We start from the raw sequence: 58,395 nt of genomic DNA, 5'->3' as shown, positions 1-58,395 counted from the left end.
ACATAACATAAATGTGAACATAACATGATATGAACATGAACTTGAAACTTAACTTGAACATGAACATAACATAACATGAACGTGAGTTTGAACATAACAGGATATGAACATGAACTTGAAACTTAATGTAAATATGAACATGACAGGATATGAACATGAACTTGAAACTTAATATGAACAGAGACATAACATAACATGAACGTGAACTTGAATATAACATAAACATAAACATAACATGATATGAACATGAACTTGAAAGTTAACATGAACATGGACATAATATAACATGAACGTGAACTTAAACATAACATGACAGCAGATTACACTCCTTCACCGTAGTAGGAGGCAGCGGATAGCCTTGAACGCAGTACAAGGCAGCGCGTATCATCCTTTTGTAGTATGATAGATTATACTCCTTCATCATAGTACTTGGCAGCACATAGTCTTGACCACAGTACCAGGCAGAATGTATTATCCTTGACTATAACATATTGCTTATTTTTAACTTCTTAACATAAACTTGGAATCTTGTTTAATAGACTTAATTAATAATATGACCATATGAGTGTTACATGGGTCCCCTTAAGCTGTGTGTCTCTGCTGATTACTGCATCACAACATAGGTATCTATACCAACTATGAGTGTGTTAATATGTACTCCACAGTTGTTATGGCCCCACGTATTTTTTGTGTCACAATTATTATGTCTCACGTAGTATATGCTCTACAAGTTGTTGTGGCCCTATACTTCATGCTCCACAATTGTTGTGGCCCCATGAATTGCTTGTGCACGCTTGCTATAAATACACGTAAAATAAAATATGGCTCCATCGGCGTTAGTGCTTGTCGCGCTCTGGTGACAAGCTAATTAGGCCCCATTTGCAATCTGTTGACTGTGCTTCGTCAACCCAGAGAATTTTACACCTATTTAGACACTCCAACATGAACAAAAGAGTTTAACTAGGATATTACCCCATCCTAACACTTAGGGTTGTGATTGATATGAATAACTTAACATGAACGTGATATGACTTCTTTACTTAAGATGACATATTTGCAATGATGAATATTATATGATATGACATACATGTAACATATGACATATTTAACATGGAATACTTATAACATATAGCAATATGTAACAGAATAGATTGTGTAACAGATAAATATTCATGACAGAATAAATCATGCATAACAGATAAACATGTAATGATGTGACATGATATGATATATATGATAACATACATACATAAATTGTAGTTCTCTTACCCATCATACATACAGAGTAAACTGATATTAAGTTAGAAGCTAACTTATCTCGTTTGTCGCGTTTTATGAAAATAAAATGCGAAACATGAGGAACTATAAGAAAATATTTTAAAAATTAGAAATTTAATTACTAACAATTATAAATGTGTAAAAGAGACAACTTAGAGTAAAATTACCATTTTACCCTCTACATGTGGGAAAATAACCATTTTACGCCTAACTTAAGAATTTCACATACTAATTCCAAAACTTTTTAAAATTTACATTCCTCATGAAAATTTTGTCCTAAACTCAAATATCTACTCAGAAAAATTTAAAACAAATCACAACTATGAAAAATACACTATGGCTGAAACATCCAGTCATTTCTCTTGATTTTTGTTGCAATTCCTTCCAACTTCAAAACTCATGTTTAAACCAAAATTTTACAACAAGAAACTTCCTATCCTAAGTTTAAAACCATACTTAAAAAATTCATTTAGAAAAAGCTAATAATCAACACGAAACGTTTTTGTAAAAAGATCCAAACACTTGAATTACAAGTTTTGACCCTAAATTAAAACATCTCCAAGAATTCCAAAAAAATCAAATCTTACTTCTAACATATTCATAAAATCATCCTAAGATCAACCATGCATTAAATAATCAAACTAAAGTCACCAAAATCACAAAATAACACTTGGAGTTTTTGGTTTTACACTTAGTTCAAAAACAGAAACTTTTTCCTCAATCAGTTTTGATAAATCTCTTGATCAATGGTTTAAGAATGTGAGATCTTCGAAATAAAGCATCACATGGTTTAAAAATGTGTCCTAAAGAATATAAAACCATCAAAATTAAAATCACATGGCTAAAAATCAATAAAACATGAATCTAATCCAAAAACATCAAATCTTAGGCCTATCCAAAATCCTCTTGCACAGAAAAATCATATCTTTGAAAATAATACTAAATATCTTCAAAATAACATCCTAACATGAAAATAATATACTTAGGATCATCATATAAAAATATCATAGCCTTTAGAGTAAGATCAAACCACGAAATATTCAAACTTTCTCCAAATAAAAAACTGTTTTTTTACTTCCCTTTTTCAAGTTTCTAGATCTAAGAAATCTATCATCAAAAGCTTTATTCATGCAACAAAACTTCAATGAAAACTCTTAAACACATGCTAACAATACTCCATAAAAGTTTCAAATCAAGATATGTCCATTAGCTTGGTCAAAATTTTCAAAACATAACATGCTCTCCAGTTTCACGCATAGAATGACCTTTCCATGGTTAAAAAATACTTTTGACTAACCAAATGACCATGGATATCAGTAATATATATATGGAAACTATACTCAAATATGAACAACTTTTATGAAGGAGTAATCGTGTGAAAATACTTACAAATGGTCGAAACTTTCCACACAAAAAGACCTAGAAATCTGCCCGAGAGAGCTCTTTTAGGTTTCTCTCTTAGAACGAGGTGAAGAAGTGACTAAAGGGAAATAAGTGTGTCTTGCATGACTCTAGACTTCTGGAGGGGAAAGATATGGCTTGAATGACCCTTGATTGAAGGTGGCTATGTGACATAAAGTGAATAATAGTGAGGGAAAATGACTGTCTATAGAAGCTGTGAGGTATGAAGGTTGATGATGTGGGTTTCTTATCACCTCAAGGTACTATTGGGTGTAGCCAAGGGTAGTGTATGGTCTGCCATGTGGGGGAGGAAACTTCTTCAAGAAACTTTGCTAAGGTGGCCAAATTCGTGGGCCTTGGTGGGCCTCAACCAAGTGGGCTTCAATTTGGGGTTTAAAGGGGGTCTGGTTGGGGTTTGAGATGCTATCAAGCCCAAATCCATATTTTCTTAGCCCAATCAAATTTTCAAGATTTAAAAGGTTGGATAATGGTGTCATAATAAGAATTTAAGAAATTAATAGCATGTGGAAGTGATTTAATCAAGTGATTAAACACAATACTAGAAATTGGATCAAAGAGGGTTTGAAGGCCAACTTTAGGGTTTGGGGAGACTGTTTAGGATTTTGGTTTCAACTAAGATTTTGGGATTTCAATTGGATTCCAACCATTTAATATTTCACTAGGGTTGAAACCCTCTTTGATCTGGCTTAATTTGGTTGATCAAATGAAAAAAAAGTTTTCTTAGGTGACATAATCTCACACATTGATTTCCTTCACAAATCCATCTAATGATTTTTCTTTGTGCCAAGTGTCTAATACTATTCACTATGTGTGGCTAAGATCTTTCCAAGTATCAAGTATCTAAATAAAATTTCTCTAACATAATTTGGACAATCCACACTCTGATTTTGAAAGTACTGCACTTAGTATGCTAATTGAGGTTGCTATTCGCTTCGAAAAAAAGCATAATAAACTTAGTATTGAAAAATTCTAAATATTCATATTAACCTACAGTGAAAATCGTTTACCAAAACTCAACACCAAAGTGCCCCTAAAAATAATTTTACAGTTTCAAATAGGCGTTTCGTCCGAAATTATGAAAATGAGTTATTGTGCCATAAAATCCTAAATATTCAACTGAGTTTAGTGGTACAAACCATAACATATTCTGACACTCCAAACTACCTCAAACAATTACAATCGCATTCTTGGCACCATAGTGAGTGATAACACTAACTATGTTGATAGACTAAAACCTTTACGATTAGTCAATTCGTGAAAACTTACGAAGTTTTCACGAGGTTCTTAAAGTCTATAGAAATTCTAGCATTGAATTTCTAGCAGGCTGTTATACAGGATCGGAGAGCAGACTTCACTATGGCGAAACTCTCGTATTGTCCATCTGCTCCTGCTTATCGAAGAATAAAGGGGAGCCTCTTAGCTCTGATTATGACTTGTTTGGATCCCAAACCCTCATCAATTCACTTCATCTCATCATTACACATTTTTCAAATCCCCATACACTTTTTCAAATTTCTATATAAAATATAATAAAAAAATTTAATTTTTCAAATCCTAACACACTCATAATATTTAAAACTAATATTCTAATAATATTTTATTCAGCTCAACTCAACTTAACCCAACATCCAAACCCAACCGTTCAAATAGGTAAGGTCCAGCTGCTTTATCCGCTTTTTACTTAAAAAGCATATATTGTTGATCAGAGATTAGGCTACCTGGGTTAAAGTCACTAATTTTTTCCTTTTCAACTTTGAGGCGAGTAAAGTATAATATAACTAGAGTTGTGTTTGGAATAAACAGTTGAGTTTTTTTTTCATCGAATTTGGTCAATGTTTTTTGGTAATTGAATGGTGTGAATGTAAATCGCTCTTTTACTCGGTAATTGATTTATTTTAATTGATACTGCCTATTTAACTTCTATTCTGTGGTGGTTTGATTTTCATGTGGTGGAGTTACGCTAGGCAATGTTTAGATCGATACAAAATTAGCTTGAGGATGTAAACTGAGTGACATGACATTCTTGAAGAGGATCCAAAAGATCAGTAGGTGGAATGATCTGCAAGATGACATACAGTTAAAAGTATTTAGAAATTAATAAAACTAGAACTGATAAGAAATGTCTATTAGGTTATCCTTCACATATAGCTACTAGTTCTGGTGGATTGCTAGAATAGGCCATGTTTGAACCAAGTTTGGACATAGCATGATCCCACAAAGTACTTGACAGCCAATCCACACCCCATTGTAACCCTATTGGTTGGACTTGAGTAGGTCAGAAGTTCTAGCAGACTAGGGCAATCTACAACATTAGCTCTTTATAAATTTTCCTTTGAAAATTAGTAGTTTTATCTGCAAAACTATGTCTAATGTAAAATGGTTTGAGGATTCTTTGAGTAAATAAAGTGACTTCACAAGTATATAATCTTATATGGATGTGCATTATATTGAATTTAAAATACGAACATAGTTGAGTGTTAACAAGTAAATTAAATGCTACGTGATTGATGTGCATGCTTGAGGTACCAGAATTCTTTTGAGGGTATAGGCATGTCATTTAATTCATCAACTTTCTTAATTTTTTATGTAAATGAAATATATTTTAAGAACATTTTCGAAGCACAATAGCATTTTTCTTCCGGGTTTACACAATTTGGATAAAGATATATTTTTTTAATATATCTTATTCATAATTACAACCAAGGAGGGATGATTTAGTGCAATTTGATAAATAGAGAAAAAGTCACCAGCTTTATTATTATTTGTAATTATTTTATTGCCTTGGAATAAATTTATATAAGATGATTTTTAATACTCTAAAATATTCTGTAGACCATGCATCTCCTATCAAGCATTCTACCGCAGAGCCAACAACAAATCCATCCACAAATACTCCCTCCCAGGTACTCATTGATGAAAGTTAAAATTTAGTTTTTGTGACTTTATAATGACTGGTTTTGTTCCACAAATGATACCAAGACCATTCTATCCATTTGGATCAACGCCTCCTACTACAAATCCATCAACCAATCTACCAACCCAGGTGAAGTGAATATTAATCAAGTTCATTTGATTTATCTAATAATGTCTATACTTTGTGTTGCTCGTTTTCTATGTACTAATTTTTCTGCTTTCGCATGTAATTCTGAAACAAATAACTCAATCGAATGACGTGAGGCTATATTAGTACATCTTTGTTTCATAATCTTTAATGTTTTGTATTTTAGGTGATATCAATACCATTTTATCCGGATTTCTAAAACTATATGCATGGTTGCCATCCACCAATGCCAAATGCATGGTTGCCCCCATTTTTTGAGCGGATTGAAGCCAGGGCATCTACATGGACTAGTTAGGTGATAAATTCATTCGTTAAGTAGTCCTCTTATTTTTACCCATGTTTGAAATTGATTTAATTCATTTTGTGGGTGTAAACTGCAGGGAAATCCGCTGCCCTCATTTCTCTCATCACTTAACTCTTCGATTGGTTTACATTCCGCAAGTTCAATACATGTCGATGAAACCCAAAATCCCACACCTGACTTTACTGGAGAAAGTATGTCTATGCCCTCTACTCATGATACTGTTGAATCCAAACATGACAATCTGTCCAGGGTACAAAATACTATTCCCCAGACTGAGGGGGCCAATATTGTTGAGGAGCCGAAGTTGGGAATGGTTGTGCACTGCTATCAGTCAAATTTAATGAAAGTTTATATAAACTCGTGTGACAGTCCATAGATAGACTGTTGTGTGCTTTGGTTATGATATAAGAAGAAGTGAAAAAGCATTTCTGATTTCAGGTATTCCATGAGTATATTAATGTTGAAATTACTGCATGTCTAATTTCAAGAATTATATGAGTATTAAATGCCATAGATTTCAGGAAGAAGTAGAGTAGACAACGCTTAGATCCATGGATATTCATGCATATAATTGTCATGAGAATTAATTGACATCTGTTACTTGACAAAGGAAGAGAAGAAAATAACTTATACTTACGGATTTCAAAGTGAAATGTGTCGGGAAAACATTTATATGAATAATTTTACATGACTTTGTACCTGAGTTATGATTACTCCAATTTTAGTCGTAAGAAAAAAAGCAAAGGAAATATCAGTGATCAAAGTTGCATAGCATTTAGGACACAGGTATAGCTTCAAGCCTTCATAATTGTGTAAAGAAAGTTGGACAACTCCTAGTAATTAATGTGTCTTTCCGCATATAGCATTGAAAGGTTTGATGTTAGGGCAAGAACAGCATTTTCTATTGAACAGATCAAAAGGTAAAAATGGAAAAACGAGTGTAGACGGGGATATCAGGTTCATATCCCCATCTCAGCATTTCATCATGTAATTGAATTGCTAAATGCATGTGGCCCAAGTTACAAGCAGCTCCTATCAACATATTATGAGTAACAACATCAGGATAAAGACCACAAAGAAGTTTTTAAGTGAATACGCATTAGCAAGGTTCCCTCCTTTTACATGAGCATGAAGCAGTGCATTAAAAGTAAATACATTTGGTAGAACACCAAAAGCCAACATCTGATCTCTGATAAAGAATGCATTGCCAAGATCTCCCAGTCTTCCATAACAATCAATTATGACGTTCTATACGTGAGGCTCAGGCACTATTAAATCCATGGATAAGTACATTATATGCAACAACGTCTATTTGGATGTTTTTTGGGACCATCTCATCCCAAAGACTAAGAGCCCGAACCATCTCTCCATTCTTGAAATGAGAATCCATAAGTATAGTCGAGGTAATCAAATCTGGTGATTCCTTGTCCTTTTCTTCCTCTAATATCTCCCCAAGAAGCTTCCATGCTTCCTCCAAAAGACATTTCTTGCACAATGCATGTACGAGTATGTTACAAGTAACTCTGTTTGGCCTAATATCACTATTAGCCATAACAGAGAAAATATAGAGAACTTTATCCACGTTATCACTAAGACAATAACCCTTGATGCAAGTGTAGTATGTCGCAAGGTTGGGAGAGGGACCCATTTCTACCATCTCCCTAATAAGCCCATCAGCCCTCTCCAGGTCACTGGTCTTACACAGTCCATTTACAAGATAGTTGTGTGTAAATACATCAGGAACAACACATTTATTTATCATTTTTCTTCGAACCCATAGATCGAGCTGCTCCCTCTTTACCCACTAAACATAAATCCCGAATTACATGTACATGTTTAGCATAATTAACTTCCAAAGTGCATTCTTGAAAGCCTACATCTGGCAATGATATGCTCTGCCTGCATAGTTTAAGGTGAGAAACGAAAACATGTTATAATCTCAGGGTGCCATATAACAACAATAATAAGAATATTCAGACGCTTCAAACATAAATTATCAAAGGCACTTATTGCACAGAGCTATTTTGCTACATCTGACAAGCAGTCCTCCACAACATATATGGTAACCATTTTTAAGATCCATCTGACCCAAAAAAGATTCAACAACCATAATCAACAGTACTCCCAACTACTACAAGCAATTAAAAAAATGCAGGAAAAAAATGCATTAAAAAAAAAAAAAAACAAGATGAATTACACAAATCGGGACACAAACGGCCACCCAAACTAAAACAGATTCAGTACAAGTCTATCAGATTTTATTGTAACAAATTTCAAACTCCATGGTTTTCTGTTGAAATTGTTGGACTGTGTAAAATTAACACGAAAGTTAGCAACAGTCCTAGACTCATCTAAAACTCTTTTTCGAGAAAGCTGAAAGAAACTGATAGGGCCTTCAATTTTTCCCCTTCAGTTTCAAAGAGTACAATTATCAAAAGCTAACCTCATCGTTTTCAAACGTTCAAAACTATCCTTTAGCATTGTATCTAACACATTGAAAACTGCATATGGATCTCTTTTATCGTCATAATCCTTTTGCTTTGAATACCAGTCTTGAGCTTTCGTGGCGTTCATCCATAGTTGCCATGAGATGTTCAAAAGAAGGCGGCGGCAGATCCTCATCCCCGCAAGTCCTTTACATGTATGTTAAATCGAAGAAAGCTAATTACACTCCCAATTAAAAAGAAAAGAAAAGAAACTAAAAGTTTAAAACCAGTAAAAAAGCCTTTATACATATTGTTGATGAATTTCGTATAAATAATCCAAATCACATTATGGAAAAAATGAAGAAATGAAAACATGCATTAATACATGCAGAATATAGGCATATATAATACATAAACAGATATGATTTAGTTACCTTATCTTATACTTGATCTACATATATAGAGACAATGTCTTAACTGAAAACCAATGTCCCAAACACAAGTACTGTATACTGTGATCCGTGATTTTTTTTCTCAAAAAAAAAGAAAAAAAAAAAAAAAAACAAGTACATAAATCATGTGGGAAAAACTAAATTGAGAAGATGCACAACTTAGATGCGGCCACGAGCCTAGTCTATAACCAAAATTAACAAAAAGGGAAGAATACTTAGTGTAAAAACATATTTTGATGTCATTGGTAGAGCAAGAAAAGAACATAACAGTTAAAATTCACAAAGGAAGATGAGCAAAAATATAAGTAAAAATTTTCAGTCCACTACATGTGGGGAAGTGGAAAGAGATGTAAAGTTTTGGCACAAAGAAAAATGTGCGCAAGGGGTATGCAAACGAGGTTGTAGCTACTTAAAACTATATTAAAACTATATTAAGGAGTACAAGATAAGCATCTGTCAGAGTCCATACATAGTGATACAACTGATATTTTGATAATTTCAGCATGTAATATATCATATGGATAAAAGAGTGGTCATCCATGCCTCCAAAATTCTCATTTCAAAAAACAAATATCCTTTTTTGAAAACATAAAAATATATCAAAGGTACAAATAAAATGAATAGAAAAGACTTTCTTTTCTTTTATTATCTCTCTTTTCTATTTATGAATATGACGATTCCATTTTTTGTATGAATCAGCTCCTTGTCTTGTAAGGTTAAATCCAATCAACAAATGTAAGACTGGAGCGTCGACAAACGGAGCTCTCATCCAAAATTCGGTATCCAAATGGATCTACCTGTGCCAATGTCTTCTTATTTCCCTCTTTCTACAAACCAACAGTTGTGTTGAACCCAAGATTTCAAGTTTTGTGTAATTATATATTTACACATGGATTTTGATGATAACAAATGAATTCAAAGAATAAAGAAGTCTCAAGCTCAAGTTGTCTACACAATGGAGTCAAGCACATCAAGGAAACAAGTATGAGCAAGAAGGGAACAAGTTCACATTAAAATTATAGAGTAATGTTGTAAATCTCTTCAAAATTCGAAATTAGGATTAATGCTCAAAATTAATATTTTATCATAAAACATTAAAATACATTTTCCACATGTGCATGAATATTTTTGAAAATTAAATTTGAAAATTTTGAAAGATGATTGATTGTCATCTTTTGCATGTGCATGCCTTGATTAAAGGGTTGAACTTTGAAAATATTAAAGATGATTGATTGTCATCTTTTGCATGTGCATGCCTTGATTAAAGGGTTGAACTTTGAAAATATTAAAGATGATTGATTGTCATCTTTCACATGTGCATGTTTTATTTGAATATTTTCAAAAGTGATTGATGCTTTTTTAGACTTATACAAAAAGTAAAAGATTAGGTTTGAATTTTTTGAAAATGAAAGTATGCTCATTTTGTCATATGCCAAAAGTAAAAGATTAGGTTTGATTTTTTTAAAAAAGTGAATGATGTTGTCTTTGACAATTGAAAAAGAAGAACCTTTTATTTGAATTCTTTGAAAAAGTGAATGATGTTGTCTTTGACAATTGAAAAAAGAAGAACCTTTTATTTGAATTTTTTGAAAAAGTGAATGATGTTGTCTTTGACATGTGAATCTTTTTAAATTTGAATATGAAGTCTCATATGCCTATAAATAGATCATTTGAGAGTTTCACATTAACAACACCAAGAGCATACAACATTCATTCAAAGCTTTCATTCTCTCTTCTCTAAACATTGAGCCTTAATCCTTGTTCATTTTGAGAGATATAGCTTGCGCTGTATTGTTCTTATTTCACTCGTTGAGGAGTGTTTTCTGATAACCTACCCACTATCAGCTTTTGTATCAGAAAAAGGGTGTGTATAACCCTTGTGTGTGTAGAAAGTATTCTACACGGGGAATAGTTGAATCACCACGTGTAAGGTGATTGCAAGTGTAGAGGGTGTTCTACACGGATCCTTTGTAGCGGTGTTGTTCAAAGGTGTAATAGGTTTCTATCTCCACCTGAAGGAGGTTGAATAGTGAATTTGGGAATCCTCAAGGGGTAGCTTGAGGCGAGGACGTAGGCAGTGGGGCCGAACCTCGTTAACATACTGAGTTTGCTTCTCTCTTACCCTTACTCTTTATATTTATTGTTATTTCATATTTTGTTTATATTTTATATTATATATTTGATTTATAATTGTTATTTTTTTTTAATACAACTCAATTCACCCCCCCTCTTGTGTTAGTCATCTGGGCAACAAGTTGGTGCAAAATTTATAAATCAAAAGAGGAAATACGAGAAAACTTTTTGCCGTCCAAATTTTCGCTTTTTTTGAGTTTCCCTTCAATTTAACCAAAAATTCTTCCTTTCGTTGCTAGGAATGATACCACATTGTCCAGTAGGAAAGGTCACACAAAAACAAAGACGATTATTATGCTTATTGGACAATCGGACGACATGCAATTAAGGCAAAACACATGTATTCTATGAAAAGAAACCGACTTGTGGAAAATACATAGCATTGAAATCCAGGATAAATCCTATAAGAAGAAAATGATCGACCCAGAGAAACATGACAAAATTTTCAAAATAAGAGAAACTTATTGGAGATTATCAAAACTGAAGAACCAAAAAATGAAAAAGAAAATCACTAGTAGTAGAGGGAGAAAGAAATTGATGAAAGAAAAAGTCAAGAAATTTACCTTCAGGAAGCTGACTTGAGATGCAAGCTCGCTCCTTGCCAAGTCTTTATCTATTGGGCTTCTTGCCTTAGATGGGGGGAGGGGTTAGTGATTTCAGATGGGGGAGGAGCTGTCGATGGTGATGATTTCGAGTGGGAGAGAAGGCACGTCTGGCTTTTCATTTCCCGCTCCAGACGCAAGAAGATATTTGCTTCCCTCCAGCCGACGCCCAACTGCAATTCGAAAAATGAAATGAAACGCACCGTTTCATTTGACATGTCAGGATTGGTGCTTGAGGGTGCGCAGTACATAATTCATTAGGGGTATGCTTAGACATATTTTAATATTTTTATCGTAATTTTTTACTAACATATTAAATTGATACTATTATTATTATATTAAAAAGAAATCTTAAAGAGATATAAATTAGTTTTTAATAAAAAATTTTAAATTCGAATTCATAAAACACGTACGTGGTTACTAATATGAATCTTAAAATTTAAGTGATTTTTTATATAAAAATCATGATGACATTAGGATTAATTTCTTATATTATATAAATATGTCATTAACACAAAATGAGAAGGAAAGAGAGATAGATCTGAACAGAGAAAAAAATTATTTTTATTTTTATATTTTTTGAATTCTCTTATTAAGAATTAAATCTTGAATAAAGTTTAGGATCAAAATTGATTAGTAAACATAGTTTTATTATTATTTTAGTTCATAGGATAAGCTTTATTGGAATCTCAATATTTAAGACTTGAGGGTTTTTTGGTTTTTTCTCTCTCATTCTTTTCAGACCCGCAGTATTCGGTCAATACCGTCGGCCGAGGGTTTAGTCAAAGTACGAATAATTTTCGCCGCGTTAATTTTCTGGGAAGTTGCGCATGCCGCATGGCTAGCATTTTCCAATAATACGACGCACAATTTCCGGATAAGTTACATGAAGCAGACTTCGAGGGGAGCCTCTGGCCATGTAGATCACAGTTGAATAGTCAAATATATATATATATATATATATAAAATCTACACAATCTTTCAACATTCAACATTTTATTTTTTTTTAATTTTTTAATATTTTTTTAATATTTTTTTTTTGAATTTATTTTTTTTGAATTAATTTAATTATTTTATTTATTATTTATATATTAAATATTTAATAAAAAATAAAATAATAAAAATTAAAAAAAAGATGGAGTGTTGGAGTGTTGGGAGGTTGTGTAGCAAAAACCTAATGTATATATGTTAGCGTATATATATTGAGAGAGAGAAAAAAAGTACCGCCAAAGGAGAGAAACAAAAGCTCTTCTAGAATGCCGCCGCATCTGCACCCTTCTAAACTTCTAAACCCAATTTCGAGCTTTACGCGCTTTCCTTTGTTCCTCGATCGACCGAATCTATCAGCCAATCAGGTTTAAATGAACTCTTGTATGATACATATATTTGCCATTTGGAAGTACTAGTTATTTGCCTGCTTTAATTTCATTACATGTCTGAAACAACCATGCCGACTGAGTTTTCTGTTTTTTCTTTCTTCTTCCGACCATTCTAATGCGTTTTTTCTTTCTGTTTTGGTACTAGACGAAGTTCGTGGTTTATACAAAGAGTTTGAACTCATTGAAGGTTCATTATTAATTTTGTATTCTGCATTATTGATAAGCATTTCCATGAGTTTCCGCAGGCGTCCGCGTCGGCAAGACAGCCGGGTCAGGTGAGCATCGTCGTCATCTTCTTTCTCTAATTATTTGACCCGATTTTTGTGTGGCTGAAATTAACATGAAATCTCTGTTCGTTATTTCCTGTTCAGGGATGAGGATGTTGAGAGGCAATCCCTCAACAATGATGGAGTTGATTCGAAAGAAAAGAAAACAACAAAGACATTTCTTGATCCAGAGGGGCAGTTCCTTCGAATCTGGAGGATGATTTTTGCAGTGTTGGGTATGATGGCAGTATCGGTGGACCCTCTATTTTTCTACCTCCCCATTGATATTCTCGCCATTCTTCCCCTCCCTCAGGTCAGGATCATGAGGCTTCCTCTTCTAATCAAATAGCGTTTCGCATTTTTTTTTATCTTTTTAAGTTTAACAGGGATGACTCAATGTGCTCTCCTAGACTAAAACTTAGATGTAGGGTTGTAAATAAACTAGTATGTTCAATAGCCCATTCGGTTAAACTCGAATCGAACTCGACTCGAGAAAAAAAAATAAAGCACGTTCGTAAAAGTAGATACTCGCTCGATTTGTAAACGATACATACTTGACAAAACTCGACTCGATTCAACTAAGGCTCATTAAGGTACGCTTATTTATACTCGAGTCGACTTGTTAGCTCAACTCGATTAAAACACATTTATATATTGATAAATATATACATATATATACCTATATATGCATACATATATATATGTATTAGTTAGTAATATAAGCATACAACTTTTATAATTAAATATATAATATGTAATCTAATTACTTATGTCTATATGGTGAATATACTTCAGAGGTATATATTATAATTTGTATAATAATTAGTCAGTAAAATTTAATAATTTCATATACTAGTATATGTGAACCGTATATAAAATAGATATATGCTATCATATTAAGTATATATATTAATAATATATATATGCATATAATACATTGTTATTTTTGATAAATATTAACTAGTTGATATTAATTATTTATAAATTTTTTAAAATTTTATAATTCAATAGAGCTTCTACTTGTTAGTTGTATAAATTCAATATTATATATTTTATTTTTTATTTATTTAATTTATTAATTATTAAATCTTATTCAAAAAAATAAAAAAATAAAATATTTGAACTCGAGCTCGAGCTCGTTTGTGGGATGAAATCGAGTTCGAGTTGAGAGTTTAACTTATCGAGTTGAATTTAAATATTTTAAGTTAAGCCGAACTCGATAAGCTAAATACCGGTTCGGCTCGATTCGATTACAGCCCTACTTAGATGTGTTTAATCTTTTTGTTTAGTTTGATTAAGTCTCGGATCTTACAATATATGCCTTACACAGACAATGTTCTGCGCAAGTAGATCATGATCTTACACGTTCTCGTTGTAATCTTTCCTGGTGTTAATTCCAATAATTTTTTCAGAAATCAGTGGCTCAGAATCTGTGCACAAAAGGAAGCTTCTTAATGGTGTTGTTCTCTACTAATATGTGCCAAGACTTATCCGAATCTCCATGTTCATCCGGGCTGGGAACAAACATTCTCGAGTTGTGCGGGTGAAAGCTGCATTAGATCTCTTTCTGTACATCATGGCCAGTCACGTAAGTTTGTTAATATTAATTTCACGTTCATTTAACCTCGTCTTTTTTCTTTTTTTTTTCCTTTTTTATTTAAGTGTCCGGGCTACATCACTAAGACCCAATTTTTCCATTCTTAGAAAGCCTCTTGCCATCTGAGGGAGATCCAGTCTCATAAAATACCCAGTGATCCGATAATCATTCTGCTCCTATTTTTGCAAAGTAGTCTGTCGTAGAATTTCCTTCATGATAAATATGTTGAAACTTAGCATTCATGTCGCATAACAATATTTGTATTTCATCCCAGAAATCTTCCAAATACCAAACTGAACATCGCTTGTCCATCAACCAATTTTAATCAACATGGTATCCATCTCAATATTAATATTCAAAAAACCATAGGATTTTACAAATCTCAAACCATGCAACAATCGTAATAATTCAGCTTTATTATTCGTACATTCGTCCAAATGATTTGAGAAAGCAGCCAAGAAATTACCTTGATGGTCTCGGAACAATCCACCAGCGCCCATAACTAGGCCGGGTCGGATCAAACCGAAAAGTCACTGTTCCGACCCGACCCGAAAACACAGCCTTCCAATAAGATGCCTTCCGAGCCGGTGAGATTAACCGATTAACCGAACCGAAAAGTTTCGGAAATTAGCCGATTAACCGGAAAAAACTTTGCAGATGGTCATACCTCATAGGCGGAAGCTTTGCAGATGAAATCAGCCCATGAAATCTTCTTCCTAACACTCGCCGACGACGGCGAGCACCGCTTCAGTCGACTCCCTCATCTCGGTTCTCTCCCAAGTCAAATCCCAAGCCACTTCAGTCGACCACCGCCCACGGCAAGTTCTTCTCCGATGGGTTCGACCTATCCTGGGCCCAAGCCGCCAGATCCTCCTCCGGCGCCCGCAAGCGGCTCCACCACATGGTTGAGTCCTTCAGACCGGTCGCCTGCCGCCGCCGGATCGCGCTCAGCCACGACTACGTCTTCATGCGGCACGATAGAGGCGTGCTGTACATGCCCCTGTCGACTGAGTCCCTTGTATCCGGAAGAGACCAAACAGCAAAGTCAAGAAGTTCCTTCTATCCAGAAACTCGAGAAGTCACTTAGAAACGGGTAACGGGTAATGCCCGATAAAATGGAAAACGGGTACGGCCATCCCTGCTTCCGAAGAACATAGAAACGGTTCGGGCATTTTTGGTCGGTTCGGGTCGGCTAAATCGGCCGGGTCGGAAGACCGGCTTATTTGTACACCCCTACCCATAACACTTGGGTTTCCGTTACAACTGACATTAATATTTAATTTCACTCTTCCTGCATCTGGCGGCCTCCAATGGACAATGATCGGCATCTTCGAACTTCTATGTTGGAACGGTACTTCAAGCAATCTCAGAATTTCTTCATCATGTCTCGACAACACTTCTTCATCTTTGATCTTCATAGTAGACCACCGAATAGAAAATTTTAGTCTCGCCCACACCAACTGCACTGATTGATGAATGTCTTCCATTCTAGCTTTGCAATGTCTATTCCATAAGCACCAAAGAACAATGCATGGAATTATGCCGAAAAGAGAACCAACCTTTGCAGATTTTTTTGCTTTGTGGAACCAACAATTAACTCAATCACGCCAACCCCTTCCTCTCTTAGATTTCAAACCCACACCATCAAACATTTTATCCCAAAGCATTTCCACAAACTCACCATTTGTTAAGACATGGTCTAGATCTTCATATGCCCCAGAAGAGCAACAATTGCATCTCGACACAATAGGAATCCCCAACATTCGCACATTGTCATCCACACTCAAAGCATTTAAAAATGCTTTCCTTTAAATGCTTTCCAAATTATAACAGTTTTTATTTTTTAACTTTTTTATTATTTTATTATTTATTATTTTTTTTGGGGGGGGAGTGTAAAGAGGGATGCCATACCCATTTAGCAAGACCAAGCACTCTTTGTAGTGAACTTCCCATCAACATTTTCAGTTCATACTAAAATATCCTCCCCTTGTTTGTGATGACCCAGCCATTGCATTATGGATAAAACATTATCAACGCCAACCACCTGAGTAATCAGTCCAAAACCCCATTCATTTTGAAGCTTACATCCCCGAACCAAGATCTTTGGGAAAGGACTCACCAGAAAAGAATTTATTAGAGACCCATCATCCGACCATTTATCATGCCAAAATGAAATTCTCCCCTCCCTTATTTTCCACCAAGGTTGATTTAAAACCAAAGGAATACATCTACCAATCATATGCCAACTTCGAGATCCCTTAGAAGGATCAATCAAGATTACTTTTAACGTACTTAGCCCGGAAAAATTTGGCCCAAAGCGGTTTTTCATGAAGTAATTTCCAAACAAATTTAACATGCAAGGAACGTTGAATATCATCCAACGTCTTTAGTCCTGTGCCACCTTCCTCCACCGGCAAGCAAATCTTGTTCCAAGCTCTCCAACATCTTTTATCACCCCCTTGTGAAGAGCCCCAAAAAAATTTACTATGAGGCAACCATTTATTCTCTGCAACACAATTTTAGGAGCCTGGACACAAGATAATAAATGAATAGGCAAACTTATCAAAACTTGCCAAATTAAAACTAGACGAGCACCTTGAGATAAAAGTTGGGTCTTCCATCCTCGTCTTATCATTTGTATTGCTTAATTATTCAAGTTTTCTTAATTTGGCAAGTCTCAGATCTTATCAGGATTTTAACTTTAGGTTGCAAATGGATCACCAGCTTGATAAATCATAGGCATATATGCACCTCACACACACATGTACATACATATATTATATATATGAACTTCATATCCCTATATTGTTGTGGAAAGCACTAGAGCAACCATACCCACACACAATGATATCAAGACAAACAATGAAACAATAATGTAGAAACACAGGAATTAAGCACACACACACAACACACATGAGTCTTTAAAGTGTTCGACAACATGTCTACGTCTACAGATAAGGGTGTAACCGGTCTAGTTTTAGATAAAATCTAGGACCGAACCGGTATGTACCGGTTTCGTATTTTCAAAAATCGATTACGCACTAGTTATCTCTCTAAACTGGTATGTCCGGTTTTAATAGTTCCGGTCAGGCCGATCCGGTTTTCTGGTTTTAATATATTAAGTATATTATTATTACTAATATATTTATCAAAAGAAATATATTGAGAATTTATTAGGAAATAAAATGTATTTAATATATATATATTTTGTATTTAAAACATATGAGCAAATAAATATTATGTTTAAGATTAAAATGTTATGTTATAAATTATAATATATTATTTCATACATAATTATATATATTATATATAAAATATATTATATGTAATATTAAAAATTAATAATATATATATATATATAATATGTGAACGGGTCCGGTTCGGTGTTGGAAAACATAAAACAGATTTTGAACCGGTTTTTAATATGAAAGAACCGATTTCAAACCGATCCAGTTGAAAACCGGACCGAACCAACCAGTCCGGTCCATTCCGGGCCGGTTTTCTGGTTTATCGGTTTATTCTTACACCCCTATCTACAGAGCTACATGAAATTTGATTTCAAAGAAGATTACAACACACACAATGAGTTATAAGAGTATCACTCTACTCACACAATCTCAACTCTCATTCAAGCTCTCAAACGCCTTCTCACTCTTTCTTACCTCATCCTGCCAAGGGTGTTAGGGGTGTTGAACCCAAAGGAGACGATCTTAAGGGTGCTGAGGTTGACCTCACCGAGCATCGGGCGGATCTAGATGCACCCGAGGTGGGCTCTGTTTACTCTGAGATGGACCCCTACGCCTCCCTTGATTAAGTTTGCTTTTCCTCTTTGTAGAGGTCAAGGTAAGTATTCAGGTGGCCTCAGGGCCTAACCGGCTCTTCTCCACAAGAGGGTTGAGATAGCCTCTGGTTTATCTCACCCTTTGGTGCCCCGCGGGGAGGTAAGGATTGGGCAGTTTGTGACTGCACTTGCTCTTGCCTTATTGAAGCTCATAAGGAAGGTAAGTTGTCAGGCAACTGAGGACTGGACCCACCTTATGTATTACACCTATCCCTTTGGTACTCCGGGGGGAAGGTAATGTCAGATGGTTGAGTAGTAAGTTCGCACTTTGGCTATGAGGGGATGGGGTAATTCATTTGGATGGTCCAGAGAGCAAACCCACTCTCCTCCTTGGGGGATGTTGGGCCATCAGGGGGCTAGACCCGCTTATTGACCCTAGTGTGAAGGTAGTTTGTTTGGGCAGTTTGCGACTAGACCCGCTCTCGTCCGTTGGTGTCACAAGGAAGTTAAGTGAGGGCCAGGTTGGCACTCTACCCACCCTTGGTCGTGACTAGACAGGGCTATTCATTCCGAAAATCTCAGGGCAGGACCCGCTCTCCTCCTTGGGGGAGGTTGGGCTAGCAAGGGGTTAGTCTCACTTGTTGACCCTCATGTGGATGTAGTCTATTTGAGCAATTTATGACTATACCCTCTCTAGTATGTTGACTATTACGAGGAAGGTAAATGTCAGGCAGCCAGGGTCTGGCCTTCTGCATTCCATCCATCATTTTGGTTCCCCATGGAAAGGCAATCAGTCTGTAAATATTTAGTCGTTAAAGGAGATATTCATAAGCGAAGATTACTACTGATAGAGATTTTGGCCTTACTCGTTGAATTCCTAAAAAAACTAATGTTTTCCATTAATAAAGTTCATACATCAGAAAATAGAATTTACACAATTGTAGGTGGGACCGGTTTGCTCCTTGCTTTTCCTATATGCACCCTCCTCCCCTCCTCCAGTCTTGGCGGATTGAGTCTCTGACAAAAGCTAGCTGCGGCTTCTTATGGGGCGTATATTGGCACTATTCATTGGTCCTAATGGTCTAGGGGGTGTATTGTGGGGAACTCGTCGGGTTTTAGCTTCAGTTCTTGCATGTAACACTCGCGTGCCAGGACCTGCTCTCCATAGATTTCCCCTACTCCTTGAGTAGTTGTGAACTTCATCTTCAAATGATAGGTATAGGTGATTGCCTTGAGCTTGTTGAGGGTCGATTCATCAATGATAGCGTTGTAAGAGGAGGGGACCTTCACAACCAGGAATTCGACCATGATAGGGGGCGTGCAAGGAGCGTTACCTGCCAAGACAGATAGGGTGATTTTCCCGGCAAGCTAGATCGTCTCTTCGGAGAAGCCTTTTAAATAATCTCATCTCATATTATCATTACAACTTTTTCAAATTTCCATACAAAATATAATAAACAATTTAACTTTTTCAAATCCCAATACAAAATTAATATTAAAAATTTAATTTATAACAATATTTCATTCATTACTATTCAAAACATCTCATCTCATCTCATTTGAACTGTGTAACCAAATGGGGCCTAATGGCATCAGTGCTAGTTGGAGTTGTGTAGTGTCTGTTCCCATGAGGGTAAATGTTTCCAAGAACAAGATGTCAACTAAGCTGCCATTGTCAATAAGAATCCTCCTCGTGGTGAAGTTGGCAATTTGCATGGTCACTACAAGGGCATTGTCATGTGGTAGAGGAATCCCACCTCATCATCTTCCCTAAAGGAGATCATGGGAGTAGGTTCGCTCATCTCGTATTTGGTAGGGTTGAATGCCGTCGGGTGTACCTCTCGGTAACGAGCCTCCCTGGCATGTGCCTTCCTCTTGGAGGAGGTCACTTCCTCGCTGGCAAACCCCCTGCTATGGTTTTGATTTTCTCGATTAGGGGTATTTCTCAGTGCGGCTACTGGGGGGGACCATGTGGCACCTCGACTGCCACGTGTGGAAAAGGCGGGAATTGTGACACTAGAATAATGACAACATGAATCACACACCCCAAACGCTAGTGCTAAATTTGTGTATATGCAAAAAGTGTTTATTAAAAAACGTAGCGGATAAATAAAAATAGCCAACTAAGTACTAGAATTTAAATACAAAATCATAAAAAAAAAATTCATTCAAAAAAGTTATATAGTTATCTAGCAAAATAAAGAAAAAAGCCAAATACATAACCAAAAAGGAAAACAAATCCCGTGATCTAAAAGCGACCACAAGTCACTCCTCCAATAGAGCCGATACCTTAGGCTCAATTTTCACCTCTGCATCAAAATCTACGATACCATAAAAAGGAACCATAGGGTAGGATTATCACGGTGAGATTATGAATATCTGTAAGTAATCTACCAAACAACCCAAGAGATAAAGACACATTAATGCAACCAATATATATCCATGCACAAGATGAAACATGCATGAGACCAAACCCATCCTTTTCCCCGAAAGTGACCATATTTCTAACGCATGCCAAAAACCCCATTTGGCCCAAAACACGTCTATTAAATACCATCTGCCAGAAAATGGCCCAAACATAAATTCACTTTTTCCCAGAAAATGTTCATTGTATCCATTTAATCATAAACTGCTTTTTTTTTTTTTTTTTTTTTTTTTTTTTTTTTTTTTTTTTTTTTTTTTTTCCAGAACTTGGCCCAACATATCCATTCATTTAGTCACTGTAAGCGGGAATCATAGGCAGGACTTACCATCATTCTTGCTAACTACCATCCCTATTGGTAGCACTGTGGGAATCACAGGTGGGATTTACCACCATCCCTACTTACCACAATCCTTATAGCTAGTATTGTAGGTGGGAATCACAGGCTGTACTTACAACCGTCCCTGCTTATCACCATCCATACAATTCACTTTTCCTTTCTTTCGTTTCTTTCAATCCATTAGTTACATATGCACCCAAAATCATTTCTTAACATGAAAACTCAATTTTCAAACATGAAATATGAAAATGCATGCAAACAGTATATATGATGTCATGGCTCATCACACATCAGATAAAATACACCAATCACAAATCCAAGTGCACAAATCCACAAACCAACTCTACAAAGAAACCCATCCTCCAATCGGGCCCAAAATATCTAACAACAACTACAATAAATTTTCTAACACTTCTCGAACCCAAGGCCTGTCACGACCAATCATACTACATAAAACATGTTGGTGTAAAAATATATTTAAATATCAAGAAAATCGTTTGAAAAATTACTTACAACGGCGAAAGGCAACTCTGGAATATCAAAGGTGACGCCAAAAGTGGTGGAGTAGCGGAGAAGCAGTGTTTTCAAGTGATGGTCGTGGGTTTCAAAACTGAAAAATTTGAAGGGATCTAAGGAAGACTTGAGCTGGCCAAGGAGGGGTTTATAGAGGTCGGTGGAGTTGATGGGTGGCTGGAGGCCATGGGTGGTGGCGCACGAAGGAGATCGACCAAGAAAAAATGGAGAGAGGTCGTGGGAGAGTGAGAGAGAGAGCGGTAGTTAGGGGTCACAATGGGGCATAAGATTGGCTAGGGGAGGTCACAAGTAGAAGGGGAAGCTGTTGGTGGTGGTGTGGTGGCTAGGTGACAGCGGATGGCGACTCAAGGTGGAAGAACCCAAATGATAAGCTGCAGAGAGAGAGAGAGAGAGAGAGAGAGAGAGAGAGAGAGAGAGAGAGAGAGAGAGAGAGAGAGAGAGAGAGAGAGAGAGAGAGAGGAGGCGTGGGGAATGGAGGCTAGGGTGGCAGAGGTTGGCAGGTGTATATGAAGGTGAGGTGGGAGGTGAGGTCTAGTGGCGGGTGGGGGGTTGGAGACGAAGAGATGCACATGAGGGAAAAGAGGAGAAGTCACGTGGGATGGGGGGAGAAAAAGGGAAAAGGAAAAAGAAAAAGTGGAAAAGGGAAGAAAAAGAAAAGAAAAGAACAAGGGAAAAAGAGAAAGGGAAAGAAATTATATCTAGTCCCTACATCTCGTGGTCTTAAAACTGATCCAACAAAAATGATTTAAAACGATAATTTAAATTAAAAAAAAAAACACAGTAACTAAGTAAAATAAAATAGTAAATCCAACAATAAAATAATTTAAAATAAAAAGTAATTTAAATAATAAACAATAATTAATAACAAGAAAAACACATGGAAATAAATTTCACACTTAGAAATCATAAAATAATACCATGAATCATATTAAATGTAAAACAAGAAAACCCATAATAATAATAAATAAAATAATTATTTAATTAAAACACAAGAAATACGGAGTATCACAAACCACATATAGGTTCTTGCTCAGCTTCTCTTCTCCGCAGACTTTCCACTCTCCTTTGCCTGTAGCCCCTATGGGGGGATACCTCGATGTTGTTCAATCTACCTTGTTCATCCTCCCTCGCGGGGAATGATAGTTGTCCGTGTTGTGGGTGGTCGATTGGTAATAGGTGCAGTAGTGGCGTGTCAATTGGTCATCCTCCTAATCGGGCTAGCGGTCATCTCTCTGGATGGCGAACATTGAGCAGTCCTACTGGTATGCCACATTCCTCGATGAGGGCTTCTCCTTCCTCACCTCACGCGGCTTCTTTTCTGCTTTTTCGCTAGCGGGGCCTTTAGCCGAGGCCTTTCCCTTTCTGTTTACCCGCTTTAGTTCCTTTCTCCTTGGTTTGGTTAGGGCACGAAGTGTGTCCTCGGCATTGATGAAGTTGCTTCGTCCATGAACTCCCGTATGGTTGTGGGTGTTCTCTTAGCTAGCTCTGCCATGAATGCTGACCTAGGCCATACTCCCCCTAGGATCACCGCTAGGGTGATCTTCTCATCCTGTTTCTCTACCGTCATGTGCTTTTTGTTGAACCTAGACAGGTAGGCTTTCAGGCTCTCGTCCTCTCTCTTCTTGATGGTGAGAAGTAATGCTGCAAGACATCTTCTTCTCCCGCTAGCCATGAAATACATGAGGAATGGGTAGGCCAGCTTTCTAAAACTTTCGATGTAGGTAGGTGCTAAGGAACTGAACCACACCTTTACCAGTCCTCTCAAGGTTAATGGGAAGGCCTTGCAAGCTACCTCTCCAAGGAAACCATGTAAGGTCATGTGTGCCTTGAAAGTTTCGAAATGCTTGAGTGGGTCCCGAATCCTGTCGTACATCTCCACGGGGGCACCTGAAACTTTGGCAATACAGGTATCGCTATTACTTCCGCGCTGTATGGTTGGTCTGTGCTAAGGAGCAACTGGTCCTCCGGTGATGAGTTGCCCATTTTTCTCGCCATCTCCTTGTACTTTCCTTTGAGGTTGCGCAGTTTGTCCTGCATATTCTTCCTATCTTCATGTTCATTGTCGCCTCTGTCTATGTGTCTAGACCCATGATGTTCACTGGCGCTGGGTTCTTCATCGTGCACTGGTTCTTGGATGTTATCCTTGATGGCCTTGTTTTCCTCGAGGAGGACACCCACCTTAGTAGTCATCTTTCCTATGAGTTGCTCCATTTTTGCTATTCTAGCCTCCATGTTTGCTGAAGTTGTTTCTTCTTGGTCTCGAACTATCCGAGAACAGGTTCTTGTAAGCATACGAAGGACAGATAAAGTTTTTGTAGGATCCGACAGATGATGCCACTATTGACATCGTCTTTCATACATCTATGGGTTGGGCTCTCAGAAGTATGGGTCTTCAGTCTTAAGCGCTTGTGAACACAAAAAAGAGATTGGTAGGAGAAGGACCTTGGGCAGCCGAAGGAGCCTCTGATGCCTAAAGTCAATAAGACACTTAGAAAATATGCGGGAGAGTAGAGAAAAGGAGAGAATTTAGAAAGTGTACTGAGCACAGAGTGTAACCCTGGTTTGGTACTTGTTGGTTCTCTTTTATATATTGCCTCGAGGGCCAAGCAGCCATGCCCTTTGGTTGAAGGGAGGGATGTCCTTCTGAAATCCCTTTCGCCATACCCATTTAATGAGGCGTGGCCCTCTGAGAAATGTATTTAATGTGGCGTAATCCTTTAGTGAGAGTATTTAATGTGGCATGATCCTCTGTTCTGTCTTAGGATTTTGTCCTGTCGAGATGGCACATTCTTCCTCCCTTTCGTTGGGGCAGCTTTCCCATGCTCTTAGAATAGCATATTGTTCCTGCCTCAAAGCCCTAGAATCGTTTATATAGGTTGGGGACACTCGATCGGGCCAAGCGGCTTGGTGGGTATAGGCCTCTAGATACTAGCCTAGCCTCTGGGCCTTTTGTGCTTGGGGGGTTTTACAAATAATGTGAGATTTACTACATGCATCTATGTATTTTCCAGTCTAAATTTAGACCTAAAGATTCATAAATCTGACATTGGTACATAATTTTCTAGAACAGAAAGTAAAAATTACTAATCTTGTTTTTGTTAAGTATCGGAGTTCTAGTAATTTTCTTTGCGTGGCTAAATGAATGTCAAAGTGTCAGATTTTGTATCAAATTTATTAGTGTCAGATTTTTTTCTTTTTCTTTTATCTTTTTTCTTCAAAGTTTTTTTAAATATCTTAAACATTTTTTAAAAAAGAAAAAGAATCATAAACTCATTAAAAAATACTTCCTCAATCATAAAATAAAAAGAAAAAATTAAAAAAATATAAAAAATAATTTGGTATAAAATTTCGGTAAATATTTTCTCATCTGGATATAGTATTTTCCTTGAGAAACGAGAACCCCAATGATCTCACAATCTGTCTCTAATTCGACCCTTTTGCTTTCTGGGTTTACGCGGTTTGTTGGTTCTTTAATTTTGCCTCTTTAATTTGTTGGGAAGTTGCGCATTCCATGAGTTTTTCAATGTGCACTGCTACGTGCAGTCCTCATTTAGAGATTTTACGTAGAATTGCTCTTTATATTGATGAATTGAATTAAAAACATATATTCATGTTATTGCCAGATGTATGTGTTTCCACTTCCAAATAGCGGAATTAGTTGATCGTAAATTAAAAACGCGTGTTCAGAGACATACACGAAGGGTGGTTGCAGAAATCTCTATTTAAATTTTCATATATACATACATATATTATATATATCTATTTTATGAGGCACTACAGGTCTAAAATCTCTGTTTTGATCGATTATGACTTTTTTTCTTTAATATGATATTTAGTTTAATAATATTTTTAAGGGTCGATTTATTTATTTAGAACAAGTTTGATTATTTTATTTTTTAAATTAAGCCGTGATCCAAAATTTAGGGAAGAGCATTTATAATCTTTTCCTATACCATCCAAACTGTGAGTCCAAATATTTGAAATGGCTCTACCCAATGCTCAAAACCCCAAGCCCGTGAGATCAAGCATACACCACGTAGCATAGGTTCCTTTGCATGCACGTTACCCACTTGGGTTATTCAAAAACACTTTATAGTTTGAGTTTTATTACTTACAAGCGAATTTGCATACTGATATGTATACCAATTATTTTCTTTATATTTAAAACTCAAATTGAAAAAGTTAGTTACAAATACAACTGCGTACTAATATGTACACTAATCTAATTGATTGGTCAAAAAGTAAATTTTATTGAAAATAATACTAATTTAAATTTTGAATATGAAAGAATTAATATTAATATACAAATTAATATGCGACTTTATTTATACGTAACAAAGCTCAATTCAAATTGGCACTATTTTTGTTAAAATCCAACTTTCTCATATTAGGTAAGCGGGTTTGCAATAGCTTCCGTTTGTTTCTTTTTAGAAAGAGAAGTTTTGACTCCTCTCTAGAAAAACAAATCTCTCTGTTTGTTTTTGCCGGAGAGGAAGGTGTGAGTTCCAGCTCCACCTTCCTCTCCATCTCGTTTTCTTTTTCCGTTCATTTTCAACTACCTATATTTGAATATGCTTATATGGTAGTGTTTTTCTACCGGTTCAGATTTTCTCAGATCTGCAGCTTTATAGCCATGAAAAGTCGACACGCGCCCCACCATTACGTTCGCCTTCCGCCGATCTTCTGGAATGACGTGGAACCGCGCCAAAAAAGTCTGTGCGTGGCCCTCACGAGCGGCTTGTTTCCGCACGTGGCACTCACGCGCCGCCGCTCTCCGACAGCTCCGTCGGCTACACGTGTCATACCAGTAGACTCCCCGCCCTCCGATCTTGCAGATTGGCTCGACCTCTCATCTTTTCAACCGGCACTTGGTCTTCACGCGCCACTCCAGAGGCGCTGTTTGGCTTTTCGGCGACTGCTTTTCTGCCCCTCCGATACCAGTCTATCAGGAGTTTTTCTTTCCCTAACTGGTGATCTTGTAAAAGAGACTAATGACCTTACCAACAAATACTTCAAGACTTTCAACTACAGTGCTTTCGCTTGCACCGCTTTTGGCAGTGGCTTACCTTCAAAACGTCTTTTAAGACGATACCCTCTTTGTAGGGTTTAGATATAGACTAAGAAATTAGTCTTAAAACCTTTTTTTTTTTCTTTTTTTCTACCTCATTTGTATTGTGGTTGTTTGCTTTGGAAAATTTCTTGGAGAACCCCATCCTTTCTAACTTGTATCATCTTTTATTTTCAATGTTATGCTTGCTTAGAAAAAGAAAAAAAAAGGTAAGTGGGTTTGCAGAATGGCTTACTAGAAAAACTCTTGTAAATAATTCACGCGCATCGCCTATGTACTTTGCCCTACACGCTTTCGCCCCGTACGTCGTTTTCCACAGTTTTCTGATGGTGCACGTCTCTCCTTCCTTCTTTCTCAATGGCTTTTCAGTTTATATTTGTTCCTTACATGGTAACTCGTAAGCCACCCTCTTTGCAAAACCAGCCTTACCTCCACGCCGCAACACCAGGGACGCAGACCAACCACAACCAACTAGGACGTCAATCTCTGCTCAGTCGCCTCAGCCGCAATGCGAACCACCGTACCTGCACCACACTCGTGACGCCAACCACCGGGAACCACGTTGAAGTCAGCCCCGTTTTGTTTCTCAAAAACAGAGCAATTAGTTCTTGCTCAAATCCTCCACAAGCTTGTTGCCGCCACTGTGCTCCATCGTCGACCCCGGCCAACCCCTACCATCACCTTTTCTGCACGGGCCAACCACCATTTCCGTCGTCCCCTGGCCTCCTCTGTCGGTGAGTATGCCTCTGTGTTGCACAGTTTTATTTTGGTTGGTTCTTTCTTTTATTCATTTCACGTACGTTACTTCTTGTACCCAGCCTTACAGTTCATGTTTGATGTTTCAAAATGTCCTTATGTATTGATTTTTATATTAAACTTGTTTTAAGTGGTCTTTGTTTGAAGTACAAGAATTTACTTTCACGCATTCACTATTAAATATTTTACAGCTATTTGCATTAATAAATGATAAGATTTTAAGTTTATTCTAAATGCTTTACAACGAATTTAAGTTTATCTTACTAAATGAATTTCTGCTGTTTATATTATTTGAATTTGATATTACAAATCGTAAGTGTAGACTGGCTGTTATTTTTTTCAGAAATTGTTAAGAGTATTTTAAATAGGCTGACTTCGTATGAGCGTTTTTGTTTAAATTGGTTTTGTTGTAAAAAAAAAGAAAAAAAAAACTATGTTGATTCTTAACCGACTTTATTTTATTTTATTGTATTAAATTTTCGTTTTAACAATAGTTTATAGTGATATAAGCCTTAAATATGATTAAGTTAATTTTCAAAAATAATTTAAGTTATTTTGCCATATTTGATAAAGTTATATTTGAATATTTTAGAATATAAGTATTTATTTAATTTCGTGTTAAGCAGAAGATTTATTCGATCGATTATGTTCTTTAGTATGGGATTCAATTATGTGGTTAATGATAAATTTAGAAAATGATGGTATTTTAGGGTTAAGAGAATTTTAGGTTTCTTTGAGAGACTAAAATAGATATTTCAGATACAATTACGTGGTAACTGTTCAATTAGAAATTTATTCAAGTTATATGATTTTTCTACAGGTGACGATTGATATTCCCTTAACACTATTGTGAGAAAATTCAGAGAAATTAAGAAGTTTACGTAAGCAAGATTCATATACTAGCTTTGCACAAAAAAATAAAAATAAAAATAAAATGAGGTTGACTTTGAAAATATACATATTTATTTTTCTTAATAAAAATCTGAAAACGATTTTAGATATTTGTTCTGCATATGCATGAAATCTGATAAGAGAGTGTGTTTTATCATGACTAGTGTATATATGAGTTAGCTTTTGTGCATTCTATTTCTGAACTAAGAAAGAGCAAATATGAATTTTTTTGAAAAGTTTTATTTTGATGAAATAAAAATGTTCTTATTCATAATTGTAACAAGTTTTGCTGTGAATAAATGAAGATATTTTTATTTTGATTTTCGAACATGTGAAATGATATGAAGCTCTTTAGTACTTGGGTTTGATATGATGTGGCATTTGAAAACCTTGACATGAGATTCTGAATATGTATTTTGAGCATAAAATACTTCCTCCATCATAAAATAAAAAGGAAAAATTAAAAAAATATAAAAAATAATTCGGTATAAAATTTCGGTAAATATTTTCTCATCTGGATATGGTATTTTCCTTGAATAATGAGAACCCCAATGATCTCACGGTCTGTCTCTAATTCGACCCTTTTGCTTTCTTGACTTCCCATGTGGCTTGCAGTATTCGGCGTGGTCCAGGCCAGGGTTTACGCGTTTTTTTTGTTTCTTTAATTTTGCCTCTTTAATTTGCCGGGAAGTTGCGCGCGCGCATGCAATGAGTTTTTCAATAATACGATTCGCATTATGCGCTTGTTTGTTTTATTTTTTATTTTATTTTTATATATAAGCTACGCTAGTTTGCAAATCGTCTAGGAGGTTTGATTTTTCAATACGCGTTAAACTATGTACCATATATATTATAAATTCAGATGGCTTATAGTGATAAATTAAAAACATATATTCATGTTGTTACCTGTATGTGTCTCCATTTCCAAATAGCAGAATTTGTTGACCATATATGCGTTACGACTTAGAGCATTCTCATTAGATTATGTAAATGTAAATTCAATAAGAAATTTAGCTAATATGACTTAAAAATACTCTACATTAGATTATCTAACTTCAAAATTTTTAACTTTTAGCTACAGTAAAATTAAAGTTTAGAGCATTCTCAATAGATTCTCCATCTTATCCTTTAAAATACATCATCAAAATCTATTTTTTCTATTTTACATACTCACTTTTACAATATACCATACATCAATTTATCTATTTTTTTCTTCATATCATTTAAATAATATATAATTTTTAATTTTTTTAAACATTTCTTTTCTACCAATAAATTTGTAATATCCATATATTTTTTATATTTACAATATATTATTATATACAATGTAATATGATTCAGTCCTATACACATAAAATAAAATTATATAAATTAAATAAAAATTTAAAATAAAATAAAATATGAAAAAATAGATAAATAATATTTCCAAGATATTTTTTTTTAGAAAAAAATAAAATTGAAGTGTTTTAAATGATAAACAATAAAAAGAATTTCTATTGAAATGTTAACAAACTAAAAGGACATGATAGAGTAAATGAAATATAAATAATGAAAAAATTATTTAAAAGATGAACAGCATCTGCTACATGTAGCGGGTTACTATTTTATGAACAATTCTCTAAATATTTTACGCTTTTTGTATTATACATTAGCCATTGTGAGTGCTCCAACCAAATTTGATTGTTATTATTTCACATCCAAATGAATAAAAAAATAATATTTTTATACACTTTCTCTCTTCCCTCTATTTTCCCTCCCATTCTCATTCTTTCTCCTACATTATTTCTCTATATTATTTAATAAAAAATAATAATGCATTTTCATATAAGCTCTTAATTTAGGAAAAAAAATTAATAGAAAAGAATTTACAAAAAAAATTATTAAATTTATAATATTTTATTATTATTTTGACTAATAAATAGATAATCAAATGTGGAAATAAGTATTGAATGAAATAGACAGATATAAAATCATGTCATATTATGTAAATTGTACATTTGTATTTGAATAATCTAATGAGAATGCTCTTAGATATTTTCGATTAACACAATCTACACGGATTGATTTTAACCAATGGGAAACCGCAAAAGCTCTTCTATATAACTTGTACACCTGCATGATGGCTGCATCTGCACACTTCTAAACCCAATTTCCAGCTTCACTTGCGTTGCTTTGTTCCTCGATTGACAGAATCCATATATTAACCAATCAGGTTCAATGAACTCTTGTATGATACATATATTTGCCATTTGGAAGTACTAGTTATTGCCTGCTTTAATTTCATTACATGTCTGAGACAACCCCGCCGACTGAGTTTTCTGTTTTTTCTTTCTTCTTCTGACTATTGTAATGAGTTTGGTACAAGTATTTTTACAAAAAACTTTGCTTCTTGATGGCATTGTCTTGAACTGCATGCAAAAGTTTACGGAGGAAATTCTTTTTTCATCCGTCCTGATGATCAGAAAGATTTTCTTTTGGTGCACAATCACATATAGCTGCACATGATGGATGTTTCTAGCTAATCGGTTTTTCATCTTAATCAGGATTCTGATCTTTCTGGTACCATACGAAGTTCGTGGTTTATACGAAGAGTTTGAAGGTTCATTATTTATTTTGTTCTGTATTATTGATGAACATTTCCATGAGAACCCGGCGTCCTCGTCGGCAAGACAGCCTGGTGAGGTGAGCAGCGTCCGCATCTTCTTCCTCTAATTATATATTTTGAAATTCCCAACGTATCTTTATAAATCACGAAATTGTCTACTAATTTCTTTGAACAAATATGTTAGATCTCAATTATCAAGACTATAAAATAAATAAAATACTTTAAAATAAATAATCAATTTTGTAAGACACAACGATTAGTTACGAAGGAAAACCTTTTAAAGAACTCTTTAAAAGTAAAACCTTACAGGGCAGCCAAACTTAAGAAAGTCAATCTTATTATTTGAAGAACAATTACAAGCAATAATCAATTATAAAACCTTTACAATTCGACTCTCTTACTTGCCTAGACAAACGACCCATTTCTCTTCTATCATAATAGCAGCCAGAACCTCTAGGGATCTTCAAATGTTGACTTCTCTTCTGAAACTCCAGGCTGAAATCCAATCGATATTCTTTCACACTCAAAGCATGATCACACTCAAGAAGAGATGAAAAATCCCATGAAAATTCTCAAGTGAATTTTTTCTCATAAATGCTCAGAATATACTCTCTAAAATTCGTGGCTCAAAACCCCTGCAGAGATACAAAACCGAATCTCATTAAATAGAAAGTTTGGAAATAGTTATAGTCACAGTAGGACTTTACTGACGGTTAGCAACAATCGCAAAAATGTGTTTTGACGAACTGCTAACATTTTGCGATAACATCCTTCTGTCTTGACTAATCTTTATTCAACTTTTTTATGGATAAATATAGATCTACCAAGACTTGATTTTAACCTCAATAACTTATCTAAACAACACTTAAGACTTCTAGATAAACTCAACATTGTTTAGAAATAAATCAATACTTATTTTATATTCATCCAATAATTTCAAATATAATGATAAAATAAACCTTATCATACAGTCATCTAATTCTAGCTAATTTTTGTCTCTACATATTTGACACGATTTTTGTGTGGCTGAAATTAACATGAAATCTCTGTTCGTTATTTCCTGTTCAGGGATGAGAATGTTGACAGGCAAACCGTCAACAATGATGGAGTAGATTCGAAAGAAAAGAAAACAACAACAAAGACATTTCTTGACCCACACGGGCAGTTCCTTAGAATCTGGAGGATGATTTTTTTTGTGTCCTGTATGATGGCAGTATTAGTGGACCCTTTATTCTTCTACCTCCCTGTGATCAATGAAAAGAACAAGTGCTTTGTGCTAGACAAAAGGTTAAGGGTGGTAGCTATTTGTTTGCGAACGGCGACCGATTTGATTTATATCGTGAATATCGTCTTGCAATTTCTTTGCCCTTATATAGATGAGGCCGCTCCTGAACTTGGACGACTTAAAGTAGTTACAGACTCTTGGCTTATAGCAAAGAGGTATATCTTGTCGCGGTACTTCCCCATTGACATTCTTGCCATTCTTCCCCTACCACAGGTAATTAAGGATCAGGCTTCATCTTCCTAGCTCTAATCAAACAGCGTTTCCCATGTTTTTCTTTTTTGAAGTTTAACATGGATGACTCAATGAGTACTCTTCTAGACTAAAGTTAAACTTGGATGTGTTCAACCTTTTTGTTAAGCTTGGTTAAGTATCGGATCTTATAATATATATATGCCTTAAACAGAATGTGCTGCGCAAGTAAATCATGATCTTACACGTTCTCCTTGTAATCTTTCCAGGTGTTAATTCCAAAACTTTTTTCGGAAATCAGAGGCTCAGAATCTTTTTACAAAAGGATTCTACTAAATATTGTTCTCTTCCAATATGTGCCAAGACTAATCCGAATCTCCATGTTCATCCGGGCTGTGAACAAACATTCTCGAGTTGGGCGGGTTAAAGCTGCATTAAATTTCTTTCTGTACATCATGTCGAGTCATGTAAGTTTGCTAATATCAATTTCACATTCATTTAACGTCATCATAATATTTGTATTGCTTAATTATTCAACTTTTCTTAATTTGGCAAGTCTCGGATCTTATCAGGTTTTCAAGTACTTTAGGTTGCAAACGGATCAACCAGCTTGATAAATCATAGGCATATATGCACCTCACAAACACACACACATATATTATATTTATGAACTCTATATCCCTACATTGTTGTGGAAAGCACTAGAGCAGCCACACCCACACACAAAGATATCAAGACAAACAATGAAACAATGATACAGAAACATAAGAATCAAGCACACACACATGACACATAGTATTTAACGTAGTTCGACAATATGCCTACGTCTACAAAGTTGTAGGGGATTTTATTCCAAAAGAGATTACAACACACAGTGAGTTAAAAAAGCACCACTCTACTCATACAATCTCAACTCTCACTTAAAGCTTTTTTCTTTCTCACTCAAGCTCTCAAACGCCTCCTCACTCTTTTTGCCTCGATCCAATCAACTTTTCATTTTTTAGACATTACATGCATATATATATGTATATAGGCAAGCGTGAGACACCCTAGGAGGTAAAATTTGGGTTGTTCGCTTGAGCTAAGTGTCGACCACACTACGAGCAAACAATCTGTGCAACATTTGCTCAAATAAAGTGTCAAGCGAACAACACCAAGATTTTACTTCACTCAAACCCACTGGTGCGCAAACCTCGAGCGACAAAATCTGTCTGGACTTCGTTTAAGCCAACTATCAAGCGCATCTGAAGCAAATCCTTTGTTTGAGCTTTGCTTGAGCTAAGGTTGAGCGACAATCGAGGGAACAATCTAGCTAGTGCTTTTCAACTCTCGAAACCTCACACAAGACTTGTCCATGCTTGCTTCAGTTTGGGCTATGCACTCCATGGCCCAAGCCTCTTTGAAAATCCACCAAGAAACCATAATATATCCTTATCGAGTTGGGTCATCAGGTTGGCACACCAACAAACCAGACTCTACCCACAACTCAACAATCTCCCACTTGGAGAATAGTTCTTCACATGCTAGCCATTGTCTCCAGTAAAACACCTGTCACCTATACAACTTACAGGTCTCGTTTTCAAGCTGGAAGATGCACTGAAGTTGAGCCCAACTTCAATCTCTCATGTACATTGCCCTTAGTTAGCACATATATTGGGCGATTCACAATTCCCACTACACTGGGAATATTTGGTCTCAAACCGATTTTGGAAAATATCAAAGAACTTGTTGTTGACGTCCCCTTTTCTGATTTGGACGATTGATCCCACCTCTTACTACTAACTTATTCTTTCATGCATACCACCACGAAAGAAATACTGTATAGCCGCAATCAAATTTCTTCAGTAGACATTCCCATCTCCTATGTAGTCTCTGCTTCCTCCCTGGAAGTCCATGCAGTCAGCTTCTTCTCAACTAACTTCCACGTGCTTGATCTCCCCTCTCGTAATCTTTTTCTGTTGTTTCATGGTTCACCACCTTGGAGCTCTGATACCAATTGTTGGGGAACAATAATGCAAGAATAGTAAAGAAAAATAGAGAAAAACAAACACACAACACAAGATATATAGTTAAAATCTTTTGGTAACAAAAATTCTGCAATATAATAAATGTCCTTTTACGAGTTGGATATTCGAGAGCGCATGAAGTAATGCTCTTTAGATGTCCTTTGATCTTGATCTTGAAGGATTTCTCAGTAGGCCAGTTCAGCAAAAACATAGAAGTTGTTTTGGACTATGTTTTTGAAAATTTTTCAGAATTTTCTAAACGAGATAATTTGAGATTTGGGACATGGATGCTTGAAATTGTGTTAGAAAGCTTAAAATACTTTTAAAGTTATTATAATATTGAAAGTTCTCAATTAGATATACACACATATATACATGGCATAATTTTCTGACTTTAAGTGTGGCTGGTCTCTTTTAGGTAGTCGGTGCCTTCTGGTATTTCTTTTCTATCGAACGAGAGATCACTTGTTGGCACTCTGCCTGTGAGAGAAATGATACCCCATGTACTCTGAATTCTTTTAACTGTGACGATCATGTTCACAGTTCGGGAAATTACACATTTCTGAATGATTATTGCCCTGTGGAAACAAAGGATGGTAGAATGCCCTTTGATTTTGGGATCTATCTTGACGCCATTAAATCTGGTATTGTAGCATCGAGAAATTTTCCGGAAAAGATTTTGTATTGTTCTTGGTGGGGCTTGCGAAATTTGAGGTTTGCACTTGTTGGCCTTCTTCTCTCTATTCGTACTTAATTTAAATTTATTAGATAATTAGAATTAAGATATGTTATACATCAATTTTAATTGACATATTATTATACGGTTTGTAAAGTCATGAAAAATCGAGTCCATATCATGCATATATAATGCTAGCATATCAGGTGTACGAGGAAATTGGCCTAATTAATTAATCGATAGTCTTTGTAATATTACGTGGAAAAATGAAAGTACGTACCAATAATTTCTTATGACTACTGTCTCATATATTGTTGCTCCAATTTTTGCAGTTCTTTTGGTCAAAACCTTCACACAAGTACCAATTTCTGGGAGAACGCCTTTGCAGTTTTTATTTCCATCTCCGGCTTGCTATTGTTTTTATATTTAATTGGCAATGTGCAGGTTGGTACTTCTTCTTTTTAAGCTTCAAGTGCACGTATTTACGTTTGTTTTTTTGGTAGGAGAAGGACGGCACTTCCAAACTTTATTGATAAATAAAACTCTCACTTATGGTGGAAGAATATTGAACAAAGCAACAAACTAAACAATCAAACAACCAAACCCAAAAAAACAAATCAAACCCGGACAAACTAACAACGAATACATGGTGAACTTGAACTTTCCAAAAGCAGCATGCCTTTTAATGCCAAAGGGCGCTCATTGAAATCATAAAAATAACCGCACAATCCCTCCTCACCACACCTTGTAAAAAAAATCCGTGACCATATTACCTTCCCTATCCTACTAAAACTAATATATGAATAAACTTGAAGGAACTCTTCCCAAAAATCCCACAAATATCAAACCGTGCATTTCTGAGTAATTACCCAATCTACCACCACCTTTGAGTCACATTCAATTTCTACATCAACAAAACCCAAATCCTTGCACAAATTTAGACCAACCAACAGAGCCCTCAATTCAGCTTCATTGTTTGTTCCTTGGCCAAAAGAACTGATAAAGCCAACAACAAAACCACCAGCAGAGTCTCTAATAACTCCCCCTACAGCTTCCATCAATATTCATCTTGATCCTCCTTGCATTCGGCTTCCTCCAATAAATAAGTTATGGACATGAATGACGTTCACGTGACTTGGGAATGCTAACTCCCAAATCGTCCATCACCACAAGGTCTGAAACCAATAATCCATCTAAAGAATTCATTTCCTGTACAATATTTCTGAGACCAGCTTTGACAGCCAACCAAACTTCATCCACTGATTCCATAAAACCCTCAATGTGAGTCTTACAACGTCTGAGCCATAATCTCCATATTATCAAACATGGAATTATACCGAGCAACTTCCTCTATAAGTAGATTTTTTCGCAATCTGAAACCAAGAACCATCTCTCGACCACCATGAAGAATGCTGACTCGAAACCATGCACACTGCAATCTCTGCTCTGGTCCAGATTCTTTCCGCATATTCTCTCAAACTTAAAACATGATCCAGCGTTTCTGTGAAGCTAGATGAGCATCAATTGCACTTGGATGCTAAACTGATTCCCATGGACTGAATATTGTCATCCACCGATAAACAATTATATCTAGCCTTCCGAACACAAACCGACATCTTTTTTGGCAAATTCTGTACCAAAATCAGCTTTTATTTTTGTCAACACCACTGTTTTAACTTGTTAGGCTAAGTTTGTCACGATCGAAATGGCCATACATGTTCATACACTTCCTCGTCAACATCTCTACAACTACATTTTATTGTGCTTTGGTGCCAATTCTTACTTGATTTCTTTTCCTGAAAATTAGGGATAGAATAATATTTTGCAGATTCAGAAATTATATAGTATGGATGAAGATCACACAACACTTCTTCATTGTGTCCATGATAGAGTTGGCGCTCTCAAATAATACTACATTTATTATAATTAGTAGACCAATTAATTATTCTTACACTTAATTCATGGATCGATAGTTGTAGTTTTTTGTTTTTGATAATTTAAGAAAGCTTCATTGAATATCATCAAACAATTACAAATTTGTCTACCCTTATAGTTTGTCCTAAGAAATCTGGGAAAGAATTCCGACAGATTGATATGTCATCTATATTCCAAGCATACCTACCCAACCTATGTGCTGCTTCATTCCCCCCTCTATCTACATGTTGGATTGTACAGCATCTGAATCGAGCCATAAGCATTTTGGTTTGCTTAATGATATTCCCCAATAGAGAACAAGACTTTTCTTCTTGTTGCTGTTGAGTTTCCATGACCAAGGAATCACTCTCAAGAATGAGTACCTCGATGCCCAAGGGGAGGCATGGCTGTAGTTCTCTCAACATTGCCAGCAGTTCTACTTCTGTTGGATCATTGACCACATGCTCCTTCTTGCTAGTAGCTAGTAAGACTTCTCCATTTGCATCCCTGAGGATGATTCCCACTCCTGCCCTGTGTTGATCATAAAAAATAGCTCCATCTACATTAAGCTTAAACACTCTTGGAGGTGGCTTTTTCCATCCCATTGGGGAAATTGTTTTCTTCTCGGGTTTGTTTTGCATATTCTGATACAACTTAAGCATAGAGATAGCATGCTCTAGTGCCTCTGTTGGAGTTGAGGACTTTCCCTCGTGTACCAACTGATTCCTTCTATACCAAAAGCTCCATGCCATCATCATGAATAGTTCTAACTCTTCTTTACCACCCCATTCACTTATCTGAGACATGATCTCTATAAAACTGTTCTCTCTCATAGAGCCCTTGACATAAGAGTCCAGTGGTGATGTATTCTAGCATTTTTCTAAAAGTGGACCTGAGACTAGTGCATGTGAGGCATCCTCAGGTTCCTAAAGACAAAGCTAATAGATGTGGTCAGGCAGTACCTTTCTAAGTTTTAGATTGCATCTAGTGGGTAGAATTTCTTTGCATGCTCTCCAGGTGAAAATTCTTATTATGTGGGGCACTTGCAGCTTCCATAAAGCCTTCCACACCCCCTTATATCTGTTTTCCTTAGAGCTCTCCCCTACATTGAGTTGCTTTCCCTTGTCTTGCAGAAATCAATAGGCACTTCTCACACTATATTTACCAACTTTAGCTGCTCCCCATGAATCTTGTATATCTCTGCTACTACCTGCGGCTGGAACAGCCTTATTTGTTTTTTCCACCTCTCACCAGCTTGTGTTTTGGTCAATGAGGTAAGAAACATTGGCATCCTTAAGGCTGTGTCCTGCTTCCCTTGATTTGTAACTTGATGGACTAGAATTTGGGATCCAGTTGTCGGACCATATCTTGATTGGTCTCCCATTGCCCACCTTCCATTTACTGCCTTGTTTTTGCAATCTGTTTGCTTCTCGTATCCCTCTCCATGCATAGGAGGGTTGCTGTCCTAGACTTGCTTCTAGAAATTTCCCATGGGGGAAATATCTAGCTTTGTAGACTTTGTGCAGAAGAGATGATTCCTCCTGTAGGATGCGCTAGCCTTGCTTTGCTAGAACAGCCTTATTGAAAGTTTTGAGATCCTTGAATCCCACCCTACCTTCTGACTTTGGGGCACACATCTTTGACCAGCCGACCCAATGGATTTTGTGCTCACTCCTCTTTTGACCCCACCAAAATTTAGCCATTTGTTATTCTAGCTTATGGCATAGGGTCTCAAGTATCTTGAAATAGCTCATAGAGAATGTGAGAATGGCCAGTGCAACTGCTTTGATAAGGATCTCCTTACCACATTGAGATAACAATTTTTCCTTCCAGTTTTGTAATTTAAGCCATACTTTATGCTTGATTTCTGAAAAGGTTTCTCTCTTGGCTCTTCCTACCATAAAGGGGAAAACCCAAATGCTTCTCATGTTGGAGAGCCCTTTTGAGACCCCAAAAGTCCAGGATTGCCTTTTGCTGTGAATTGCTGACATTTTTGCTGAACATTTTTGCTGTTTTGTCTTTGTTTTCCTTTTGACATGACAAATGCTCATAGTACTCAAATAGCTTGTGAATATTGGCACTTTCCAAAATTGTTGCCTTACAAAACAACTCACTATCATTTTCAAACAATAGATGGTTTATTCGAGGTGCTCTTCTACATATCTTAATGCATCTAACTAATTTTCTAGCTTCAGCCTACTGCAGCAAGGAGATGAGGCTTTTAGTGCCAAGAAGGAAAAGGTATGAAGGCAAGGGGTCACCCTACCTTAGGCCTCTCGAAGGAATGATAGGGCCTTTTGGGTCCCCATTGATTAGGATTGAGTAAGAGATGGTTTTCACACATCTCATTATCTGATTTATCCATGTCGTATGGAACCCCATCTTATGCATTGTTTTATTTCTAGAAAATTCCATTCTAGTCTATCATAAGGGCTCATATCTAGCTTAATAGACATAAATCCAGTTTTCCCCACTGTCTTTTGTTTCAGAAATTACACTACCTCATGACCTACTAGTATATTGTCTGTTATTAAATGTCCTGGGAAAAATGCACTTTAGGAATCTGAAATGATGTGAGGAAGGACTAATTTAAGCCTGCTTGCAAGGACCTTAGCTATCAGTTTATAGGTCACGTTGCAAAGGCTTATGGGGTGATAGTTTGCCACGTTTTCAGGACTTTTCTTCTTAGGAATCAAGGTTACAAAAGTGTGGTTAAGAGAGCTAGGAAATATACCAGTGTTTAGAGCCTTCATGACTATTGAACTTACTGATATCCCTATAGTCTTCCAATAGGACTGGTAAAATATAGGGGCCATCCCATCCGGGCCAGGAGCCGAGGTGGGGTGCATTTGATGCAAAGCTTTGTTGACCTCCTCCTCGGTGAAAGCTTGAGTGAGTAGTTGATTCATGTCCTCTGTTATACGTACCTCTAGACTTGCCCAGAAATCTCCTTCATCCCTCCTCTCATCCTACATGGTGGAGGTTGTATATATGTTTTGAAATTAATCCATGATAATCTGGTTTCTTTTTCCCTCCACTTGCCAAACCCCTTCCTCATCCAATACCCCCTCAATTGTATTTTTTCTTCTCCTCTACGATGCTTTATGGTGAAAGAAGCTTGTGTTCTTGTCCCCCTCTCTTATAAGGATTTGGATCTCTGTCGCTACATGATCTCTTCTCTCTCTAACCAGCTGTGTAAATTGACTTGAGCTATATGTTGTTCTTCCACTCTAAGGCCAATGGGGTCGGTAGCTTGTAGTTGTTGGAGTCAAGTTCTAGCCAGGTTGATGTTTGTTTGGACTTGACCAAAAACCTTGTGATTCCAAGTTGTTAAATTCTGACTGCAGCTTTCAGTGATGTTCATGGTGTCGAAGTCAGTACTGGTTGCACTAGCTAACTACATTGCCTCAAATCGATCAAAAGAGCTTTTCACCTCTCATGTACTGTTTCCCCCCCCTTCAGTTGTAGTATAACGGGGACGTGGTCTGAATGGGCTGCAATTCCATGAAGGACTCTCCTAGTTGGCCATATGTTGCACCATGCCCAATTTGCTAAAACTCTATCCAATCTTTCACTGATGCTTTCTAGGGGACTTCTTCTATTGCACCACGTATATAGGATCCCCATATAGCGTAGATCATTTAACATACAATTGTCCATCATTGATCTAAAAGCTGACATTTGCTATTCTGCCACTTTTTCCTTCTCTGCTCAGAATTTCATTAAAATCCCCCAGAACCAACCAAGCCCCATTGTCTGCAGCATCTCTTAATGATCTTAACATGCTCCATGTTTCCTCTCTTCTTGTTGTATCTGGATGCCCGTACACTCATGTTAAAATCCCCCTTCTCTTTTTGTTTTGTAAGCACTGATGTGGTGTTTTGAGTAACTTGTTACCAAGAGGTTGGTCTCATTTTGCCATAACCTGGTGTTATGAGTGGAGACAAAATGGTGAACAGTGAATCATGCACCGTTTCCTTCCTTGACATGTTAGGCGCCACTTGTAGACACGCACAGTGTCTGTAGCAAGTGACGCCTCAATTCTTCCATAAATCACTGCATCGAAAAAATTGTAGGCGGCTTTCTCCTATAAATAGGAGAGAGCTCAGTTGAGGTGAGTGTGCAGCAGAGAAGTGTAGAGAGAAAACAGAGAGTGTGTGCTGCGTGTAGCGCTGTGCAGAGAAGATACAGGAGAGAGTGGGTGAGCAGAGAGAGTTTACAAGAGAGGTTTTTGTAAAAATTATTTTATAGTGAAATTACAGCAGCTGTGGATGTAGGCAATTGCTGAACCACGTTAAATTTCGTCCCTTCTTTATTTAGAATCATCTCTGTGTCAGAACAGCTCTCAACAACTAGTATCAAAGCTCTGGTTCGAGCTGTCCAAAAATTCAAGTTGCTCAAAATCAGATTTTGACAACTCCACGGTGTTCCTCACATCGAGACGAATCCGTTGCAGCAAACAGAATAAAAAATGGAGGTCAGACGAGCCCACACGCGCACCTAGAAGATCGGCGCGTGCATCTGCTGCAACGCATGCACCCCACACGCTCCAGAGGTTGAAGACGCATGATCCACACACCCCCACGTGCCCCCACGTGATCCAGAGGTTGAAGACGCATGACCGACACACGCCCCCATGCGCCCTACAGAAGATCAGCGCGTGTACTACACTCGCCTCACTCTCCCCCACGCACACATAGTGCTGTAGTGCGTGTAATACACGCGCCCACTCGCCGCCCACTAGCACTGTGCAGCGCGTGCATCACATGCGCCAGACAGATCAGAACCATCCATTTTTCAGATCTTTTTTGGGCTAGATCTAAGCCATTCGGAGTCTGATTTCAATGATCAAATAGTGCTTTCCAACTATTTGGATCATTCCTGACTCATCCGTACGGTTGAAATTTTGAGATTCGCCATTAGTACATTCGATTTGAACCATCCATGTGTTGCAGATCATTTTGGGCTAGATCACGCCAGTTGGAGTTCCATCGCGACGATCAAATAGTGCTGACAAACTATTTGGATCATTCCAGACTCGTTTCTAGCTAATTCGAGTGTTTCGGACGTAACGATGATCTTTGTTTGTTTAAATTTGAACTCATTTGTAAAGTTATGGTTGGAGAAGAAACTAAAGGTGTTGGTATTGAGAAATTTGACGGTACAGACTTTGCCTACTGGAGAATGCAGATAGAGGATTATCTCTATGGGAAGAAACTACATCTTCCATTCCTGGGAAGAAACTACATCTTCCCCTCCTGGGAAGAAAGCCAGATGACATGAGAAATGAAAATTGGAGTTTCCTTGATAGACAAGTGTTGGGAGTCATTCAACTAACACTGTCATGATCAGTTGCACACAATGTGGGAAAGGAAAAGACCACAACGGATTTGATGAAAGCTTTATCAGACATGTACGAGCAGCCATCAGCTAATAACAAAGTGCATTTGATGTACAAGCTATTCTACTTGAGAATGGCAGAAGGAACTCCAGTTATTCAGCATCAGAATGAGTTCAACACCATCATCAATCAATTACCTTCAGTGGGGATTGAATTTGATGATGAAGTACGTGCACTGATTGCTCTAACTCAATTGCCAAAAAGCTGGGAGGCCATGAGAACAGCTGTTAGCAATTCTTATGGCAAAACAAAGATGAAGTATCAAGATATCCGGGACCATATTCTTAGCGAGGAAGTTCGCAAAAGAGATACAGGAGAAGCATCAACTTCCAGTTTTGCCTTAAATCTCGAGACGAGAGGTAGAGGAGCTAGTAGAAATTCAAATCGGGGCAGGTCAAAGTCCCGAAGAGGCAGAAGTAAATCTAGGTCTGGAAGACAAGTACAGTGCTGGAATTGTGGCAAGATTGACCACTTCAAAAATAATTGCAAGGAAACAAAGAAGAAGAATGAACATGACTCCGCTAATGCCACAACAGAAGATCTCCGAGATGCCTTACTCCTTTCAGTCGACAACCAAATTGAATCTTGGGTGTTAGATTTAGGAGCCTCATTCCACACTACAGCACACCGAGAAATCATGCAGAATTATGTCACTGGTGATTTCGGGAAGGTGTACTTAGCAGATGGTGAAGCGTTGGAAATCGAAGGCATGGGAGATGTACCAATCAATCTGCCCAATGGAAGTGCATGGTTGCTACAGAAGGTGCGACATGTTCCCAAGCTCATGAGGAACCTGATTTCTATAGGACAACTTGATGCTGATGGGCATTCAGTACTATTTACCGGTGGCACGTGGAAGATAACAAAAGGAGTTATGGTAGTAGCTCGAGGCACAAAAACAGGTACTCTATACATGACTTCAAGTATTAGAGATACTGTTGCAATTGCTGATGCAAATGCCAACCTATGGCATCAAAGGCTTGGTCACATGAGTGAGAAATGAATGAAAATACTATTATCCAAGGGGAAGTTACCAAAGTTGGAATCAACTAATTTCGACATGTGTGAAGGTTGCATTTTTGGGAAGCAGAAAAAGTTAGTTTCCTGAAAAATGGTAGAACTCCAAAATCTACAAAATTGGAGTTGGTGCATACAGATTTGTGGGGGCCATCCCCAGTCGCTTCTCTTGGAGGATCGCGGTACTATGTTTCCTTTATTGATGACTCAAGCAGGAAAGTATGGGTTTATTTTTTGAAAAATAAATCTGACACATTTGATACTTTCAAGAAGTGGAGAGCCATGGTTGAAAATGAAACAGGCTTGAAGTTAAAATGTCTGAGGTCAGACAATGGAGGAGAGTACATCGACGGAGGGTTCAAAGAATTCTATGCTGCAAATGGGATTAGATTTCAGAAAACTATTCCCGGGACACCGCAGCAGAATGACGTAGCTGAACGCATGAACAGAACTCTCAACGAACGTGCCAGAAGCATGAGGCTGAATTCAGGATTGCCTGAATATTTTTGGGCTGATGCAGTTAACACTGCAGCCTATTTGATTAATCGGGGACCTTCAGTTCCCTTAAAGTTTGATCTACCAGAGGAAGTCTGGAGCGGAAACAAGGTAAATCTTTCCTATTTGAAAGTTTTTGGCTGTTTATCATATGTTCATAGAGATTCTACTGATCGTAACAAGTTAGAAGCCAAATCTAGAAAATGTTTTTTCATTGGTTATGGTGATGAAGAATTTGGCTATAGATTTTGGGATGATAAAAATCGCAAAATCATCAGAAGTAGAAATGTGATATTTAATAAGCAGATTCTGTACAAAACTAAGTCACAAGCTAAACCTGAGAAGCAGCCAAGGAAACCTGAGGTTGTTGACTTTGATGTTACTCGAGTCAACACTGATCAGAACGAGGATCAAGAAAATGATGATACACAGATCGAACAACGTACACCACTCACTGTTATTCGAAGATCTTCAAGGACAATCAGGCCACCACAGCGGTTCTCACCATCTCTGCACTACATCTTGCGAACAGATAGTGGTGAACTGGAAAGTTATGATGAAGCTCTACAAATTGAAGATTCGATCAAGTGGGAGAAAGCCATGCAAGATGAGATGGAGTCACTGATGTCAAATCAGACATGAGAGCTAACTAAACTTCCAAAAGGCAAGAAGGCTTTGCACAATAAATGGGTGTACAGAATTAAGGAAGAACACAATGGTAGCAAGCGTTACAAAGCCAGAATGGTCGTGAAGTTCAACAAAAAGAAGGTGTCGACTACACATATATTTTCTCCCCAGTTGTAAAATTGACCACGATCAGGCTAGTGTTAGCAATTGTGGCTGCAGAGAATCTACATCTTGAGCAATTAGATGTGAAGATTGCATTCTTTCATGGTGATTTGGAGGAAGACATCTATATGCACCAGCCACAAGGATTCTCAGTGAAGGGAAAAGAGAATCTAGTTTGCAAACTGAAGAAGAGCTTGTATGGCTTAAAACAAGCTCCACGACAATGGTACCGGAAGTTTGACAACTTCATGTGTAGTAATGGATTTACAAGAATGCAGGCTGACCATTGTTGCTATATGAAGAACTTTGACAGCTCTTATATTATCCTACTGTTGTATGTGGATGATATGCTCGTTGCAGGTTCAAGCATCGAGGAGATCAATAAAATAAAGAAGCAGTTGTCAAAACGGTTTGAGATGAAGGATTTGGGTGCTGCAAAACAAATCTTTGGTATGAGAATTATTAAAGACAGGTCTAATGATACTCTTAAGCTCTCGCAAGAGGAGTATGTGAAGAAGGTGCTAAGAAGGTTTAACATGGACAAGGCGAAACCAGTGAGCACACCCTTAGCTAGTCACTTTCGACTAACTAAGGATCAGTCGCCAAAGACGAAGGAAGAGCAAGAATGCATGAACAGAATACCCTATGCATCTGCTATTGGTAGTCTTATGTACGCCATGGTCTGTACAAGGCCAGATATTGCACAAGTAGTGGGAGCTGTGAGCAGGTACATGAGTAATCCAGGAAAGCAGTATTGGGAAGCAGTCAAGTGGATTTTAAGATATCTACAAGGCTCTTCAGATATGTTACTATGCTTTATAAAAGCAGGTTTAAAACTACAGGGATGTGTATATGCTAATTTAGCAGGTGACGTTGACAGCAGAAAAAGTACTACTGGATTTGTGTATACACTGGGTGGTATAGTTGTATCGTGGGCTTCTAAATTACAGAAGATTGTTTCTCTCTCAATTATAGAAGCAGAATACGTTGCTATAACTGAAGCAGGGAAAGAATTGGTTTGGTTGCATTCATTCTTGGAGGAATTGGGAAAGAAGAATGAAAAAGGTATTCTGCACAGTGATGGTCAGAGTGCTATTTTTCTTGCAAAGAATCCAGCCTTTCATTCCAGAACAAAACACATATAGTTGCGATACCATTTTATCCGATCTCTTCTCGATAGTGGACAACTGATACTTGAGAAGATTCGAGGAGCAGAGAACCCAGCAGACATGTTTACAAAAGTAGTTACTGCTGACAAACTGAAGCTGTGTATAGCTTCAGTTGGCCTTCGTACTTAAAGGCATGACTTAAAGTTGCTGTAATGGTCGCTATGAAGATATGTAGACTCATTTGTCTCCAAGTGGGAGATTGTTATGAGTGGAGACAAAATGGTGAACAGTGAATCATGTACCGTTTCCTTCCTTGACATGTTAGGCGCCACTTGCAGACACGCACAGTGTCTGCAGCAAGTGACGCCTCAATTCTTTCGTAAATCACTGCACCGAAAAAATTGTAGGCGGCTTTCTCCTATAAATAGGAGAGAGCTCAGTTGAGGTGAGTGTGCAGCAGAGAAGTGTAGAGAGAAAACAGAGAGAGTGTGCTGCATGTAGTGTTGTGCAGAGAAGATACAGGAGAGAGTGGGTGAGCAGAGAGAGTTTACAAGAGAGGTTTTTGTAAAAATTATTTTATAGTGAAATTACAGCAGCTGTGGACGTAGGCAATTGCCGAACCACGTTAAATTTTGTCCATTCTTTATTTAGAATCATCTCTGTGTCAGAACAGCTCTCAACACTTGGTAAGTTTGCTACTTCTTCCCTCACTAACCACTGCTAGACAGCAATCAAAGCCCAACTTAAATTTTATTACCTGCATTCTCCTTGATGACAATTTTGTTTTTTGTAGAATGTAGAAATACAATTTCGGGACTTTCCCTAGGGGTTCCCAAGCCCCATGGAGTTCCAACTTATAAGCTTCATCTTGGCAGGGCTGGTGATCAACCTCTACCGATAGCTCCATACTAACGTCCTGGCCCTTGCCTTTGAGCCTTTATATTTTCTGGGATTCTTTATGATGTTCACTTCTGTCTCCACCCATTCGAGTCCTTTCCCTCTTCAGGTTTGTAGTAACTACTTTTGGTGTTTTTTGAATAGTAGGATGGTTGCTAATCCATTGCCATTTCTTGCCATTAGTTTTCATAGGCTGGGCTTCAAATTGGGCTATGGGGCACTCCACCAAGGCCCCTTCATTCACTACTACCATGTGTGGTTGGCCCGATAGGTATTTCCATTTTTGTGTGTTTGCTTTTCCTCTTTCTTCTACATCCTTGCCTGTAGGTTCGATAGCTTCCTATCCCACCTATTTTCACTTTCGTTGATCTTCCTTGTGATATTAAGGGGTTATGTTCGACATTCCTTTATGTCCCCCAGGTTGATGTTGACTCTATTTTTGTGAAAGGTGCCCTGTCCCTCTGCCGTCAGCTCTAGGGAAACATTCCGAGCAACTTGATTTTTGTGTTCACCAACTTTTCCTGCCCTTTGAATTTTTGTCTGTCGCTCCTGTTGGAGGTGCACCACCAGCCCCGCCTCTGCATATTGATCTTCATTAGACTTCCATTGGGCACACTAACTGTGGCCATGGCACATCCAACTGCAAGCATAGCAGAAATTCGGCATGCGCTCATATATGAAACGGACCTAGTGAGTACCAAGTTTCCCTAAATTAACCTCTTGCCCCCTCATCAGTGGCTTTGAAATGTCCACCTTGACTCTAATCCTGAGGTATTCCCCTGAAGCCCGTCTATCCTCCTCTGCATCCACCTCCTCCACTTCTCCAATGGATTCCCCTATCAATCTCCCCACTTTGACACTCATTGCATGGAGTGGAAGGTCATGCAAACAGATCCAAAATGATGCTTCATGTAGTGAATCTTGCTTACTTGCAGCCCTCCCTCCATATCCTTCATCAAGACAAGATTATTGTCAAAAGACCAAGGACCTTCTTCCCAGATTCTGTCTCGATCTCTGCAGTTCTCAAACTCCACTAGGATCATTATTAGACCCAAGTTTTTGAAAGTGATGTTCTTCACCAACCTCCAAATCTCTCATAGTTTGCTTAAAAGCTTCCTTGTTGTAGTGTCGTTCAATGATTAGTGACATGATCAAACATCTCTCCCCTCTTGAGATGGTTTCCTCCAGCAACTTTGACTCCACTAAGACCTCCTCATTTTCCACTTCTGATAATGGTAACTACTTATACATGTCTTCCAATTCTTCCTCCATCGTCGTTGGATGATAGGAAAGGCTACCTGAACCCCTGTGAACACGCTTGGAAACCGGGAACTCCGTGTTGTAGACAACCTAAAATGATGGAACCACCTTGTACCTAGACAGGGAGAGATTCAGAGAGCCTCTATATCAGAGGAGTGAGACCAACTTCCGGAAGAAGAGTTTAGGCTAAAACAGGAATCGTAGTTAGAAAGTTCTTTAACGGTTAAATATGAAAAAACAATCATTTTTATTTATAGGCAATATATTTAGCCCATTTGTTTCCCATCCCAATCTTCTCTTTTTCGGGTTTATTATTTGTATTAGTAAATTTAATAATTATTTTTTCTCTCCAAGTTAAATACTAAAGAATAATCAACTAAATGTAATAATTATTTTTTCTCTCCAAGTTAAATACTAAAGAATAATCAACTAGGTAATTCCCTCTTAAATATAATATACTTGTGCTTCTTTTTTTTCCTGAATGTTTTATTTTTCTTCTGTGCTTGCATTATTACCTACATCTTTTACGTGTTCTAATTTGCCAATAGGACTAAATGTGTTAAACTTGCTATATATGTTGCAGACATGCATGCAGTTGGTAACTGAAAGAAGAGATGAGATTATACAAAAGGTGAAAAGTAAAGAACGAGACATAGAGTTGTGGATATCTAGAAATGGGCTCAATGATTTAAAACGGGAAATCATGGCCTATATACGACGGGTTATATTACAGGACAATATAGATGTTGATGCAAAGAATCCACTTCCTCATCTTTCAACAGAACTTCAAAGGGACATCAAGTGCCATCTTTGCTTGCCCTTGCTTAAGAAAGTGAGTCCTTTTTTCATCTATTCTTAAAAGGAAAATATTTTAGCCACAAATAAATTAAACAAAAATAAACTTACAAATTGATATGATACGTCAAATAGTAAAGTTACTTTTATAATAAAATAGATCTAATGGATTTTATGAAATCACATCAGTATATGAGTTTACTTTATGTAATCTCTTTATATTTATAGCAGTTCTCTCCGGCACACGCTCCATTCTCTATAATATTTGAGGTTGCCAACACTTCGGTAAGAGTTAATTTCAATTAAAAAGAAGTTTTTAGACCTCTGGACTTGAGCAACACTAATTTAAAGTTTTTAAATTCGCTTACGGCTAGCTTATTCGGTGAGGTCAAAATATAATTTTTAATCAATATTCAATAATTTTTAAAAGCTTGCTTGACTCGATTTGTATATCGACCTGTTAATGCTCATACTAGTTTTTTTGTATTTGTTGTCATTACTTATATGGGCATGCGTGCATATACTACAAATATATTACGTCCAGAAGACTAGTCCTGCTTATAAAAGATAATGCGTCTTCCACAATAAATTGAAATTAATTTTTCATTTTTAATGTTTTCACCATTAAAATAATTTAGCAAATATTAATAAGAGAGAGCAATGGTTTATTGATCATAAGAATAAGATAATAATAAATTAGAAAGTTTTAAAAAATTAATATTTAAATAGAATGAATAAACAGTTTGGAAATGAGATGTAAGGTGTTTCTAAATTGGTTAGCTCGAAGTTAATAATTTGTTAGTTAAAAATGGGAAAACTTTGGGGGAAAAAAAGAGAGGATGTGGACGCTCGAACGCATAATTTCAAGTCTTTTACACTTTTCTACCTTGATCTTGAACAGAAAGAAAAATATCCGGCAAAGATGAAACATAAATGCATATACAACACAACATCATCAATACATACACCTTGATATAAACGTCTTTGATTTTTTGTATGCTAGGTGCCAATGTTTGAGACAGAAAGTGAAAGACTATTGCAATCGCTCTGCTCCAGTCTCAAGCCAGTGTACTACAATAAGCACACCTACATTGTCCGAGAAGGTGAACCACTTGTTGAAATGCTCTTCATCACACAGGGAACAGTAATTAACTTTCGAACCAATACCTGTGGGGATGGAACTTCCTCCTTAAGCGCAAAGTTCATTGAAAGAGGCCATTTCTTAGGAGAAGAACTTTTAGATTGGGGATTTAAAGGCTCCCCCACAACCAACCTTTCTGATCTCCCCATTTCCAATAAAACTTTCAAAACCGATACCAATGTTGAAGCTTTTGCTCTGATGGCCAATGACTTGAAAACTCTAATTTCCCAGCAGCAGAACGAATCAGCTTCTACTTCGCAAGCAGTTGGGCATGACTTGAAAACTCTAATTTCCCAGCAGCAGAATGAATCAGCTTCTACTTCGCAAGCAATTGGGCAGCACTTTCGTGTAAGGAAGAATAGTGACATGTCCACCCATATGGTTGTTAATGATATCATCAGTAATGATCCAACTCAATCTCCTTCCCCATCTGCTGCTTAATCTCAAGATCTCTCAAATGGCAAGATTGCTCAAGATAGCAAGACTAAGTATAGTTGACTTCTATTTATTCTTAGGATTAATCTGTTGTAAATCATTGATTACGTTGTGTATATTTTCCTTACATGTACATTTCCTTTTGTGTATACTTTCTTAATTTTGTACATAGCCTACAGCTATATTTATATGATGGAATACAATACTGGTTGGTATGAACCAAACCATTTCTTCCTCTATTCTTTCATGGTATCAAAGCAACCATAGGAACACTCATTTGATCCCGTTTTGAACATGGACTCATCTACTCGTACCAACACCTTTCCCTTACCAAGTATTACATATCACATTTCCACCAAGTTAGATGGTTCAAACTATTTAAATTAGGTTTCATAATTTCTTCCTATTCTCAAGAGCCATGAACTGATGGGTGTTGTTGATGGCACAGAACCATGCCCCCATTAGTTCTCCACTGATGAAACAGAACGACAACCACAGTAATCAACCCAGATTACTTATTGTGGTGAAAGAAAGACCAGTATCTTCTTGGCTAGTTTACAACCACTTTGTCTTAGATAGTTCTGTCCTCTATATATGGATTGAACACCTCTAGACAAGTGTGGACATCTCTAGTAACAGGATTGGATCGCAAACTTGTGCTGAGTATCTTGGTCTTGCCAAATCATGGGCTGACCAGTTGATGGCTATAGGCAAATCAGTAGATGATCTCATCTCCTACATAATGGGTGGTTTGAGTCTTTCATATACTCCTTTTATTACCTCTTACAACTTTGATGCTTGTGATGTTCCCACGACATTTCAGGACTTTCACGCTGAACTTCTGAATTTTGAAACTCTACTTGGCAACCAACATCAATCTGTTGGTAACTCCAATAGGGCACTGTGCCAAATTTGTGGAAAAATGGGACATTCAGCCTTAGACTACTACAAACGTATGGTTTCTGCTTATCAAGGCAAGCATCCACCTACTCAACTAGCTGCAATGGCAGTAAGAACAATTTTTTCAATGGAACACTCATAAGAGCAGGCTTGGTATATTGATAGTGGTGCAAACACTCATGTGACAGCAGCTTTGGAGAACTTATCTATCAAGAACCATACAAAGATGATGAGGGAATTGTTGTGGGCAATGGAATAGGTTTGACAATTGCCAATCAAGGTTCTGCAGTTCTCTTTAATTCTAGCACTCCTTTCAAATTGAATAATATCCTTCACTATCCATCAGTTGCTACAAACTTACTTTCTATACAGAAATTATGTTCAAATAATCATTTTTTATTTGTATTAATTGAATCTCATTACTTTGTGAAGGACAAATGCACGGGCCAGACACTTTTGCAAGGGCTCAATAAGAATGGACTGTCTCCAACCTTCTTCACCAATCAAATGAATAAAACCAAGAAGATCACTACCTTTCTTGGAGTCACTGCTGATCCAATCACTTGGCACAGAAGACTTGGTCATCCAGCTACCACTACCTTTGACAAAATCAAATCCTTAGTGAAACTTCCTGTCACTAAGTCTCTTAAGTAGTATTCATTGTGTGAATCTTGTCAATTAGCAAAATCTAAAGCTTTACCTTTCTTTGAGTCTCATAATGTAACCCTGAACCTCTTGAAATAATACATTTAGATCTTTGGAGTTCACCTATAGTTTCAAACAATGGTTACAAGTATTATGTGACTTTTATTGACAATTTTTCAAGATTCACCTGGATTTATTCCTTACAATCAAAATATGAAACTTTTGAATGCTTTGTTAAGTTCAAATGCATGGCTAAAAATCGCTTATCTAAGAAAATCAAAGCCTTTCATTCAGATGGTGGTGGTGAATTCATTTCGAATAGATTCAATCAATTCCTTGAAACACTTGGTATCACACGTAGAATATCATACCCTTATAATGCTCAACATAATGGTTTAGCAGAAAGAAAGCATAGACACATAGTAGAAACTGGTCTAGCTTTGATTTCTTAGTCCAAGCTGCCCTTAGACTACTAGGTTGATGCTTTCAACACTACTGTTTACCTCATTAATTGCTTGCCTACTGCTTTTTTGAAACATCAGTCACCTTATTTCAAACTACTTCACAAGCAACCAAATGGCACCTTCCTTAAGGTATTTGCCTGTGCTTGGTTCCCTCTCATTCGACCATACAACCATCACAAGTTGATGCTTAGATCCAAAAAATGCATATTTTTAGGCTTATAGATGTCTTAGTCCTGCAACTTGAAAAATTATTCTTAGCAGACATGTTGTGTTTGGTGAAAGTTCTTTTCCTGCTCAATATTGGTTTCCATCCTCTATTAAGCCCTCTGCAACAGCTTCTGGTTCCTCAGCAGAAAGTTCTTCCCAGGTAATGACTCTAAATCCTCCTCAATTCATATATGTAGAAATTAATACCAACTCCCATTCCATTTCCAATCTTGTGATCCCAGAAATGAACTTCCTGATTCACTCACTTAAAATGAATTAAATGACCTCTCTATTGGTTCTGACCCTTTTGTTATAGTGTCGCCTTCTGATCACTAGAGTCAATTATCTAGTCCTTCCAATCCCTCACAAGTTGACAAGCCCTCATCAGTCTCTCCAAATACTCAGTCTTCACACCCAATGGTGACTAGATCCCAAAATGGTTTTAGGAACGTTTAAGTATCCTCTGCAAGTCTACTTTCCCACAATTGCCTTTGTCACTCCTAAAAATTTTGCACAAGCAAGCACAAATCCTCAATGGTGCCAAGCCATGCAAGAAGAATTTCAGGCACTTAAGACCAACCAGACTTGGACTCTTCACCCTCGACCTCCTGGCAAAAACATTATATCAAATAAGTGGGTCTACAGGGTTAAACAAAAGGCTGATAGCACAATTGAAAGGTTTAAGGCTAGATTAGTAGCCAAGGGATATGAACAACAAGATGGAATTGATTTTACATAAACCTTTAGTCCAGTGGTAAAGGCATCAACTATCATAACCATTCTTGCTCTTTGTGTGCACTACAGTTAGCCAATAAAGCAGTTGGATGTCTCCTATGCTTTCCTCCATGGATCACTTGAAGAGGAGGCATACATGGAACATCCATAGGGTTTTGTCAACAAAATACATCCCACACATGTATGCAAGCTGCAAAGGGCAATCTATGGGCTAAAGCAAGGCCCTCAAGCCTGGTTTAACAAACTGACAAGTACTCTACTGTGTCTCGGGTTTGTTGAATCCACAGTTGATTATTCCCTTTTCATTTTCCACAAATCCAATATTCACTTGTTCCTACTCATTTATGTTGATGACATAATTGTCACTGGTAACAATTCATCTCCATCACATATCTTGTTTCATGCCTAAAGCAGAGTTTCGCTATGAAAGATCTTGGAGACTTGAACTTTTTCTTGGGTATTTAAGTTCATTGAACCACAATAGGTCTTCATCTCTCCCAGCTCAAGCTCATTACTGAGCTCTTTTAGAAAGCTAGAATGGCTGGGGCAAAGCTAGCCAAAACTCCAATTCTTGTTGGTACCAAACTATCACAACATGATGGAGATCCTTTAGACAATGCCACTAAGTATCAACACTTGGTTGGAGCCTTACAATAATGTGTTTTAACTAGACCCTACATTACCTTTTCTGTAAACCAATTATGTCAATTCATGCACAATTCAAACACTACTCATTGGGCAGCAGCAAAAAGGGTTCTCAGATACCTTAAAGGCACCATTCAACAAGGTCTATGCTTCAACCCAGGTTCTCTATAGCTCAATGCCTACACTGATTTAGATTAGGCAGGGAATCCCGATGACATAAGATCCACAACAAGTTATGATATTTTCTTTGGTCCCTACATCTTTAGTTAAATTGCTAAAAAGCTACCTATGGTGTCAAAATCCAGCATAGAAGCTGAATACAGATCCGTTGCTCTTGCTATTGCCGAACTCTTTTGGCTCATAATGCTTTTCCAAGAACTGCATATTCCACTTACCAACACTCCTACTCTATGGTGTGATAATATTGGTGCTATATCACTTGCTTCAAATCCAGGTTTTCATACTCGTACTAAGCATGTTGAAGTTAACTATCACTTTATTTGGGACAAAATAGTGTAGACGGACATTGGTATTAATTATCTTCCTACAGCTCAGCAGATTGCAGACATTTTTTAAAATATATTCACTAAAGATAAAATTTGAAATTAAGAAATGAAGCCCACAAGCCGGGCTAAATAGTTGCAAAATTCAAAATTATGAAGATTTTTCTAAAAAGAAAATCCATATTATTGCATGAAAATTAATTATGTAAGTAAACAAGAATCTTGCCAAAAAGTATTTGAGCAAAATCAAAATTATAATCACCTCCAAAACTTGAAACAAAAGATTTCCTAAGAAGACAAAAGTGAACATAAATAGAAGATTTGGGAAAAAATAATTGATATTGCCCAAATCTTAGGAAAATTAAGCTTTTCCTGTCATATTTGCACAGATTCACCTTTTTAAAGTAGTTTAGTGTAATCAACATAAAGTCAAAACCCAAATACCCCGTATTAGTTTAGGTGCATGCGCAATATCATTTGCTCGGCATTTGTTTTTTTTTTTCGTCCTCTTCATCCTTCCTCTTTCAATTTAGATGCAATGTCTCAATCAACCATTCTTGATTGGACTCATATAATTATTATGGATTGGATTTCCTATTATTTTATTTGCATTTACATGTGAATTTGGACATCTAGCTTTAACGAAGTATTCAAAAATCTTTGTAGTACTATATTTTATTTGAACCTGAAACTTGCAATATAACATATATATGGTCATAGACTCATAGGATAATGCTATAATTATGTGTACTTGTTGTGTAATTGGATGGCTATAATCTTATTAGTAAAAGAAGAGTGATTTGGTTGTCACATACATCTCAATATGAAGGTCTTCCTCAGCTTATAATTTTTACTCTGCTTTTATTTGTTTTCCATCTTCCTTTTTTTTTTTTTTTTTTTTTTGAAGAAAGAACTTTCATTGATCAAGAAGCAACTACATCATATATGAATGAGTCCCCCTGGATAGAGTTTAAAACCTCTATAGGACCATCCTCTAGCCAAATGGTTTCACTAACATTCCTAGTAGCAACTTTTGCTGCTGTGTGGGCAGCTTTGTTTGCTAACTTGTATACAAAATCAAGGTGCCATGCTTGGTTGTGCTTCATCAATTGCTGCATATCCTTTGTCATTTGACCCATCCATGAGTTATCTTCCCTTTCGGAGTTCACTGCATCAACAACAATCTTAGCATCCCCTTCAATAATGCAAAATTCCATAGCTCTATGGAGAGCAGTACTCTCGGCTTAGAGAGCTAACGAGATATGATCCTTAAATGTTGCCAAAACAGCTTGCAATCTACCATATGAATCTCTGATCACTACTCTCCCTCCCATACCACCCTTATCTTTGTCAAAAATTGCATTAAAATTAGCTGTGAGGTATGGCCACTCAGGAGGTTTCCACTTTGGAATTGGAACTCTCTCTTGAGTCCCTTTAGTACACTTGGAACTAGACTTGTTGGTCTCTTTAAACAATGATAGGTCAACTCGAGCCCTTATAGCAACAAACTCAGGTTGAGAAAACTAGTTTTGAAAAATGAAGACATTTCTCCTAGCCCATAGCTGGTAGAACATTACTGATGCCAACTCCAAAATCTCCTTACTCGACTTAAACCTCATCTCATTCCACAGAAATCAGAGAATTGCCTCTTCCATTTACTGAGCAAGTTGTTCTCTCCTCCCCACACATCTACTGCAGCAAGGCATTCCTAGAGAACATGAACTGGTGTCTCAACTTCCCTTAAATAGATTGGGCATATGTTGTTCTCAATAATGTTCTTCCTATTAAGATTGTCTTTTGTAGGAAGAATATTATTGAGACACTTCCAAATAAACATTTTAACATTTCTCGGAACCTCTAGCTACCACACTTCTTTCCAAACCCCATTATCACCTCCCCTTGTCGAGGCTTCTCCTGCCATTCTAGTCAACCTCTCCGTCTCCAAATAGTAGGCACTTTTTACAGAGAATTCACCTTTTCCTAAGCCTATCCATATCAACCTATCACTGGCTCTTTTCTTAAAAATTTGTAGGGAAAAAATAGTCTTTGCCTTATTCTCATTAAAAACTGACTTTACCAAGTCTTTCTTCCAAGCACTACTACCCTCCTCAATCAATTCATCTACTCTAGACTCAGGATCAAGAGTATTTATGGGTGTTTGAATCTGGTAGGTCACTGGACTAAAAAGCCATTTATCTTTCTAAATTTCTATGTTAGTTCCATTACCAACCCTCCATACAGACCCCTCTCTGATCAGATCCAAGCTGGACCAAATACTTCTCCAAATAAAAGAAGGGGCACCTCTCAGCTTTGCCTCCAACAGGTTGTAGTTTTGGAAGTATTTATGTTTGAAGACCTTAGAGACCAATGAGTTTGGCTCCTTTATCATCCTCCAACATTGCTTGGCTAGAAGAGCCTTGTTGAAACTAATGAGGTCCCTAAACCCCATGCCTCCCTGGTTCTTGACCATCCCCATTGCCCTCCACGATGTCCAGTGGATTCCTTTCCCTTCTCCACTGTGGCACCACTAGAATCTAGTCAAGAGGGCTTCAATTTCTCTGAGAAGAAGTCCAAGCAATTTGAAAACACTCATGGTGTAGGCTGGGATTGCCTGCAGCACAATCTTAGTGAGGATCTCTTTCCCTCTCGAGGATAAAATTTTGGTCTTCCAACTGTTGATCATTTTCCATATCCTCTCCTTTAAAATCTTGAAAGTATTATACTTTGACCTCCCAACCACAATTGGGAGATCTAGATATCGATTATAGTCATTAAACCTTGATCTATTCACTTGCTGCAAAATGAACTCCTTTACTTCCACCCTGGTATTGGAGCTGAAAAAGACAATGGTTTTTTCCTTGTTCAAGGTTTGGCCTGATGCACTCTCACATAAAACTAGGAGATCTCAGATTTGGTACCACTTAATTAGCTTGGCTCTACAGAAGATTACACAATCATCAGCAAAATGAAGATGGTTTATCCTTAAACCACCCCTTGTGACTACAACACCATTGATTAGGCCCTTGGATTCAACACAATGTAGCAGAGAATTGAGGCTTTCAGCACAAATTAGGAATAGGTAGGGAGACAATGGGTCACCTTGGCGCAATCCTCTGGATGGAGAAAAGACCTCACCAGGTTCACCATTCGTAATGACAGCATAAGAGACTGACCTTACACACTCCATCACAAGGTTAGTCCATTTCTTACCAAAACCCATCTTAAGCATCAGAGTTTCTAAGAAACTCCACTCCACTCTATCGTATACTTTTGACATATCTAACTTTATAGCCATAGTGCCTTCCTTACCCTTCTATTTCGATTTCATAGTATGGAGTAGCTTGTAAGCCACGATAATGTTATCCGAGATTAGCCTCTTGGAGATAAAGGCACTTTGGTTCCAAGATATCAACTTTTCCAAAACCCCTTTCATTCTATTGGCCAAAACTTTGGAGATTAGTTTTTAAGCTACATTGCATAGGTAGATAGGCCTAAAATCATGCACTGAATTTGGGGTATTTACCTTGGGGATTAGTACCAGATGGGTGTGGTTGAGGTCCTTAGGTAGCC

At 37.1% G+C, this 58,395-nt stretch overlaps 1 protein-coding gene and 1 pseudogene across 3 annotated transcripts; one reads left to right on the top strand and one right to left on the bottom strand.

Annotated features, from left to right (window-relative positions):
• Nucleotides 1–6,978: 6,978 nt before the first annotated feature.
• On the bottom strand, nt 6,979–8,639 carry LOC122296721 (annotated as a pseudogene).
• A 4,211-nt stretch (nt 8,640–12,850) lies between these two features.
• On the top strand, nt 12,851–50,897 carry LOC122295471 (cyclic nucleotide-gated ion channel 1-like). Of its 3 annotated transcripts, XM_043104507.1 has the most exons (11): nt 12,851–13,033; nt 13,203–13,332; nt 13,429–13,636; nt 14,736–14,911; nt 31,256–31,394; nt 32,386–32,815; nt 33,061–33,258; nt 35,216–35,511; nt 35,806–35,917; nt 48,939–49,187; nt 50,154–50,897. In XM_043104507.1, exons 5-11 carry the CDS (start codon nt 31,342–31,344, stop codon nt 50,730–50,732), a joined length of 1,917 nt encoding a protein of 638 aa, XP_042960441.1. In that variant the 5' UTR covers nt 12,851–13,033; nt 13,203–13,332; nt 13,429–13,636; nt 14,736–14,911; nt 31,256–31,341; the 3' UTR covers nt 50,733–50,897. The 3 variants fall into 3 exon arrangements, 1 of the variants encoding a protein (XP_042960441.1); XR_006238087.1 differs by lacking the exons at nt 31,256–31,394; nt 32,386–32,815; nt 33,061–33,258; ... (2 more) ...; nt 48,939–49,187; nt 50,154–50,897 and adding exons at nt 27,435–27,799; nt 28,642–29,302 and having other exon boundaries at nt 12,869–13,033; XR_006238088.1 differs by lacking the exons at nt 31,256–31,394; nt 32,386–32,815; nt 33,061–33,258; ... (2 more) ...; nt 48,939–49,187; nt 50,154–50,897 and adding an exon at nt 15,578–18,138 and having other exon boundaries at nt 12,873–13,033.
• The last annotated feature ends 7,498 nt before the right edge of the window (nt 50,898–58,395 follow it).

Source organism: Carya illinoinensis, chromosome 15 (genome assembly GCF_018687715.1).
Source record: "Carya illinoinensis cultivar Pawnee chromosome 15, C.illinoinensisPawnee_v1, whole genome shotgun sequence".
In the NCBI taxonomy this organism is placed as follows: domain Eukaryota; kingdom Viridiplantae; phylum Streptophyta; class Magnoliopsida; order Fagales; family Juglandaceae; genus Carya; species Carya illinoinensis.
The sequence above is the reverse complement of the archived record's forward strand: the minus strand, read 5'-3'. Positions and strand labels throughout refer to the sequence as shown.

Bases quoted from the DNA above. Each gene is read 5' to 3' on its own strand.
- LOC122295471 (XM_043104507.1), top strand. From the start codon at position 31,342: ATGAACATTTCCATGAGAACCCGGCGTCCTCGTCGGCAAGACAGCCTG. The intron at 31,395-32,385 runs GTGAGCAGCGTC...TTTCCTGTTCAG, and splicing joins CGGCAAGACAGCCTGGTGAG to GGATGAGAATGTTGACAGGC. The intron at 49,188-50,153 runs GTGAGTCCTTTT...TTTGTATGCTAG, and splicing joins GCTTGCCCTTGCTTAAGAAA to GTGCCAATGTTTGAGACAGA.